The sequence below is a fragment of the Mangifera indica genome, chromosome 17 (genome assembly GCF_011075055.1).
Source record: "Mangifera indica cultivar Alphonso chromosome 17, CATAS_Mindica_2.1, whole genome shotgun sequence".
NCBI lineage: Eukaryota > Viridiplantae > Streptophyta > Magnoliopsida > Sapindales > Anacardiaceae > Mangifera > Mangifera indica.
The window spans coordinates 4,048,199-4,109,146 of NC_058153.1; the positions used below are offsets into that span (position 1 = coordinate 4,048,199).

The 60,948-nt window shown below is 30.3% G+C and overlaps 8 protein-coding genes across 13 annotated transcripts; 4 read left to right on the top strand and 4 right to left on the bottom strand.

Moving 5' to 3' along the window:
* Positions 1 to 3,459: 3,459 nt before the first annotated feature.
* LOC123199938 (vacuolar protein sorting-associated protein 2 homolog 1-like) lies at positions 3,460 to 6,704 on the top strand. The gene is made up of 5 exons (XM_044614987.1): positions 3,460 to 3,678; positions 3,777 to 3,907; positions 5,002 to 5,106; positions 5,960 to 6,220; positions 6,346 to 6,704. Exons 1-5 carry the CDS (start codon positions 3,642 to 3,644, stop codon positions 6,469 to 6,471), a joined length of 660 nt encoding a protein of 219 aa, XP_044470922.1. The 5' UTR covers positions 3,460 to 3,641; the 3' UTR covers positions 6,472 to 6,704.
* A 1,200-nt stretch (positions 6,705 to 7,904) lies between these two features.
* LOC123200220 (RING-H2 finger protein ATL52-like) lies at positions 7,905 to 9,034 on the bottom strand. Its single transcript, XM_044615373.1, has one exon. The coding sequence runs from the start codon at positions 8,721 to 8,723 to the stop codon at positions 8,178 to 8,180; it is 546 nt and encodes a 181-aa protein (XP_044471308.1). The 5' UTR covers positions 8,724 to 9,034; the 3' UTR covers positions 7,905 to 8,177.
* An 8,972-nt stretch (positions 9,035 to 18,006) lies between these two features.
* LOC123200095 (mechanosensitive ion channel protein 10-like) lies at positions 18,007 to 22,613 on the top strand. 3 transcript variants are annotated; one of them, XM_044615206.1, is made up of 6 exons: positions 18,007 to 19,881; positions 19,972 to 20,095; positions 20,516 to 20,809; positions 20,884 to 21,086; positions 22,005 to 22,088; positions 22,173 to 22,269. In XM_044615206.1, the coding sequence occupies exons 1-5, from the start codon at positions 18,503 to 18,505 to the stop codon at positions 22,057 to 22,059; spliced, it is 2,055 nt and encodes a 684-aa protein (XP_044471141.1). In that variant the 5' UTR covers positions 18,007 to 18,502; the 3' UTR covers positions 22,060 to 22,088; positions 22,173 to 22,269. The 3 variants fall into 3 exon arrangements, with proteins under 3 accessions (XP_044471141.1, XP_044471142.1, XP_044471139.1); XM_044615207.1 differs by having other exon boundaries at positions 22,014 to 22,088; XM_044615204.1 differs by lacking the exon at positions 22,005 to 22,088 and having other exon boundaries at positions 18,013 to 19,881; positions 22,173 to 22,613.
* A 1,255-nt stretch (positions 22,614 to 23,868) lies between these two features.
* LOC123200077 lies at positions 23,869 to 24,470 on the top strand. Its single transcript, XM_044615184.1, has one exon. The coding sequence runs from the start codon at positions 23,960 to 23,962 to the stop codon at positions 24,329 to 24,331; it is 372 nt and encodes a 123-aa protein (XP_044471119.1). The 5' UTR covers positions 23,869 to 23,959; the 3' UTR covers positions 24,332 to 24,470.
* Positions 24,471 to 25,042: 572 nt separating this feature from the next.
* LOC123200818 (replication protein A 70 kDa DNA-binding subunit A) lies at positions 25,043 to 28,227 on the bottom strand. The gene is made up of 2 exons (XM_044616211.1): positions 27,624 to 28,227; positions 25,043 to 26,962 (listed from the first exon to the last, which is right to left on the bottom strand). The coding sequence occupies exons 1-2, from the start codon at positions 27,881 to 27,883 to the stop codon at positions 25,219 to 25,221; spliced, it is 2,004 nt and encodes a 667-aa protein (XP_044472146.1). The 5' UTR covers positions 27,884 to 28,227; the 3' UTR covers positions 25,043 to 25,218.
* A 2,636-nt stretch (positions 28,228 to 30,863) lies between these two features.
* Positions 30,864 to 33,349, bottom strand: LOC123199907 (40S ribosomal protein S3-3-like). Its single transcript, XM_044614947.1, has 6 exons — positions 33,189 to 33,349; positions 32,948 to 33,095; positions 32,686 to 32,857; positions 31,616 to 31,670; positions 31,384 to 31,515; positions 30,864 to 31,275 (listed from the first exon to the last, which is right to left on the bottom strand). The coding sequence occupies exons 1-6, from the start codon at positions 33,216 to 33,218 to the stop codon at positions 31,096 to 31,098; spliced, it is 717 nt and encodes a 238-aa protein (XP_044470882.1). The 5' UTR covers positions 33,219 to 33,349; the 3' UTR covers positions 30,864 to 31,095.
* Positions 33,350 to 40,621: 7,272 nt separating this feature from the next.
* Positions 40,622 to 42,384, bottom strand: LOC123200056 (protein ELF4-LIKE 3). 4 transcript variants are annotated; one of them, XM_044615152.1, is made up of 4 exons: positions 42,156 to 42,384; positions 41,616 to 41,726; positions 41,400 to 41,443; positions 40,622 to 41,273 (listed from the first exon to the last, which is right to left on the bottom strand). In XM_044615152.1, exon 4 carries the CDS (start codon positions 41,207 to 41,209, stop codon positions 40,865 to 40,867), a length of 345 nt encoding a protein of 114 aa, XP_044471087.1. In that variant the 5' UTR covers positions 41,210 to 41,273; positions 41,400 to 41,443; positions 41,616 to 41,726; positions 42,156 to 42,384; the 3' UTR covers positions 40,622 to 40,864. The 4 variants fall into 4 exon arrangements, with proteins under 4 accessions (XP_044471087.1, XP_044471086.1, XP_044471088.1 ...); XM_044615151.1 differs by lacking the exon at positions 41,616 to 41,726; XM_044615153.1 differs by lacking the exon at positions 41,400 to 41,443.
* Positions 42,385 to 56,914: 14,530 nt separating this feature from the next.
* On the top strand, positions 56,915 to 58,199 carry LOC123200370 (transcription factor MYB1-like). Its single transcript, XM_044615539.1, has 3 exons — positions 56,915 to 57,195; positions 57,280 to 57,409; positions 57,495 to 58,199. Exons 1-3 carry the CDS (start codon positions 57,063 to 57,065, stop codon positions 58,093 to 58,095), a joined length of 864 nt encoding a protein of 287 aa, XP_044471474.1. The 5' UTR covers positions 56,915 to 57,062; the 3' UTR covers positions 58,096 to 58,199.
* Positions 58,200 to 60,948: the final 2,749 nt, after the last annotated feature.

Sequence of the window (60,948 nt, forward strand, 5' to 3'; positions counted from 1 at the left end):
ATCTTTGACCATCTTGCCTCAATCTCAATTCTACTTGTGGCCAACAACAAAATGGAAGGATAAAATTTAGGCCAAACGACTATTTTTCATCTAAGGATAGTTGTTTCTTAAAGTCATACTTGTAAAATTTTAAAAATCTAAAGTCTTACCCATTTATTAATTAGGGTTAAAATTGTCTGTTAAAAGTAGGATAAATTTGTTATTTTACTAATAATATTAAAATATAATAAAACTTATAATTCTCCCCTAAGTTTAAAAACTAATTCTGAAAAGTCATATTTTCTCCCCCAAACCAAAATGGAAGGATAAAATTTAGGCCAAAGGACTATTTTTCATCCAAGGTTAGTTGCGTTCTTAAAGTCATACTTATAAGATTTGAAAAATCTAAAGTCTTACCCATTTATTAATTAGGGTTAAAATTATCTGTTAAAAGTAGGATAAATTTGTTATTTATTTAATAATATTAAAATATAATAAAACTTATGAATTCCCCCCAAAATTTTAAAACTAATTCTGAAAAGTCATATTTTCTCCCCCAAACCAAAATGGAAGGATAAAATTTAGGCCAAAGGACTATTTTTCATCCAAGGTTAGTTGCGTTCTTAAAGTCATACTTATAAGATTTGAAAAATCTAAAGTCTTATCCATTTATTAATTAGGGTTAAAATTGTATGTTAGAAGTAGGATAAATTTGTTATTTTATTAATAATATTAAAATATAATAAAACTTATGAATTCTCCCCTAAGTTTTAAAAATTAATTATGAAAGTCATATTTTTTCTCCTCAAACCAAGGTTTCTTTCTTCTCCTCTCAGGCCATCTTCTTCGGCCTCTACGACTCCCCTCTCCACCTTAAAACATCAACCCACTCCTCCTCCTCTCTCTAGATTGTTTAGATCTCTTTGTCTCTGACAATGAGATCTAGAGAGGAGAGGTCATCATGCCTCATTATGTTTCAATTGATGTTTTTGGGTAAAGAGAAGAATCATTGGTATTGGAGATGATGGCAAGGGGTAAAAAAAAAAGCTTTAGATTTGAGAAAAGGAATGTGACTTTTCAAAGTTAAAAAACTTTAAACAGAGGTAAAGTTATTAATTTTTAAATTTAAAGTAAATAATATAATCAATTTTATTTTTTTAATATTATTAATAAAATAATATTTTTACTTTTAATAATAATTAACTTATAAATAAAATTTTAAAATTTTTAAATCTTACGTATACGAGTTAAAGGTCACAATTACACTAGGAGGAAAAATAGCCTTTAGGCCTAACATCTATATGAAGTGGCCACGTTGTCAATTGTCATGGGTCCCGCACGTGCTAAAGCTGTGCCAACTTGATCGAGAAACTAAAAATATAAAAAAAGAAAAAAAGTCTGAAAGAAGCTTACGAACAGCGCGTGAACTACTAAATTTTACTAGACAGCCCCGCACGTGACCAACTGGCGTGTCTGAGCACGCTACTTAACGGCATGTTCCACGTGCACACGTGTGCTACGCATTAAAGGTCCTTCATTCAATTGGAGAATCTAAAACTTTATGGTCAAAAAATTATCGCACAGATGCCTTCATTGTTCTCAGGCGTCTTGGTCTCGCGTGGGTAGAATCTCCAGCCTTAGAAGACAAAACAGTGCGTTATCACAGAAAGAGACACGCTTTTTTCTGACATAAGGTAACTGAAAATTTTGATTTCCCCACGCCACGCTCGCTGAGCTTTTGAACTATCAACAGGTTTTTAAAAGAAAGCAAAAAAACAAAAAAAGAGACACATTGATAAGAATAAATTCAAATTAAGTTTATTTAAATTCGAAAATAAACTTAGTTTCAATAAGTTTAAAATGAGTTTGAGTCAATTTTAAATATAAAAGTTATATATTTTTTAATTTGAACTTAAATTTGAAAAATATTTGATTTATTAAATTCATAAATCTAAAAAAATATAAAATAAATCGACTAAAATGATATTATTTTAATTAATACGTATCAAAATAATATTATTTTAATATTTTTTTAACTAAATATTGAACCGAACTCAAAATTTGGTTTGACTTGATACTTGAACCAAATTTAATCAAACCAAATTTAAGTTTAACTTTTTTTAAATGAGTCGAGTTTGAGTAACTCCAAAACCAATTTTGAGTTTAGATGAGCTGGAATCCAACTCTAAAATTGGGTCTTTTGATGGGACAGAAACTTGGACCAATAATCCGTTTAGAGAAAAGCGGGTGGTCTCTGGTGTGTCACAGGTTGGGCGTTAAGGTGTTGAATAGAAGGTAAATAAGTGTCATGTAAATCGAGTAAAACAAAATTCAAATAAAAATTTCATTCAACCCAAGAATGAAAAGGGTGGAAGGTTTTTATTTTTGTTTGGGATTTTAACTTATATAACCAATTTTTTAGGTGTTTATTTGGACAAATTTAACCTTATATTAATCTAAGCAACTAACTTAAACCAAACGTAGTTCTCATCCTTAAATTTCTAATACAACCAAAACTTAATCCTAATTTTGTTCAATTTTTCATAGTAAGCAATGTATTGCTCATTTCTCACTCATTTTGTTATTAAAATAAAATATCCACTTTAAATATACAAATTAATACACATTTGATATATATTATTATATGATTGAGCGATTATAAGTTAAAGATAAAATAATACTCAATCACGTAATGACACATAAGTTTATACCTATTTATATTTTCAAAATGGATATACGTAATATTACTTTTTTTATTAACAGTTTTTGTTTGAATGGGAAAGAAATGACATTAAAGTAGTTATCTGAAGTTAGATAATTTAATATTCAAAATTCGTCAATAATGGTAAGAGATTAATATATGATAACATTTATACAATAAACGGGTGCTCCAATAGAAATAGCCCTAAAAAATATTAGAAATAAGGGTGCATTTGTTCAAATAATATTTTATTACTAAAAATATGAAATTATTTTGAAAATAGATTATTTTGATAATAAATAGACATAATTATTACTATGATTGATAAAAATTGTTAAATATATAATTATTATGTTTGATTGTAGATAATTATTCTAAAATACTTTTCACATTACTTGTTATATTATAGAAAATATAATTATTTTTATTCTTAAAAATTAATAAATAAAGATAGAATTATTATAAAATCAAAATTACAAATATGAGGTGTAACTCTTATATTATTTGTCACATTATTTTTGATAAAAGAAGATTATAAAATATTTTATTATTTAACAAACTAAATAAAAAAATAATAATAAAAAATAAATTACTAAAATAATATTTAAATACTCAATCAAACATCTGGAAAAACTAAGCAATTTGTAGATGGGCTCAAAGAAAGTAAATATGGGCTAGGCGGTCAGAAACAAATTTGGGCCGCCAATAGAAGCCTGAAAGTGGGATTTTACTACACACTTTCTAAAAAACAAATGGAAGTTGGTGTTGGTGATAGTGATAGGCAAAGGCCTCTAAGGCGACCGACGTGTAGATAAAATTGGCATATTATTAAAATTCTTCATTCCTTAACCACTACACTACACCTATTACCAGGCTGCGCGAGCAATTTGTTCAGAGGATCAAAAGCTTTCAGAATTATTTTGTTCAACGGACTTGAGATCAAGATCAGATCGACATCATCATGAGTTTCCTCTTCGGCAAAAAGAAAACCCCCGCAGGTTCAATTCTTATCGCTTTTAATTTATTTGCGATGGAGAATTTATACGAAATTCCTTGTTTTCTGTCGTTTTAATTAAATGAAGATTGTCGTTTTTAGAACTTCTGCGAGAGAATAAGAGGATGCTCGATAAATCGATTAGAGAGATAGAGAGGGAGAGACAAGGTCTACAAACGCAAGAGAAGAAACTCATTACTGAGATTAAGAAAAGTGCAAAACAAGGGCAAATGGTTTGTTTTTATTACTTTTTCTTCTTTTCTAATTGTTTAGTTGTTTATATCTACTGGTAGCATGTTTTGAATTGCACAGTGCAATTGTGTTAGTTGTTTTATGACGATCGCCTGGGTAAAGTTAACTCTTCAAGCATTTGTTCTAATTGTATATCTTGCATTGTGTTTCATGTAATTATAGTGTTGAAATCATAGGTAGATAGGTGTTGGGTTAGATTAATTGAATTATGAACATGATAACAACCACAAACATAGCTTATTATGGTGTTGATTGTGTAATGAGGGATTTGAATGTAGGACCAATTGGTCAACCTGGATCAAATATCAGTTTAAGAAGTCGATGTAGTCAAAAAGTAGAAAAAGATTTTATGATATATTTTTTTAACTTTAAGAATGTTTACTTTATATCTTAGTTTTTGTGTGAGAATGTTAAAATTGAGAGTTGCTTGCTTTCTTACTGGTGTGAAAAATCAGGTGCTTTTTTTTTTCTTTTTGGAGTTCTAAGGGTATGTCTTTGTCAACTGATCATTTGTAGTCTCTCCATTGATTTAAAAATCTTTTCATTCCCTTGAAAAATTGTTTACATGAAACAAAACTATTTTGATCATTGTGTCACAGGAGATAAATTTGGCACTATTATTGCATGAGCTTTTTATGTATCTTTATTGCATCAGGTTAGTAAGGTGTGATTGTTTTCTTTGACACTTTCTTTATCTTATATTGCAACATATCCTCCGGTGAGGGATGCAAAAAGTTAATATTACTAGATGAATGGTAATGTGGGTTTATTGAAGGTTAATAATCTTACATAATTCTTTGTTGATAAATTGGAGGATTATATTGCCTGTTCTTTAAAAATTTATATTGATCTTACATGCTTTTATTGACAAGAAGTGGGCCAATGCTTTGCATTTTTTAGTATGGTTCTTGATTTGTGAATAATTGTAAGCTTTGAATGAGTCTTGGTTTTGTTGTGGTAATCAAAATTACAAAGTTACTTGACACGTTGTATGCATACACACTAGTACATGCAAATGCAACACGGCTACAATACCTGCCTCACATGGATTGCATTTGCTGTAATTTTTTCCCAGGGAGCTGTCAAGGTGATGGCAAAAGACCTTATTAGAACACGTCATCAGATTGAAAAATTTTACAAGCTTAAGTCACAACTTCAGGGTGTATCTCTTAGAATTCAGGTATGTTTGCTCCCGGCTAGTTAGGCATTCTTGCTAATATCATAAACTCATTCTTTTGCAGTTCTCCGTATGTTGACAGCTTTTGGCCTGGTGCAGTTATTTTTCTCCCAAATTTTGTTTCAGTGTAATACAGATGGAAATAGCGATAAATTAGTATTCTAGTTAAAAAAAAAAAGTGACATGTCTTTTTTGTTAATGCCAAAATATTTTTATAGTGATTGGACACTTCTGAGAAGCTGAAAGATTATTAAATTGCTTGATTTCAGTTTTGGTATTGTTGCTGTAACTACAAATTCTATTATTATTTGCCTCACCTATTTGAGATGCATAGTAATGTGCTTGTAAAGCTATTTAGGTGTTTTATGGCATTATTATTCCTTGGCTGATGGAGGACTCTGAAATACAATCAGGGGCGAACAATGCTAGTTTCCACATACTATCTTTCTACTTAATTGGGCATTTGAAATTTTTATGCAACACGTTAGTTTGTGTGAAACAAGTTTTGTTTTTCTTTGTTCTTTATGTGCAAATTGGCTACACCATTATTTATGTTATTTTCCCTGCTATACTATATTATTGCAATTTAAATTATGCTACTCGCCGTAGTTATTTATCTTATTTGCCTTGTTTTTTTTTCAATATGACAATTGTAATTACTTGTTATTGGTTCTTAGTACTTATATATTATAATAAGTTTTTCAGAAAACTGCTGATTGACTGAGAATTATATATAAGGATTCTTATAAAGTTGATTTTAATTGACTAGCTTGTGTATTTCAGTTCCTTAACCAATGAATCGTCTGATGTTGTCCTACTGTGTAATAAAATTTGAGTTTTTTGGTTTGGGTGATAGACATTGAAATCCACACAAGCAATGGGAGAGGCAATGAAAGGTGTGACAAAAGCTATGGGCCAAATGAATAGGCAGATGAACTTGCCATCACTGCAGAAAATTATGCAAGAATTTGAGAAACAAAATGAGAAGATGGAAATGGTGACTGAGGTCATGGGTGATGCAATTGATGATGCTTTGGAAGGAGATGAGGAAGAGGAAGAAACGGAAGAACTGGTTAATCAGGTTCTTGATGAGATCGGAATCGACGTCAATCAAGAGGTATTAACATAATTTACATACTGTCTTCCAGATGGTGCATTCATCATCATTAATTCATTATCTTTTATTAAAATTAATAAGTTGGGTCTTAAATATCTATGATTTTCATTGTGTAATTAATGCAGCTTGTGAATGCTCCATCTTCTGCCGTTGCTGCACCTGCTGCAAAGGGCAAGGTTGCACAAGCAGAAACAGCAGCAAGTGACGACAGTGGGATAGACAGTGAGTTACAGGCAAGGTTGACAATTTAAGAAGAATGTAATATGTGTCTATTGTACAATATGGATATCAGCTCAACTGTGAGAGTTTATTTGGTGCATGTAATATTTGTGAAAATTCTGCCAGGATTTTGTGACTCAGGGTTTGAGAGAAATGGAGATTTTAATAATATCATTTTTACTAGTTTATTGTAAAATTGTAGATGCATAAGAAAAACCTCTGCGAATGTGTTTATATGCTAACAATAAATGTTTCCATTAGCCAAGTAATGGAGCTCTTAACAGGTTAAGCTTGAGTCAAGTATGCCTTCTTGAGGTTGGCATGTGTCTCCATTGTATCACCATTTGTGTTAGTATCATCGAATCCAGACATCGTCTATCGGAGGGAGAGAGCTTTGGACAGAGAAAAAGCTCCAGGGGGAGGGACATTGCTAGGAGGGAGAGAGAGTAGCCATTGTTCACTGGAGAAATTTGAAACTCTAGAAGAGAAAAATATTGTTTTTTAAAACTTAAATTTGAAAAGAAACAGTTAGCTTTCTAAATCAAATAGAAAAAATTATTTTTAAGTTTTTAAATATTATTATTAAACAATGAGTTTATTCTTATTTCTAACCGATAAATTGGCTGTTATACGAGAGTTTAGAATTACATTAACCTCGAGTAGGTGTAAGGCTTTTGGCCATCTGTTGTACTGAAAATTGTTAAAAAGAATAAGGTACGCTATAGCCATAGAGTGGTTGTGTGGTTAGCGAACGTACTGAGTGGTTAGCCAGACACAAGAAGGGAGATAACCATTTAAGTGAAGTGTCTGTTTATTGTTTTTTACTTTGTTAAAAATATTACAGCCAGAAGCTAATTGCGATTGGATGTTAATTTAAATAATATTATATATACATATTTTTTAATATATAATTAAATCTATAAATAATATATTAAAAATAATTAAATATTATTTTATTTTTAATTTAAAATTCACTCTATCTTCAAACAAATATGGCAACCTGATGGTAGCCATTACCTCTTAAAACATTACCTCATGGAGAAAGAATATGTTGGATTTCAATTGCTGAAGACAGGACCAAAAAAATAAAACTCTAGAAAAAAAAAGTTAAATTTTTAAAACTTAAAAATAAAAAAATTATTAATTTTTTAAAATTAAAGTAAAAATATAAAATAAAATTTTATTTTTTAATATTATAAATTAAATAATAATTATATATTTAATACTAATAAATTTTATTAATTTTAATTATTAAAGGATAAATATTCAACCGGTCCGTCGGTGGGAATAAGTCCTTTGGCCTTAATGATATGAGAAGGGTCCCATCTTTTTCCCTCCTGAAATCAAATATTAACGAAGTGAATCTAATGAATTTCATCCTTTAATTTTGATTTTGAACACCATTTATGTAAACAGTTCAAAAAAAAAAAAAAAAAACAGGAGAATTACTCTGGTTTGGTCCAACTTCTGCACCAAAAAATTTGACTTTTATATACAAAAATGAGCAAGTGGGCAGTTCTGGCCCCAGTTTAAACATAAAACAAATCACATCATCCACATACGACATAGCCATTCCTCCATCAATTCTCTTCGTTATCATCTTCCTGTTTCACGAATCCCACGACTCAATGACATCATGGCATGGGAGATATCAATTATCAAGCCTTGTCTATTTCTAAATTCTAATCAACAAAAATTAATAAATTTAAAAAAAAAAATCAAAGCTGGTTGCCTGAATCTACAGCAAACCTTCCCTCGAATTGTCCTCTGTATGCCGGAGATTGAGGCGGAGCTCCACCGGAGCACGGCAAACCGGGCAGTCGAAGTGAGAGTAAAGCCACATATCTATACAAGGCGCATGAAATGAATGCTTGCATCTCGGCAGCTGCCTCACCTCCTCCCCTTCTTCAAAAATCGATAAACAAACCGGGCATTCATATTCGCTACTTTCCTCTTCATCTTCACCTCCCATGGTGATATTTACATCCTTCTTATACTTAAAACTCGACAGCAAGTTCCTGTTGAGGCTTTCAAAACTCTGGCTGGCTGTTGTAGCTTCTATATACCTGTTAGGTCTCTGCTCTGACCGGCTTTGACGACGGTTGCACCACTTGATAATGATAAGATTATATACTGCAAGCACCAAAGCCGCCGTGCCCACCACCACTAGGCCGTAGTACAACATGGGCAGGTTTGATTTCGGAGGGTTAGATGGCGGTGGAGATGCTGGCGGCGGCGGCGTCGGCGTCGTTGGCTGTAGGTAGTCGCCGTGAAGTGCTCTCATATTGTGAATATAGATGGCGAAAATGAAGTTAGAAAAAAGAATCGAGGGAGAGGAGAGAATTAATGTATTGGATTGGATGGATTAAAATAATATTAAGTAGTTAATCTAAAAGACGTGGTGGTTATGCTGTCGCAGACGGAAATAGAGTTCTGTATTGATAATCAATGGGGTCAGGCTGAGGCTCAGCCTCCAGAAAAAGGACAAAGATATGTACAATCACTAGACAGTGAACACTGGAAGCAGAAGCAGCAGCCAACAGGGATTGGATTCCAGATAAGACTGGTATATTTTCACTTCTAGTTATAGCCTTTGCATTCTCTTCCTTGTGCCTATGAATTTATACATATAAGGAGTATTCTAAGCATAATTTTTTAATATAAATAATAATATATTATTATATAATCAATTATTTTTAATAATTGATTATATAATAATATATTATTATTTATATATAAAAATAATATACATAATTTTATTGTTTATATTAAATAATATTAAAATTAGGAGGTAAATAAAAAGAAAACTCTTTTCATGTTGCTGGGATGTTTATGTATAAATAATATGTATAATTTTTATTTATAAATAATAATATATTATTATATGATTAGATAATTTTATAAAAGATACAAGATAATACTTAATCACATAGTGATATGTTATTATTTGTATATATGGTTTTATTGTAAAATAATAAAACAATATATGCTCGTTTTGAGTATATAAATGAATATATATTTATATGTGTCATCATTTAATTAAATAATTTTAAATTAAAAATAAAATAACACTTATTCATATGATGACACATAAAATATATATTTATTTGTATATTTAAAATAAATATACATAATATTACTTGTATTAAAAAGAGTGAAATACATTTCCGCACAAAAAGTTTAGCGTCAAAACACTTTTCCATCTATAGTTTATATAAATAACCTTTTTTATTTAAAAAAGTCAAATAAAATAACAATTTTTTCACCTAAAATTAATGTTAATGATACAATAATATTAAAAAGTGAAATTACTATTCTATACCTCTTTTTTTTTTTTTTTAAATTATCATATAACTCTAAATTATCAAAAAAAAATATAAATAACATTTTAAAAATATAAATTATATAAGAACCTTTTCATTACATCCTATAGATAAATGTGTTTTTATCATAAAACTGTATATTAGGAGTAAACCATAATTTTATAAAAAAATTAGAGGTAGTCATAACAATTTTTAGGGAGTTGTTGAAAATTTAAAAAAATTCATGAGTCTTTTGAAAGTTTTTGAAATATCATTTATTGTCTAATAGTTTAAAAAATAACAGTTACATTCTAAAAAAATTGAATGAGATACAACAAAGTTTTTTTAAAAATTAAATTGGCATATTTCAAACATTTGAGTCTAATAAAAAGTTTTTTTTCCTTATATTCCAAATTAATAAATAGTAAAATTACTATTTTATTATTAGAGTATTAGTTTTTTAAACAGAATTTGAGATTGAATAGAAAAGTGTTATTCATGACAAATAAGGGTGGAAAAGTTTTTAGGGAAAATCTTGGGTGGGAAGGGTTGTTTACTCTAGTAATAAACATGTTACATGTGTGATAAGCAGAGTCAAACGTGTTACGTGTTAATAGGAACCCAGATTCGTTTTTTAATCAAAAAGTCATTCGTGTGCCTGGAATTTTATCTGCTACACTTAAACACCGTTGCCATCTGGCAAAGCACTATTCCCACCCAAAGTATGCTCATTACCAAATTTTCCTTGTTAACTTCGGAAATTTTATGTACCCACCCATAAATTATTAAACTTAATGGTTTCAAAGGCAAAATTATTATTTTATCTGAAATATTAAAAATAAACTTAAATTTGATTTTTTTCCTCCTAAACTCTAAAAACTAACAATTCGCCTCAACCTAAGTTTTCAAAAGTTGCATTTTTCCCCTAGAGCTTCTAAACTTTCAAATCCAATTTTTTTGACAACGATCGATAATCTCCAAACACCTACTCTTCCTCTCCAGTGCTTCTTCCTTCCAGTCGTGTATCTTCCGATGCAATGTGACTTTCAAAAGTTGTATTTTTCCCCTAGAGCTTCTAAACTTTCAAATCCAATTTTTTTGATAACGATCAATAATTTCCAAACACCTACTCTTCCTCTCCAGTGCTTCTTCCTTCCAATCGTGTATCTTCCGATGCAATGTGACTTCGTCATTGACAAAGACAAATCATCTTCATTCAAAGACGAATAATTCATTTTCATTGACGACGACACCACATGGCGTCGAAAGATGCACGATCAGAAGGAGGAGGCATCGGAGAGGAAGAATAGGTTATTGGAGATCGTCGGTTATCGCCGAAAAATTGGATTTGAAAGTTTGGAAATCCTAGGGAAAAAATGCAGTTTTTAAAAACTTGGGTTGAAGGAAAATTATTAGTTTTTAGTGTTTAGAGGGAGAAAATGATATGACTAATATACTCAATTAATTTTAAAAGTACATAAGTGAATAAATGAGATTTTCAAAGTTAACAGAGGAAAATTTGGGAAATGAGCATACTTTGGGTGGGAAATAGTCCTTTGGCCTCAAAAAAAAAAAAACTTTTATTAGTAACACCGTTTGGGTGAAGTATTTAAAAATTATTTTAATAATTTATTTTTATTATTTTATTTAATTTGTTAAAAAAATTTATTTAATTTTTATTATCAAAGATGATGTAATAATTAATATAAAAGATTACATAATTATTATCTCCAAAGGTAATTTTGATTTTATTACGACTATATCATTATTTATTAATTTTTATAGTAAAAATATTATCATTTTTAATTAATATGATAAAAATTTGAAAATACTTATATTTAAATAAAATTAATATTATTTTATTATATCCAACTTAACATAATAATTTTTATTATAATATTTTAATAATTAAAATAATAATATTTTAATAAAAAATTATTCAAACTAAACTATATTATAACCGTTTAATATAACTAGTATCCAAAATATTTGAATAATATATGCGATCCAATCTTATTTCCATATCAATCATCTCATACATATTTCAAATAAATTATTCTTTAATGTTATGATTAGAGGTAATTAATTTTTCAATAAAAGTATATGTATCTATTTTAAATATATAAATATATATATTTAATATATATTATTATGTAATTAAATAATTTTAAATTAAAATAAAATAATATTTAATTATATAATAATACATATAAATATATATTTATTTATATATTTAAAATAAGTATTCAAAATATTTTAACTGAAAATGAGGAAACCACCTATTTTGTATCGATTCGTTTTGTTTAGATTCTCATATACCGAAATTCGTATACGCCAACGTGGTCCCTCCATAATAATAATCCAAGTTGGGCCACCAGCTGTCCGCCTTGATCCATTAAGCATGGCAAAACACTGCATCTTTTCAATATTTTTGCATAGCGAACGCTCATTCCCACCCAAGTTTTGGTGAAATTTCAAACTCACACCCATCAATTTTTAAAAATATAAATATTTACTATTATGTTAAAATTTATTATTAGAATGAAGAATAAAAATACTATATAACTAAAAATATTAAAAAAATTAAAAATTTATCGCATTTTCTCTTTTCCCTTACTTTAAAAATTTAATAATTTTTTCTCATCCAAAGTTAAAAAAATGACAATTTTTTCTTTAAGGTTTTTTATTGTCATTAGAGATAGCAAACTTTGTTATCTCCAACCGCGTTTCTCTCTCTCTCTCCCATTCTCTTCCTTGGTTGACAACACCTTGTATTACAATTAATGTAAAGTGATTGTGTTGTTTCGACAACACATTAAATACAGAAAGACTAAGTCAATTAGAAAAAATGCGTCAATGCAAAATGTTGACGCATCACCTAACCTCTTCTAATGTGTACTAATCCTAACATGTATTATCTAAATCTAATGGACATGCGACCATATGCCTTTAGATGATGACAATGTCCTCACCACTTGACAATAAAAAGCAAGGGCCAAAGGACTTATTTCCACCCAAAATATGTTATTTTCCTAAATTTTCACCCATTATCTTTAAAATTTTTAAACACTCACTCATGGACAGTTAAAGTTAACAATTTTAGGGATATAATTATCATTTCATCTGTAATATTAAAAATAAACTAAAATTTAATCTCTTTTTCTCTTCTAAACTTTAAAAAATAAAAGTTTTCTCTTAGGCCAAGTTTTAAAAAAATGACATTTTTCCCCTGGGATTTAGTTTCTAGATCTCTAATGCTATCGCTAGCCATGAATATCTCCTAATGTCTCCTCCAACTCTGACTGTCAAGCTTCTCTCATTTGAAAACTTGGATAATGTCAATTGACACTGAGAAAAACTTCTAACTTCATTAAAAAGACAAAGTTGATTGTCTTCTCCTATGAAGATGAGATCCAACAAAGATGAGAGATTTTGTCTTTATCGGAGAAGACAATGTTTTGTCTTTTCCAACGAAACATCGTCTTTCCACTGAGTTTAAGACTGAGGCTATTTGATTCAAGTATTCAAATATAATTTTTTTAAATAATCAATATAATATCTTTTTAAATAAATAAACGTGGTCGAGTCTTGTTTTCATATACATTTTTTAAATAAATTATTCTTTGATTTTTTGTAATAATTATAATAATTTGTTTTGATTTGAATGATTAGAGATTATCATTCTTTTAATTGAAAATGAGCACATTAATTTCACAGAGGCATAGCTTGTAGTAGAAGCATTTTTGACCAGATATTCTTCCATTATTGGATCCTCCATTACCTACCAAATATCTCATACCATTCAATTCATTCCTTGAAATCACTTCACTTAAACCAAAGATTGAGACTTCTTGAATAACTCTACATGCTTCCAATGAATAATATCAAAGGTGAGGCCGGCTTTCTATCGCATATACGCACATAATATTTATCACAATGCATGCCTTGTTTTTATCCGACATCCCTTTCTTTGAATGAGCAGACTTTGGTCAATAGTGCTTGCCTCTTTCATTCTCCTTTGACCATGAAATCTTATATTTATGAGATAGCAGTCTTGTGCCGTGCTGTGTTGTGTTTGCCACCTATTCACAAATTACGTTCCGTTATTTTCTGGACCCCCCCTTTGTTTTCATAACAATATTCTCATGGGTGAAACTGACAGAGATATTAGTTTTTGGGGCCATGCACACAACACAATATGTGGCTAAGTTATATAATTGTTCATTTTTCTTTCACTTTAAAATCACATAATATTAGTTTATATGAATATGTAAGACTTGTTTATACATATAGTATTGTTATTAATTTTTTTGCTTCTCAAACATCATAGAATTCGATGGAAACTTTAATTTCATAGTAAGGCAGGGGCAAAGATAGAACTCAATATGCTCATTTTTTTTTATTGAAAATGAGCATATAATTATAATAATTTGTTTTGATTTGAATGATTAGAGATCGTTCGTTTTTACCAGAAATAAAGATATCAGTTGAAAAGGGAAGAAAGAGAGACCAACAGAGAGGACAACCAACGATCAGAGATGACGAATCATCCTGAGAGAGAGGAGGAACAAACCTTAAAATGGTATTTGTCACTTTTCAAACTTTGAATTGAGAAAATTTGTGAGATTTTTAAACCTGAGGAGGAAATTGTGATTAAACTTTAATTTTTTAAAATTTGTAGTAAGTGACAATTTTTTCCTTAATCTAATTGATATTTTTAATAAAATTTATTAACAGATGTTTGAGTTTTTGAAAGTTAAATGGTAAGAGTTTAGGTTTTCACTAAACCTCGGGTAGGAATAAGTCTTTTGGCCCTTATGAATTTTATAAGATTTGAACTCCATGTTCGAAATGCATTATACATACAATTTAAAATGAAAATAAAATTAAAAAAAAATTAGTTGATTTTTTGTAAAATTTGAGGGTTAACCTGTGCCTAACCTTACTATATAACAAGTTCGCCCCTGCCCAAATCAAGGGGTAAGACTATTTCTCTTTCAAGTGAAAAGAAATTCAAGTCAATTGATCATAATCACACATTCACCATTAATTAAGATACTCACAGTATATAACAAGTTCACCCTTGCCCCAAATCAAGGGGTAAGGCAATTTATCTTTCAAGTGAAAACAAATTCAAATCATTTGATCATAGTCACGCATCCACCACTATTTAAGATTCTCAAGTCACTGAAAACAATAGGGCAAATTGTATCACATTTAATGTAAAATGGTTGTACTATTTTGATAACACATTAAATGCAAAAAGCCTAAGGTAATACAAAAATATGCATTGTGTTTGTGCTACACCCAACATCTTTTAACGTGTTATGATCCTTTAACAAAGCTTTCATGTACTATATGCCCCTAAATGATGACAATGCCCTCACCACTTGGCCATAGAAACCAAGAGAGTGACAAGAGCAAAGAATCTTTTTATTTTCCATCATTCCCTTTATTTAATTCCTTTGAAACTTAAAAAAAAAAAACAAAAAAGGCTCAAGTCCAATTCCAAAACCATATAGGACCCAATTTGTGATCCAGAGGTTCAACTAAAATTTGGCCAGGAAGCATGAAAAAATTATACAATAAGGATCTTTTTAGAAGTTGCTTGAATTATTCATCATCAAAACAAGCATATAAGGTTAAAAAAAAAAGGCAATTAGAATTGTGCAAGTAGTCATACTATTGTAGAACACATCGTAGTTGTTTATTTAAAGAGACCTGTATAGATCTTGACCATTGGATCTACTTATAAAACTGTATAAATAATTAGCTTAGATGATGTATGTTACTTTCATTTCAAACATTGAATTTAATCAAGTGTAATAAAATAGAATTTTCTCCACATCTATGTTTTTCTTTCGCTCTTCATGTTCTTGAGTTTTTTTTTGGAGTTGAGAGTTTTCATAGGCTTATTTAGTATTTGATCTCGTGTTTGTGCACTAAAGGCACATGATTGAAAATAGGGTTATGATAGTAGACAAGTGTTGGTTTGCATATCTCATCTCAAAGAAAAGAATGATGATGGGAAGATAACTCGAGTGATACAAATAGTGAACAAGAAGATATCCACAAGTGGTGAAAATAAATATCATGTTTGTTCAAGAGCTTATGGTGCTTTAAGATCTATGGAGACTGAGTTAGCCAAGTTTGAATTAGCATTGGTGGATGACGAGAAGACCAAGAAATTTGATCTATTTACATAGGAAGTCAAAAAGAATTAATCATTTCATCCTTTATGCTATTAACAAGACTCTCAATTACAGTCATCATGTGATAAATGATTTTATCTAGGCTTTGAAGTGAAGATGTTTGATGGATTGACCAAGCATCAATCTCATATTGCATAAGTAAATATGGATTAGAAGATATGAAGATGAATTAGGCTATCTACGCGCCATCTTTGACTGTAGCCTCATGTGTTCAAGCTCTTAGACCCAAGGAGTATAATAAGAAAAGGGTTGCAAAAGGACACATGGATCACTACTTTGATGCAATCAAGTTGTTTGATGAAATGGAAAAGGTGAATCAAGCCATGAAACTATATGGTCTTGGTACTAGTTGGTGGCATAGTAAGTATGCAGAGATAAAATACGGAACTTGCACAATTGAGATGAGAGGATTTGAAGGAGTTGAAACACTACTTCTATCATGAGAAAATACCTCTTGATGCAAGGAAACAGATGAAAAAGTTAAAACATACTTGTTCAATAGTGAACTATATATTGAAGATTTCATTAGGCTTATGTTGCAATTTGATGAAATAAGTGAGAAAGACAACTCTTTAATTTCATGGATGTTACTCCAAAAATGGTGTTAGAGCTCTAGGTGTTTTGATAATGATGAAAAGAAAGTTAGAATGTCTAACATTGTCATAGGAAAACCTTAAAACATTAACAAATGACCAAATTTTGAAAAATGTAGGTATAGACATAATTTTCGATCGTGTGTCCTCGATGCATGCCTATGCATAGTATAAAATCGATCCATGTATGAAGATGAATGGGATTCTGCATGTTCCCGTACATGGCTTTGTGATTTTGGCCTTCTTCACATACATGAACGCTCATGCATCCAAGTTATAAACTCGTGCATGCTCATTTTCAAACCACTCCAAAAGAAAAGGTCATTGTGTGCATTCTTCCCATTCGAATTCAAGTTGGATTGAATGCAGGAGGAAATCAAAGATTCATGCATGCCTATGCATGATCATATATGAAGACTCACAAGCAAAGCCTCTCGTTAGATTTGTAAATCAATAAATTGAGAGTTTAGGTTTAATTTTGAAATGTTAAATGTTTTTTCACTTATTTATTTGATTTTTCATTTAAATTAACCTAAATTTTGAATTTTTTCAGTGAGTAGAATCTAGATATTGATAAAAATATCTTCCACTTAAAGTAATATATTATTGTTATAATCTCTTAACTTTGGTAATAAAAGATGTTTTAAATCAAATACATTCTTAAACACTATTCGGTTTTTAGTAGATAAAGATTATTTTATTAATCTATCTTTTATTTATTTATATTACCTTAGCCATCTTTTTTTAATCAATGGTGATATGACAGATAATATATACCATATTCCCCTTATGTATTAAAAGATGACTAAATTAACTTTGATTTTATTATAATTATATTATTATTTATTAATTTTTTTAAACAAAATAACCTCATTTTCAATTAATATAATAAGTAATATAAAAAATATTTTAGAATAATTATACCCAAGGGTATTTAAGTAAAATAATGTATCAGTATTCTTTTATTATCTTAACCATACACAGTAATTATTTATACCTACCGAATTTTTATTCAGTAATCTTCTAAATAATTTATATTCAAGATAATTTTTAATTTTGATAATAAAATATTATCCAAACTAAATATCTACTAATAGTATTAGCTTTTCAAATATGTCCATTTTCTTTAATTACTCTATTTATTTTAAATTACGGGTATAATATTATTAAATCTAATCTTATGTTATTTAATTTTATATTAAAACTTGATAACCTACTCCTATTAAGACAATAGGAAGAAACCATTATTTATAATTTTTAATTATTTTACTAGAGTTAGACGTTTTTGTTGGAGTCTGTAACTTCTTGTTTAAAAGACAATAATATTATATATATTTTTATATATAAATAAATTATCATATTTTTAATTTTTAATTATTTAATAATATAATAATATATTATTATTTATATGCGAGTTATTATTATTTTTAAAAAAAGTCCTAGCCGGGAAGCACGAAAAATAGGATTGCGTGCTCTCTTCGGTCAACAGTTGAAGCGCCAAACTCAACGTTTGTTTTCTTTATCTGTTTGTCTTTGCTTCTTATTCCGTTATATTCATCTCTCTTTTACACACCAAACCATTTGTTCCGTTTGTTTCCCGAGAGAACACTCAGATTTTACTAAGAAACACTCTGAATCTCTGGCATTTGAATGACGTTCTAATCATCCGCCTTTTCTCTTTGTTTCTCTTCAACTTTCCTTCCAACCTAACCCTATCGTTTTGCTGTCTGTCGTCTACTTATCAACTTCTGCCGTCTCTTTCTATGATTCTTGTAATACGTTTACGTTCCACCTCTTAAGTTTAGAATCCATGGAAATTTTCTGCTATCTGGTTGCTCTCTGATTCCTGGAAAAATCAGCAATATAGTTTATGTTGTGAAACACGTGTGCTTTGTACATGCATAGTTCAGTGAAGGAGAAAATTAGGGTTTCAAGTGTAACGAAGAGTAAAGCGAAATGGAAACTGGAAAAGGCGTGTCTGAGAAAAAAGGGACCAATGCAAACGATGTCGTACTACACATTTTACATCCTGAAGAAGCTTCTTCTACTAAGGTGGAATCTTCCAATATTGAAGGAACAGAGTTACAGAATGTGAGATGCAGAGCGAAAGCATCCACATTTATAAGCTCACCTTCTCGAGATATTGTTAATTCGACTCCAGCTTCAAATAAGCCTCCTAAAATCCCAACTCAGTCTTTAACTCAGAGGAAGTCGCTTGCAAGATCCGAGTTTTCGAAGCCCAAATCAAGATTGGTTGAACCTTATAATCCCAATGATGCTAAAGTGGTGGAAGAAAAACCAGAGTTGGTGACTTCGAGCTCCCCCCACAGGAACTCACCAAAGGTTTCCACTCCAAGGGAGAACTTGAAATCAGCTCCTGTTACACCAAAAACACCTTTGATTGGAACTCCGGGAGAGGACGAGGAGGACGATGAAGATGTTTACAAGACTAGTCTGAAAGTGAGTGAAAAGAAGGGTAAGAAAATGAATTTTTTTGTCATAATTGAGTGGGTTTTACTCGTAGGTGTAACAGGGTTTTTAGTTGCTAGCTTAATAGTGAATAAATTGCAACACCGCATGATTCGGGGTTTAGAGCTGTGGAAATGGTGTGTGTTGATTGTGGTGATTTTTTGTGGTAGATTGTTCACTGGATGGTTTATGAATATAGTGGTTTTTTCGATCGAAAGGAACTTCTTGCTTAAGAAAAAGGTTATGTATTTTGTTTATGGGTTGAGGAGGAGTGTCAGAGTTTTTATTTGGCTATGTTTGGTTCTTTTAGCTTGGACCCTGTTGTTTAATCATGGAGTTAAGAGATCAAAAAAAGCTACTAAGATTCTAAATTATATTACTAGGGCTCTTGCTTCTTGTCTCATTACTTCGGCTCTATGGTTGGTGAAGACTTTGTTTGTTAAATTACTTGCTTCTTCTTTCCAAGCTACAAGATTCTTTGATCGCATTCAAGAATCAATCTTTCATCAATATATACTTAAGACTCTTTCTGGACCTCCATTAATGGAGATGGCTGAACATGTTGGGAGATCAAATACTCCTGGGCAGTTGAGTTTTATGAGTGGGAGAAAAGAAAATAAAGAGCGAAATGAGGAGATGATTGATGTGGAAAAGCTGAAAAAGATGAAGCAAGAGAAAGTTTCTGCTTGGACCATGAAAGGGTTAATTAATGTCATTAGTGGCTCAGGGCTGTCTACTATCTCAAATTCACTTGACAATTTCAATGACGAGGAGGGTGAGCAGAAAGATAAGGAGATTACTAGTGAATGGGAAGCAAAGGCTGCTGCTTATCAGATTTTCAGTAATGTTGCCAAGCCTCATAGCAAGTGAGGATATCTAATGTCAAAAAATTCGGCCATTATGCTTTATAATTTTCCTAAAATTTTCTTGCTGTTTTTCTCTGTTCACCATACTAGGTACATTGATGAGGAGGATCTATTGCGCTTCATGAAAAAGGAGGAGGTGGACAATATGATTCCACTGTTTGAAGGAGCAGCAGAAACAAGAAAGATCAAGAGGTCTACTTTTAAGAATTGGGTGGTAAGTGAGTTGCCAAATTGTGCACAAGTCTTCTTGGTATTTAGTTTCCCAATTATATTCATGAGTTCAGATAATCTCAGTACTTTAATCCTGATTTACTGTATTTCCTCTACATACATTTTGGTTTAACTTGGTAGTGCATCACTGAATCTGTGTTTGAGTCATCTAATACCAATGGAAGTTTGGAGTGATCAGTATATAAACACCACTAGATTATTTAAAGAAAGCTAAAAAACTGCTGCCAAATACTTTTTCCGTTCTGTTTGTTATGTCTAAAGTGTGATCTCACTTTATTGTTTCTCAAAAACTACCCTTCTACAGGACCTTGTTTTTCAGTCTGGTGAACTTGAGTAAAGAAGTTTAGAATCTATCCCTGATGATTTATCATGTATCCACTCTTATGAGCAGTTATTTTTGCAGGTTAAAGCTTACCTTGATCGAAAGTCTCTGGCACATACCTTAAATGACACCAAAACAGCCATAGAAGAGCTGAACAGGATTATTTCAGGAATTGTGATTGTTGTGGCCGTTATTGTGGGGTTGCTTATTATGGGACTTTTAACAACCCAGATACTTGTATTCATTTCATCCCAACTCTTACTTGTGGCATTCATGTTTGGTAACACTGCCAAGACTGTATTTGAAGCTATCATATTTGTCTTTGTGATGCACCCATTTGATGTAGGTGATAGATGTGTTATTGATGGAGTACAGGTAATTGCATGAACCTGAAATGTGTTATCTAATATTATTGGGTAACCTTGTTTGACACATTTGAACCATAATAGATGATCGTTGAGGAGGTGAACATTTTGACAACAATCTTTTTGAGATTTGACAATGAGAAAATATTCTATCCCAATTCAGTTCTAGCTACAAAACCCATCAGCAACTTTTACCGGAGCCCAGAGATGAGTGATTCTGTGGAGTTTTCTATTGATGTTTCCACGTCATTGGAGAAGATTAAAGCTCTAAAATCTAAAATAAAAATGTAAGTCTACTCTTACTCTCTGGTCTTGTATTATGAGATTTAAAGTACATATTAGGTACGAGTGAAAACATTATTTCAAAGATTGTGTGGCTAAAAAAGCCTAGGCATGTGTTATTGGCATGATCGTTTCATACAGATATGGGTTATCAGCAGTTGGCATCTAGGGAAGACTTTATTTTACTTTTCTTGTTATTAAGTACATGGTTACTTGCAAGTTTTCAACCAGTCGTGAGACAGGATTAACAGCTTTAGCATCTGTCATGATGGATAGTAGTAGCTGTTGATGTTCATACAGAAACTCACTCTGACTCAGCTTGTGTGAAACTTAGGCATACTAAATTGATGTCTTGAAGAATCTGTGCACCCCTCAAGAAGCAAAGCTGAATAGCCTGATACAGATAACTTCCCTAGATATTGGTCACCAGTGTCCTCTTTTTTTTCTTAGTTTTTGTCTGCCTTTGCAAGTTAACTTATACGGAGTTTGCTTTAATCAAGTAGCAGTCACACAACACTGGCATTTCCAAGTATGATGCTTTTTTTCTTGTAGGTCTTGCAGCATGACTTATTGTCAGGCTGTGGTTCTTAATTCAATCATGGTACCATGGAAACCAGACCTAAACCGACCCTTGAACAAATTTACTGTGACATAAGTTTATTTACTACTGTATTAGTACATACTAACTGATTTTCTGCATGATTCAGATTTTCAGTGGCAAAGATCGCTGTTTGTTATACAATCTATCTTCGCAATATTTTTTGCAAAACTGTCTATTGTAATTGAATTTTACCATGTTAGCCGATCTTCACTACACCACAGTTAATATTTAATCACTTAATTGTCGAAATTACCCTAAGTTCTTCAACTGAATTTCTGTTTGTCAATTGGTTAGCCTTTGATCTTGAACATTGAATGTAAAGAATGTGCAGGGTGTTTGATTTAACCTGGGTCTTCCCTTCAGATCTTTACAAGTAGTCTATCTCAATTCATAATTTCACATCAAGGTTAATGCTGTTGTTCTATTTGTTTCATCTTTTCTCCTTTTTCATATCATATTGAACAGTGAAGAGTTTGTTCTGGAACATCAGGTACTTGGAGAGCAAGCCGCAACACTGGCGTCCGGCTCACAATGTAGTGGTTAAGGACATTGAGGATGTGAACAAGATGAAAATGGCTCTCTTTGTTACACACACTATTAACTTTCAGAATTATGGAGATAAAAACAGTAGAAGATCCGAACTAGTCCTCGAACTAAAGAAAATATTCGAAGAAGTTAAAATCGGATATCATCTTCTACCCCAAGAAGTTCAGGTCAGTTATATCTCTGTTCCACCACTTGCAAGGTGATCATCTTTATTGACTACACTCTTCCCTGTACACATTCAGACTCAGAGAGACTACCTCTTATCTCTTTTAAGTGTAGCACCTAACTTTCTTCAATATTCTCCATTCTCACCTTGCTTTCATTAATAAGGACATAGAAAAGAAAACACCATAACAATATCAATAGAGAAATTCATTATCTGTCAGTTTATGTTTATTTTTGTTTGGATTAAGTTTCCATAGTTGGGTTATGGGTGCTGCTTTTCTTCATTCCCTTGGCCCCTTCATATTTTAAGCACGGCTATTTCTTTCAGTTTACATACAAGTGATTACAGAATCCTTGTCAATGGTGGACAATGAATTTAAGGTTCAATTCAGTCGGTTTTTAGTAGATGCTGACGAGATTTCTATTATTATTTATGTATTTATTAATAAAATGGATTGGGATGGTTTGAATTATTAAATTACTTCAAATTAACTTTTTAAGGGGGATCGGGTCAGCCTGTAGCACAGTACAGACCCTTATTGGCATGTACTGTGGGACATGATTTGTTACCATAGCTAGCCATGTCAGGCCCATTGATCATATGGGTCGTGTTGAGGCCTTGGGGTAATGTTTATGGTTAGTTTGACACACACGTTAAAAAATATTAAAAATTTTAAATTAATTATAAATTATAAATTATAAAAAAACTATAATTTAGTTGGTTGGTTTACCAAAGCATACAGACCCATCTGCAAAAGGTTTATAAAAGCATACAGACCCACCTGCAAAAGGTCCATAAAGGTCTAACTCAAGGGGTTTTGGACTGTGCTATAAGCCCTTAAATCCTACTGAGTTGAGCCGGTCTATTAGGCCCCGTGCAGTACAAGCATTGCCATCGCTACTTTAAATCATATTGACTTGAATTTTTATTTTTTTTATAATAATAAAGAACCCTATATGAGTTAGATCACCCTTTTAAGAAGGAACTTTAGCAGATCAAACCTCAAGTACAAAACTTCAAGTATAATGATCATTCTCACAATCATTATATTAGATATATTAAGAATTTAATTTTAAAATATCATCGAAAGAGGTTTAAACTTTTTATGCATAAAACCTCTCTATTATCACTCCAACACCTTGAATTATACTTTGTATTAATCATTTCATTCGTATAAGCAATTGAATTTGGCTAAATTCTCTTCCCCTTTTTGGGTTCCTGGTTCAGGTTTGCGGAAATGTAATCTTTTCAAGACAGGCCCAATATGAGTTAAACAAACCTAGGCCCATACTAATATAGCCCTGAAACCTGGTTAGTATTAGCTACAGACACACGTGGCATCCAAATTTCAAACTTGATGGCGATTGGACGAATGGGATAACCTTATCCAACCTTCCAGACAGAGAAAGCGCCACGTGGGACAAAGATAAAGTTGCAAGCCTTTCTAATATCTCAATTTCCCACCTCTCGTTACTCTCCCACTTCTATATTGATTTAACAGTTAAACGAGTAGCCAATTGAAGAGGAAAAAAAAAAAAAAGAGAAACATAGAGAAGAAAGGATAAATGGCTTCAACTTCAGCTGTTTCAATGGCTTTGCCCTTAACTCAGGCAAGCCAAAAGAGGGTGCCCACCTCTGAGACCTTTTTCAAGCCAATGCCAGTGAAGTCGTCAAGGGCAATTCCGGCATCAAAATCCAACGGCAGGTTTGAAGTCAAGGCTTCTTCTTCTTTCAAGGAGAAGGCTGTCACCGGATTGACAGCGGCTGCACTGACGGCTTCCATGGTGATCCCGGAAGTGGCCGAAGCTGCAGGGCCCGGAGTTTCCCCATCTCTCAAGAACTTCTTGCTCAGCATTGTAGCTGGAGGTGTTGTGCTTACTGCAATTGTTGGCGCTGTGATTGGCGTGGCCAATTTCGACCCCGTCAAGCGGAGCTAATATATTCACCACTTTTATGTGTCTGTTTAATGCTTTCAGCTATGAACCCTGTTGTTTGTTTAATCTGTGACTGTAATTTGGCAGAAACCTGTGAATTCTGAAATTTCTATTTCATTTTTCGCATTACAATTGATCATCAGACTGCTTTTTTCACTACATACCATGATACTCAAATCGTATCAAAATTAAATTTTTTGTATTATACAGTAGAATAAGCCATTTAAGAAGTAAAATTATAATATTTTTATAATATTATAAAATTTCTCTTATACATATGATAATATATATCATATCATATAATATATTTATTGTATCATATTATCGTATCTAAAATATATGGTATTTTGTATGATTCTGATGCCCCTCGTCTCTCAATACAAGAGTAGAAAAACAATAGAGTAAATATATTATGAAAAACAGAATCTTAACTTCATCTGAGGATACTTTTGAAGTGCAGCAAAAGCTCCAAATAAAAAAAAAACCAGGAATTTCAATTCTTGCACCATCGGTGATGGACTCTATTCTTTTAAGCACGCTAATATAATATTCAGAGCATTCCCAGCCTAACATGCACTTAATTTAAGTGATCAATAAAATTATGTATACATATTTTTTAATATATAATTAAATACACAGTCGATGTGTTATTATATGATTGGATGATTTTAAATTAACGATAAAATAACATTAAATGATATAACAACACCTCAATTGTATACTCAACAATGTGCCCGGGTATCATTGCTCTTAAGAGATTGCAGAAAACACATATTTCTACTGAGTACCAAGTGGCGCCCAATAATGCTGATCAATTTCACATGAATTCAAAGAACCAAGACAATCACCTTTTATTTTTAACTGGATAAAGCTCCTACACCTCAAATCATTTACCTTGGTCTAAAATCATTCACCTTTTGAGTCTTTGATATCAAATCAAGAAGGTACCTGCTTTCGGAAGAATAATTCAACTGGTCGGCTTTAATAACAGTGATCTTCACCCGCTGCTCATCTCCAAACATTTCCTCTTTGATCTTAAGCCTGAATAGGTATTGGTTGAAGACTCTGCTCCTTATTATCTCTCCAAATCTGGTATCATCCTGCAATTCATATTTCAACATGTACAATTCCTTAGCTGGGCAGCCCATGATTTCTTCACCAGATTCCTGAAAAGCTGTTACCCAAGTCAAACCAGTCTGGTCTTGAATCTGGGCCTGGAGTAGATATCTGTAATCACATTCCTCGAATTCTTGATTGCACCTGTCACATCGCCATCTGTTTCCGGAATGTGTCACTTTCTTATTGCACTGTCTATCTCCAATCATCAATGGGCAAGCTGTATAACAGAAAGTATCTGATTTAATAAAAGTTAAGAATGCCCTCACAGTGACCCAGTCAGGCTTCTCAGATCTTCCGAGACCTTCATCTTTGATCTGAGCAACAGTTTTGCGTATTTCATTTTTAGAACCTGCCGACAGCATTTCTCCAGAAATGGACACTGAAGCAGTATCCTTTCCCCCTCGATCAAACCACTGTCTCAGGTCTTGAGCCTCGGGGAATTCTGGATTTATAAAGAGCTGAGTTGAAGAAATTGTCCCAATGGATTTCCCACTGAAGTCATTAACCTTTCCAGCTTTAACAGCTAAAACAGGGAAAAAGCCAACATCAACCATCTCTTGCAGCTTTTGACCTTCCTTACTGCAGAAATCTCCCCAAAGAGTTAACTCGATACTCCTACCAGATCTGTCCTTCAGATTCAAAATTCTTCTCTGAGTTTCCATGCCATTCTTCCTCAAGATAGGTACTGAAGGGTTCACAGAAATCACAATACCAATAACATCAAGTATAGCATTGTTCTCAGTATTCTCAATTTCACTGATGGATCTGAAGAAGAACTGCTGTCTCGGTATTGAACCATCCTCCTCAGGGCAAAGATCCACAGTTGAAGTAGCCTCCAAAAATATCTCCCATTCATTCTTCAAATGGTTAAAATTCTTCTGTGCAGGTTTCAAACTGCCTTTCGAAATCAGATAAACTTTACCAACCTCAATAACATCGTAGAAGCGGTCAACAACAGCATTAAAGCAGGTCACTCTTATTTCCCCTCCATCAGAGTCAAGGAGGTCAAAAGAGAAGACCTTCCCATCTCCTCGGGCATTATTGTAGCGTCGGAGATCTCCCTTAGCAGTCACTCTTGCCTTGATAGCCCACCGGCCTTGATAAGGATTCAATGCAGCTATAGGAATGATTCGTGCCGGTGCCTCATTCTTCAATATTGGACCATGATTTCTGTAGTTTGGAGGTGGTTCATATGATGGCTGAACAGTGGGTCGAAAACTCTGTACATTATTTCCAGGATACGGAGCCCTAAATGTGCCAGAATTTGTTGCTCTGAATGTACTGGTATTTGGAGCACTAAATGTTCCAGGATTTGGAGCATTACATGTGCTAGGGTTTGGAGTGTTAAATGTGCCCGGCTTTAGAGCATTGAAATTATTAATCCGCACCGGGTGCTCTGAGTTGCCAGTTGGAATTGCTTTTTGAGTTGTTGAATCAGATTCGGTAAACATTTTTGGATTCCCAATGATTTCATAGTCCAATATAATAGTTTCCATGTTCAGCACAACAATAATCCTGCACAACAAGGACAAAATAGTGAAATACAAATTCAAGATACAACCCATGATAAATCAAAGAAAGGGGTGACTTTTCCAAAGATTTCATGATTCAATAGGCCTCTGAATAATCAATCATTTCCAGAAACACACATACAAAGTTCTTTATTCTTGCTGCTCTTTATCTTCGTACAACCTAAACAAACTTACTCAACCTCCACAAATCCTGACACAATAAAGTGCTGAACACAGAAAAAATAACATGTCTAATTTGTGTGTTCTTTATCTTTGCACGAATTTTAATAAAAAACAACCTTCCGCACTAAATAAATATAGCACACTTCATAGCATGAACGAATAACTAGTGTCCTTCCTAAATTAGAAACGCGAAAAGGAGCAAGTTAAAACTACCATGCAAGACACAGAGAAAGTGACGGTAAGTGCCAGATAATAGCAAGAAGCAAACATTACATATAAACTACTTAGTCTATGTACTAAACCTAGACTATGATTCCAGTCATAAACACTAGCTTCACGATTTATGCTGCTTCACGACTTATGCTTGTGAAATGAAACCACTATTTTATCAAAAAAAACTGCTTCCAAAAATATATTATTACGAAGCTAATATATAAAGCATCGACTAATGAAGCATAAAACACGCAAAGCGATTAACATACTTGCGATTTTGAACAGTGCTGCAGATATAATCAATCAATTGAACAACCGATCCTATCTTGACCTGGCCAGTCTTGACTCGGTCGTTAAGCTGAGTGGCAAGCATCGCGTGCTGAGCAGAGACAGAGTCTGAGATCAAAAACCGATACCTCTCTTGATTGCTTCCAATCAGCTTTATATCCGTTACCTGAACCAGCGGTTTCGAGTTCACATCTCCGCCATTTATGGAGGCAATGGCGTTAGGCGTCAGATTGATAGGCATCGTCAGATTTCAAAAAAAATAATTAAACAAGTAACTGCGTGGAGAACAGAAGGTAAGGAGGAAACCCTAGATACGGAAAATGAGAGAGATAGAGGAGGAAAATTTTGAAGATAAGGGGGAAACCCTAGATCTGATTTGAAATTTTTGTTTGGATAATTGAGACGAGATAAAGACGCAGAGCAGCGGTGGCGAATGGAAACGAAATTCGTAGGAAAGTAATGGCGCGCTGTTAAGGCCCGCAGATAACCGACTTCGAATTTGACCGCTTAGCAGGCTTGGAGGTTTTTTAAACTGCGCGCTCACTCTTCTAAAAATGCACTCACGGGGAGCCCCCGTCCAGTATCGCTGGCTTGTTCCACAATTTATATATATAAATGATTAATAATATTATTTTATTTTTAATTTTAATATATTTAATTATATGATAACTTATAATTAATTATATATAAAAATATATACATAATATTATTTATAAAAGATTTTAATGTTATGATAATAGTTCGATACATTAATATATTTATATTTATGGGTAGTGTATATTTGTTGTTATTTGTGAAATTAATTAATATACCTATCTTATGGAATTTTATACAATTTTAGCAAACAATCCAAGGTAAAAAAATTGGCCAACTTCGAAGGTTTTCTAGATGTCGGAGAGCAAAAATTCACTTACTAATCCATTATGTGTTCTTTCACCAAATAAACAGAAGGGATCTTATGACAAAATTCTAGTTTTAGATAAATTGAGTTGATATTAGTTTAAACATGTTATAGTTTGTGACAGTAATAGGATTGAGGTTTTGTCATCTCACTGACATCCATTTTAATGTTTCAATTTTTATGGGTGAATCAAATTTAGGAGATTACTTTCTTAGTTTTGTTTCCATTAGTTATGATAAATTGATCGTAATAGATTGATGAATTGAAATGAGTCTATAGGAGAACAACGACAAAAATGTCATCAAACTTACCTTATTATATTTTCTATATAGTGGACTAGGGGATACAGGCAATAGGAAAGTTATTTCAAACTACCTTCTTATGTTGGCAAACAACTATTATCGGCTTTACTAGGCAAACTATACAAAAAAATATATATATAGATGAGAACGTTGCTCACACTCATCCACCATATGTGGAAATCTTTCCGACACTACATATGGGCATTCCTCTAATGTTCCAAGTAATTATTTCTCATTGTTGTATTTGATTTTTGATAATTATTTAATATGAATTGACTAACAACATCTTATAAGTTTAAATATACGAGACATTAGATAACTTAAAGTAAACAATGCTTTTGAATGTCATTAATGATCCCAAGTAGTGGCTATGAGAGGACATAAATATATATCAACTTGACGTTCTTAGTTATATATGTATATTTGTGTTTTCATAATTTATTCTTCATTGTTGCAACATTTGGATGGTTTCAAGGCCCACTATGTCATCATCAATAGTCTACCATTAATGAAATCGATCTAGATTAGAGAATAGTCGATACCATCTAGATTAAAAGTACCAATATTGTTGGTAATAATTCTTCTTAGGCTTTCAGAGCTACCTATGGCACACGAAGAATGTTTTATATTTATGATGCAAATGTTTAATTCACTCGTATTTACATATATTTATGACATAGCAGTTGAACCAGTGCAATGTGTGACATGTATACTTATGTTTATAAATGGTGTCCTAATTTACATACATGAATTTGTTGATGATGGTATTTAGGCAAATGTCTTAAGCCAAAGGGCTTATTCCACACCACAACAACCCACCACCACCCCAGGCCCCAAAGTATGTTGATTTCTTAAAATTTCTCCCGTTAACTTTAAAATTTTCATTTACCTACTCATGATCGTTTAAATTTGTTGATTTTAAAGATAAAATTATCATTTTATATTTAATATAAAAAATAAACTTAAATATAATTTTATTCCACCCCCCTATCCCCAATTTAAAAAACTAACTTTTCTCTTTTAAACCAAGTTTGAAAAAAATCACATTTCCCCCTTAAGGTTTAGTTTCAATATCTGGTCACTCTCTCCAACGTCATCACCAGTCGTCTCTTCCTCCCAACGGTTTCCCTTCCTCCGATGGTCTGCTTAACTCCACCCAAACCCCTCTGACGCCCAAGAGACGTCGTTTAAGAAGATGAATTGTTTTCTCAGACGACATATCTCGAGCATCGGAGGAGTTAGGGTGACGTTAAGAGAAACTGTTAGAGGAAGGGGAACCATCGAGAGGGAGAGATGACCAATGATGGCTCCAGAGAGAGTGACGAGATATTGAAACTAAGCTCTAAGGGGAGAAATGTAATTTTTTAAAACTTGACTTAGGAGAGAAAATATTAGTTTTTAAACTTTTAAGAAAGAAAATAAAATAAATTTTTCAAAGGTTAGAGTTTCATTAACTTTAATCATTCATAGATAGGTAAATAAAATTTTTAAAATTAAAGAAAGAAATTTTAAAAAATTAACATACTTTAGGTGGAAAATAGCTCTTTGGCCAATGTCCTATAACCAAGTTATTGCAAAAAAATAAAAACTTTGTTTATATTATCAATATTAATTAATGCATATTTTTAAATAAAATAATAATATAATAAAAATATATTTAAAAATTTTTAAGTTTTCAAAAATATTTTTTAAAATAATAATATATTTATTATTTTATTAATATTATTTTATTTTTAAAAATTATATCACATGATACAGTATAAATTCATCCATCTACTGATAAAACAATAATTAAATCCATTGAATTTTATCCATAAACCCACAACACAAAATAAAATAATTGAAATTTTCCTTTCAATTTGAAATTTTGATTAAGAGACTGTGAAAATAAATGTTAAAAATAGAAGAAAATTGATTAAGATTTCAATTAATATAAATTGATATCTTTTGTCAAATTTAAATCTCATAATTATATAGATATAAATAACAAAAACTGTTATTATTTTAGCATAAACCTTTTAAAAATAATTACTTCATTTAGCATCCTAAAATATTCAAAATCAACACATTTGTTCAAAATAAACAAATCTTAACCATTACCAATGACTACAGTATTATCAAAATTTGAGAAATTTTAAAAAAGAAGAAATAAAACCCAGCTCTAATGTCTCCTCTATCCTCCATTACAAACAAACAGAAACGTTTAAGCACTCCCAAAACTAGCGATTTCACATGAAAAACAACTCAGGCTCATTCCACTGGGAGTTGGAGTGGGGCTGCGATATCAGTGGCAACCATTGATGGCCTCACATATTGCTCTTCATCCTTGGGAGTATGGATAGTGACAAGATCTGGTAGAGGGGTAGTGGGGCCTTGCTTTCCCTTAGGATCCCAATCAAGCATAATTTTAACCTTAATACCAAGAACACCCTGCATAATAGTCGAAAGCTTGATCAGAAACAAAACATTGATCATATAAAGATGTCTGCAATGGCCAAAGAAACAGAAGTCAGAAGCATCAAACCTAAATGAACAAACCTGTCTCAAAAGAACATGTCTCACTGCAGAATCAATATACTCATTGACTGGCTGACCAGAAGAGATCATGTATCCATCCTTGAACTTCATTGATTTGGCACGCTGAGCCCTCAACTTCCCACTGACAATTACCTATTGACATATACCAACAGCATTTTAAATAAAGGTTGTGGTGGAAAGCAGCACCTAAAACAAAGGAGATGCAGTAACAGAGATTAGAAGATAGACAGACCTCACAACCCTTGGCTCCACTCTCCATGACGAATCTCAATACACCATAGCAAGCCCTATGAACACCAATCAAATGTAGCTTAATCTTCAAAGAAATTTTTAATAGTACACAAAAATTGTTTTTCAACAACGGTGAATAACAGTTGAACAAGCAAAAGAATAGATAAATGAGAAAACATAAATATAAGAACTCGAAATTGCTGATTGGCATTTGAATGAAGTATAAATAACTGTCAAAGAGAGTCAAGCAATTCTAGATAAGCATATGTAGCTCAGTTAAGAATATGATATGCAATTCCAATAAAAACAATGATTATAAAGCCCCAAATACATTAATTTACTTGATTAGGTGATCACGGGAACATATATCCAAAACTTGCAAAATCCTCAACGTAATTCATATCATAGGATAAGTACCACCATTCCAACTCAATTAAAAGTAGAATGATACTTTGATTTAAAATCATATGTTTGCCATATCATTCTCAATTAAGGTTGGCTTAGTATACAAGTACATTTACATGAAAAAAGGCCATTAATGCCTAACACCCTTTGGATGGATAGACTTTATGCATCATATTCATTGGAATGGATTTTTCAATCATGTAGCTACCAAAGGTCAACAATTGCAAGTTCATATCATTACAGTGGCAAAGAAACAGCCTTGGGGAATGTTGTTACCTTCCAATACAAACTGGTATAGAAGTAAATTATTTGCTTCATAGATGACTTATTGCAAGTAAAGGTGTCAGAGATAATAAATCAATAAAAGTTATCACGAACAGAGAAAAAATAAAAATTACAATTCCTTCAAACATGTACTCTCCTACCGATGGTATTTGAATAACAGTATGAAATCTCAAAAGAGTGAACGGTGTGGAGAACATTAATGAATATAGTCATCTTCCGACACAGTATAGGCATGGAGACCACTCTGCTTTATAGATGACAACAAAAAAATTACACACGAGCAAAAAAGATCCTATAACCAGGCCTTCTGATTTTACATCAACTAATAAATTAGAATTAAATGATATAAATTGAATGATATAAATAAGAATGTATCTATACCTGCGAACAGCAAGGCCACCGAGGAGCTTGTAGCGGAGAGACTCGGCCTGAGCAATAGCACAGAGTCCTCTGTTATTAACTTTCTCAGCGTAAAGCTCCACACTGTTCTCCGGGAACTTAAAACGCTTCTGCACCACCGAGGTCAGCTCTCTAATTCTCTTTCCTTTCTCACCTACATTTAAGCAGAAGAAAACAGGATTATTACCTAATCCAACCAATAATTTACGCATTGTAAAAAATAGTTAACTTTTGTGTAACGCACCGAGAACGTTCTGGGTGCGAGTGGCTCGGATGATGATCTCGGTGCGCATGGGAGTTACCCTGACCTCCACACCAGAGTAGCCGTCCTCTGCCAGCTCTCGAGTCAATACCTCATTCAACTCAGCGAAAAAAACTCCATCGGCAACAAACTATAAGTCAAAACACATCAATCAATCTTCTCATCCAACAAGTAATTTATTTTTTCTACAAACAAAAATATGAAATGTATTTGAGGAACTGACCTTTCGCTTCTTGCTGATTTGAGTAGCCATGTTTTTTGTTTAATTGAGTTGCAGAGACAAGATCACAAAGAGCGAGAAAGGTGGACGGCGCCTGTGCAAGTCTGCAAACCCTAATTTTGAAACCGGTTTGCGAGTTATAAGGATTGGAAGAGATGTATCGGACGGCAGGATTTGTTTTTAGGGTTTGGTAATGGACGGATTAGATTGTGTCTAATTTGCTCGGTTACGGGAATAAGTTTGTTTTTGATAGTAACAAGTGTCCAAGAGAAAATCACATGTTCTCACCCAATATTTCGCCCAAAATCAGGGTTCCCCTTTAATGACATAAATCGCTTTTCGTACCCAAAATCAAACTTTATTTGAAAAAACAGGAAGCGATCTAAAAATAAAATAATAATTTTACTGTATAAAATTATGAAAAAATTAAAAATTAAATTTTTATATCTCATCCTAATATTTATATCATTTTCTCCATAATTTATAAAACTAACAATTTTTTTTTATGATTAAACTTTGAAAAGTTATATTTCTCCTCGTAGGGTTTCAATTGTTCAGATAACTCAATAGAATCTAACCATCGCAAAGAAGAAGCATCGACAATCTAGAGGAAGCGTCTTCAATCTATAAGGTGTTTCATTGTCGAGAAGTATTATTTAGATTTGAACGATAAACAACGCTTTGTCATCCAGACATCATCCTTTAATTGTCTGGCCATCATTTGTTCATTAGATTAGTTGGTTGGAAACAATTTTTGAACCTTGGGGGGAAATGATAACTTATTAAAACTTAATTCTAAAGAAAAATTATTAGTATTCAAACTAAAAGGGGAAATTATATAGATTTTTTGGGTTTGAAGATTTAGTGATAAAATAACATTTTTACTCTTGTCTTTAATAAAAAATTATAATAAAAGTTAATTTATAGATAGGTATTTATATTTTTTAACTGTTGAAGATGTACTTTTCAAATTGAACTAAAACCTGAGTGAAAAATAATCTTTTAAGCTTTCGAAAAAGTAGACATAAGAGATTTACGATAAAAGCTTCAAACTATTATAAATAGATTAATCACTGTTTTCTGATCTCACTAAAATTTATTGCATTTTAAATATTATTTAATTGGTTATATAATTGTTAAGATTCACTGAATGTTTTTAATTCCCCAGCAATCTTTACAATTCATATTCACTTCTTTCTGAGCTGAACTTTAATAAAATCATAGTCCACCTCTCCAAGTTTGAAAGGTGTATTTTTCCACCCCTTGTATACTTCTTTGCCTGATTTTTTTTTTTTTGTTGAGATACATCAATTCAAGCTTGTCAAGTTCTTCAACTGTGTTGAACAAAATACCATTTGAACTCACATATTAAGGTGAATTCCTTTTGGAAAAGCGACCAAGGATCAAATAAGATTAAATTCGAATCAAACTTCTTTAAGCTCTAACTCTAATTTGTTCAAACAAGTTCAAAATGAGTCAAAACTTATGTAAATTATAGTTTGAACTCAAGTATAAGAGTTCAATATTTTTAAGCTCGTTTCAATATTAATACAATTATAAGAGCTCAAGTTTGGCTCAAAATCGAGCTTTGAGTTCGAATCAATACTAAAACGACTCGTTTGATATATTTTAACTCAAAATGACGTTATTTTAGTCTATTTCTATCAAATTTTTTAAGTTTGTAAATTTTACGAACTGAACATTCCTAGAGATAGAGATCAAGCTCAAAAATATCACATTCTTATTCTCAAACTTGAGCTAAAATTTGGTTGAGCTAAACCCGTTCGAGTCTCGAATTCAATCCTACCCCCAAATTTCCTGTTCCAAGTAAAGTATTGGACGTATTTGTTGAAAGGTCATAGCACAGAATGTATGAGGCCCAACAGAGCCTAATGCGCAAACTCGCTTATCTGCTTTTAATCCACAATAACATTGACATGAAGGCCCATTTTAAGGTGAGTTCTGGTCTATTTTAACCCAATAGCCCAATTACGGAAAACCCAGCAATAGAGACACACAATCTAGACGAAGGGATGGACCTGCAAAACAATAAAAAGTATTAAAACAGTATAAATATTAACGCGTTACCGTATTATTTTCTAATCATATAATAATATATTAAAATTTATATTTGTATTCATATTTTTTTGTTAATATACAAAATATTATAGATTTAATATATTCCCCGACAAATGACCTAAACAAACCTCATTTTAAAATAGTCCCCATATAATTTTTTAAAATATTTTGTTTTACACCCCATGACAAAGGATCACATAATGTTTTGTTTGTCTTATTTATCACCTCTTGATTCATTTTAAATTTTTATTTAATGTCTTGTAACTAAATAAATAAATAAATCAATTTTAAATCCGCATGATTTATGTATAGGATAAAAATTATTGAATTAAATACTTTACGATTATAAAAATATCTAAAATATCATGTAATTTAAATACGTAAAACTGTTGAGATTATCTCTCGACGTAATTGGTCTTCTATACTAAAAACCTCTTTTAAAAATAATTTTCAATATAACAAACTATATTATAATTATATAACACACAGTTTCGAAGAAATGATATATCCAATATATAATAAATTAATTAACCATTTCATCAAAAGTCTAACAATCCTTAAGACTCATATTAATATTATCCACTTAGATCATAACATTTAAATGTATTAAACTTATTTTTATTGATTACTTAAACTTTATCTATAAACTGTCATTAAACTATTTAATTATCTGATTTTATTAAATCAAACTCACAATTAATATTAATTCACGTCAAAAAATTTCTAACACGTTGTTGTTGGGGATCAAATAAAAATGCTCAAAATCAAGTAGTGTAAAAGAGAGAAAGAGACCAGGGATTCATAGAGGTGTGAGTCATGCAACAACACAAGTCTCTATAGAAGGAGAGAAACTTTAAGAACAAGGGATATCAATTTAATTATATTTGTTTAGTAAAAGTTAAGAAAAGTTGTTCAAATGAGCTGTTTAACCATAAATCAATAGCAATAAAAAAGGAGAGGATGATGAAGCTCTTAGAGTCAGTGGTCCTCAATCACTAAGTACACATAATTTGACTTCAAACTTGTGTTCAATGAATAATGATAGAATTCAAAGATTTTGATTTCTTGAACGAGTAATATTATGTGTATTTATTTTAAATATATAAATATATATATATACACATATTATTATATAATTAGATATTATTTTATCATTAATTTTAATTATTAAATATACGATAATATATATAAATATATATTTATTTATATATTCATCCAATCATATAAATAATTATATATATATATATATATATATATATATATATAAAATTATTATTTTATCCGAAATCAATTTGATGATGTGAAAAGAATATGCCATATATGTGACGATTAATAGACTTATCATTTTCTTAAGCTTCCTCTTGTAATTGGCTGCTTACTTTAAATATCTAATCCTTATGTTCATGTCCAATCAAAGGCTGAGGAGAATATCGAATTAGAGGATAGGGGGGATTTAGCGCATCTTGGAAAAAAATAACTAAAAAAAATTGTAATTAGGGCATAATGGGTGTGTCTTGTAGTAGTTTGATTTCGAAGTGTATATGATTCGATTCAGTGTCTATGAAAAACTTTTTCGAATAAAACTAAAAGCCATGATTTGAAAAAATTTCAAATCAAATAGAAAAAATAGAATTTGATTTAATTTAAATCAATCAAAAATTATTTATTTTCAAATATTTTATATTTAATAAATAATAATTAAATTATAGTTATATAATATATGAAATAAACATGTAAAATAAATATAAAATAAATATATAAAGAAAATGATAAAATATATATATAAAACATTTAATTACAAATTAAAAGTTTTTGTCAAATACAGTTTTATATATATATATATAGTTTACGGTTTAGTTTCGTTTAAAAACTGTCTAAACTATAACTAAAACTGTAAACTACTTTTTTAAATTCATTAATAAAATCTAAATCGTATCATAAATTAAATAAAATTAAACCATAATTAACATTTGAACTCAATTATACAAATCTCATAGGCTGATTTGATTAATTAGAAATTGTTTGATAATGATAGACATAAATAAGACCCAACTGGGTGGTTCTTTTCCAAACTTAATGCTGCGACAAAAGTAGATTCCCACTTCACATGTCATGTTGTAATTGCATGTATGTTTAATTTGTCTTGACTATCATTACCTTAAACTAAACACCTAATTAATTTAATTAATCATAATCATCTCTTTTCCCACGCGCCCACCAATACTTCACGCTTACATGCCTTTGACTGCCCTGAGGCCGGCAACTTTTTTTTTTTTTTTTTAAATTTCTTTATAATTTTATTTGAATTGGATTATCTTACATGATTGAATTACTCGTATTAAGTAAATAAAATTTTGGGTCTAATTTAATGGCTTATCTCGAAATTATTGGGTCAAATAAATTATAAATTTAATCTTAAAATAACATTGATTTAAAACTCTTACTCTCATATTTAAAACTTTACTTACCTGAGTTTGATTTTGAAAAGAGACAAACTTTTTAGTTCAAGCTTTTAATTAAGTTAATTATTTCAAGCTTTTAATTAGCTAATTATTGATTATATTGTTTTTGTATGTATTGATTAAAACAATATATTTTTTGTATCAAAATTTTTAGCTCTTATTGCGTTTGACAAACACTGAAAGCTCAAGCTGAAAATGTTGAAGTTTCATGTTCGAGCTCGAACGAGCTTGGTTTGAATCTAACTATAATAATAGTTTAATCATATATTATATCATGTATCAAAAATCTAATTTTTTGTATCGTATATCATATCATATTATATAATACATTTTAGTATAATAAAATATTATAATTGACATGTTATTATTTTTAAAAAATTACAAATACCTCTAAAATTTTAAAATATTTATAAACATTTTTATTATATCATAATTTTCTTTAAAAATATAAATCAATTTATATTAATAATATATATTATATTATAAAAATATATTATATGTATAATATATTTAATATATGATACCATATTTATTTATATTTATATTAATATTAATAATTATACCGTGACAATATTTGTCTCTGGACCCATTTCAGTATATTTATATTTATTTGTTATATAAATGTAATTAGATTCTATCTTATCTTCAAAAAGGTGAGGCCACTAAATTTCGTAATAGAGGGCAATGTGGGTGTGATAATAATTGTACTTGTAAAGAGGACAAAAGAGCAAAGCACTGACTTTATTGTGGAAACAAGCTAAAAAATAACACTTCCCATTAAATTATCTCGCCTTGTCCAGTCCAGACCAGTCCACGTGTGTTTTTAGGTACTGATTTTTGCAAAAAGGATAATTTGTTCCGGGCCTTTTTTCTTTCATCATAATGATTCCTCCGCCAAACTCTTCTGGTTGATGATAATTAGTATCCGAATCTTTTTTAAAACTGTCCTTTTTGCTTCAATTTCTGAGATGGACGTTTCACCCGTTTTACATTATAAGCTTTTGGTGTGAACACTTGCACCAACCCGGCAACCACAGGATAATCAATTTTTACGTTGCGTAAATAGGAAATCAATAGTTGAGATAGGAAATTGAATTTTTAACTTGCCTTAAAAAAAAGATATTATCTGATAAAAGATTAATCGGTTTTAGTTCTAGTTTCTTTATATAATTTTAGATTTTTATATATTAAATTACTTTTATAAGTTTTGAATTATTATAAATATATTTAATACTTAATAAATATTCTATTATGTTTTTAATGACGATGGAGAAGAGAAAGTATAGAAAATTTTTATGCGAGGATGGAGAGGGGAAAGTGAGAAATTTTCTCCACAAGGAAGGGACATGGATTCATGTTATCCTCGCATTGGAAATGGGAATGAGACACGAAAAGGTTTTTCCTACAGGAATGAGAAGAGAGATTAAGGTATTCGATCTTACCTATCTTGTTGTTATCTCTAATAAAAAAACTTATATTTACAGTATTATTATTATTTTAATAGTGCAAAAATATAAAAAAAGAAGAAAGTAATTAAAATATTTTATATTGAACTTAATAGAGTAAATGGATTCTCTCTTTCTCTTTGTTCAAAATTTAGAACTAATTGGAGTTAGGATTACGTAAGTTTAGGATAGTGCAGTAGTTAATAATTTGACGAATATAGACAATTGCAACTCAATTATGATTGCCAAAATTGAGGATAATAATTTAATGTCATATAATTATTGTGATCGTGATAAATTTGATCATTTGTTTCATGTTTTGTGACTTCTCAAATAAAAAATATCATGCTAAAAGCTTGTCCTATAAGTTACAAATTGAAATAACATTTCTTCATCGATATTTTTTTGTTACTGTTAGGAGTCTTATCCATAAGATAGATCGAGAAGGAATTTCGACTAAAGAATAGATTATAGAGATACCCAACTGCCTAATAATAACATTAACCTCACCGGTAAATAAAATTCTAAAGCAGTAAGAGCAATCAATCATGTGGACCTTTCTCGGAAGATCAAGCAATTAGTGTCGAAATATTAACGGTCCCACTAACAAAGAACCTGCTCAGGCTATCAGAGAATCATCAACTAGAAGAAGGAAATAAAGGACATATATATTTATTGCATAAAGAGAAAGCAAGGAAGTAAAAAAGAATTATGAAAAGAGAAGAGATGAGGAGAAGATAAACATGGAAAAGTTGAATTTCATTTCGTTAAAAATTATAAAAAGGAAAGCAGGCTTGGCTTTGGGGCCCTTGTCATGTTGTTGGGGTCACTGTTCATATACACATCTCCCTGTCGTCTATCGACATTGCTGAGCTTAAACTAGATAAACAATAATTTACTTTTATTTTTTCCCTTATGAAAACAACGAAGAGATTGTCATTGGCCAAGGCGGATTAAAAAAATGGTCAAAAGCTCATCATCCCTTATCTGAGATTCTGTTCTTGTGGTGTGTGATTGGGGAAGTGCGAACCAAAAAGATTATCCAAAAGCTGCTTTCTTCCTCAGAGCATCATTCTCAGTCTCAATGACATGTATTTATTGTTATTCACTTCTCCACACAATGAAGAAAAGTCAGACGAACAGTAAATTATGGCCAAAAAGGAGCCTTGCTTTCATGGGAGACCACCCAAAACAGTATCTATAAGTTCTATTCACTCAGTTTCAGTTGAACCCATTTGCTTTGGTTTTGAGTTCGAAGGAAAAAAAAAAAAAAAAGAATAAAAAGGGTCATCTGAAGAGTTGCCATCATCAAAAGTAGACATGAAGCTTGATAAAAAGAAACTCATACAAAATTGTAAAGAAGATAAAAAGCTCTAAAAATCTGAAATTTAGAAGGACCGAATTGTATGAAAAAATGAAAAAAGAGAACCCCTTTCATCAAGAACAACACTAACACAAGACATGCTTGATTTTCAATTAGATCCACAGTTACAGAGTTACAATGAGATAGAAATTTTGAGAAATTATTTCCCTAAGAAATTGTGAGTGAGTAGAGAACTACAGAGAATTGACTGATGCAAGATAAGTTACAGAATCTAACCATGCTTCTTCTTCTTCTACCTCTCAACACAAGCTGTAAAATTCAAGATATTAGGGCAGCATGCAAAAGAATTAACAAGAAGAATTTTACTCTTCAAGTAGGTCTAATTCTTTTGTGGCCAGCTTTTCCATCTGATTTCAAACCCCCACTAGAATCTCCTTCAGAGGACACATCCATGGATTTGGTGAAGTTATTAGAAAGATCAGCATAAAGGTCAACAACCCTTCTTATATTGTTGTTCAGCTCCCTGATTAAACCCACATTTCTGCTGAGATTATCAGGGATCTTGGACTCATGATTCTGATTTATTTCATTGATGAGCACTCTATTCTGATCCAATATATCTTGGACCTGCACAAAACTCTTTTGAAATGTCTGCATAATCTTCCCATCGATCTGGGTTCCATTGCCAAGGCCTGAAAATGTATCACCTTCCATTATTATTATCTTTTTTTCTCTCTCTTTTTTCAGGGTCTGGATTTTATCAAATCAGAAACCAGTCCTGCACCAAGAAACAAAAAGATAAAGAAGAAGAACATGAGAAAAACAACAAAAGATAAGACAGTACTGGTGTTTGTTGAAGTATGTAACATGTTTTCCATTTATATTTATTTTAATAAAGAATTACCCATTAATCATTTCTTCTCCACATTTGTGCATATGAGACAAGTTCTGTAGAAGAAATCATGACCACCATGAGGCCGAGCTAACAAACATGAATTATTATTATCATTATTGATATATTATTATTATTTTTTCAATAAATTATTTATGATGCGATGTAAAAAGCCGATCCAATTTCCATAAAAGGGAACTTTTTTTAATGTACTGAAAAAATACCCACCTAAAGCACAGAGTTTCACAGAAGAATCTCAAAGACCAAAAATTTTGGTCAATGATGCAGAGAAGATGAGGCCATGAGAGTACTAATCTCTGAACACACACCATTATTAATCTTCACAAACAACAAAACCAAACCAAAGCAATTACAAAAATAATTATCAAAACAAAATGTGGATTTCAAATTAAACCAAGAAATAAAAAACTCAGAAGAGAAAAAAAATTGAAACAACAAAAACCCAGGTAAATCAATCTTAAACCCATCTGGGATATCTGTTAGATTTGAAGCAGACTAATATCTTTATACAAAGCAAAATAACATTTCAGGAGAAAATTACAGAAGTGAAAACCAGTATTGAAAGAAAGCCAGAGAGCCAATAAGATCAGCAGTTGATTAAAAAATAAGAAAACAAAAATTAAAAAAAAAATCCATCAGCTCAACAACACATTGGACTCCAAATAAAAACAAAGCAAAGAAAAGGAAACAAACTTTAATTTATACAAGCGTAATATTTGTTTATAATAATAGCACCATAATTCGTACCTTGAAAATCAGAAACATTATATTCTGAGAAAAGGGACAGAGATTGAAGGAGGAAGACGAGGAATTTCCGAGGAAGAGTACCAAAGATCGGCGATTGAAGCGAATATACGAATTGAAATATCAGAATTATTAGAATTTAGAGGGAGAGAAATAGAGAGAGAGAGAGAATATGTAGATTTGACAGTCTCGCTCCGACCCCTCTGTAGCTCTGTTCTCTATTAATAAAATCTAAATATATTTCCATCTGTTTAGTTTTCTTTTATTTTCTTCATGCTGGTATCTCTTTCTGTGCTTTCACTCAGATCCCATCTAGAGTATGAGCCATTTAGCCTTTCGACACGTGGCAAGCTAACATGTGATCAACCATCTATCGTATTGTATCTTCCCTTATATAAATGGAATTATTGTATTTTTAATTTAAAATTATTAAATTATATAATAATATATTATTTAAATATTTAAATTATATATATTTATTTTTAATACTCTTAAATAATATTATTTATTTATGATATTATCAGGTTAGATTTATGACATCATATGGTCTTGTTTTAAAATTTAAAATATACATAATAAAGTTTATAAGGACAAAATGGAATCATGTACATTGTTTGATATCTTGACCGGCATGGCAATAAAAGACCTAAGTTGTAAATTTTCTTTACTTTATATCTCTTGTGGAACACAAAATTAAGTTCGAATAATTTCCAAAGGGCACTTTGAATGGTAACGATGGGGTTATATGTATAAAAAAGTATAAGTTTATATTTCTTCTTGTAATTTATGAAATCGATTATTGGATTTATTCTGTATGATTGATTCGGTTAAAAAAATGGTTCAATTCAATAAAAACATTTATTATTAAAAAAATTTATAATTTAATATTATTTAATCGTATAATGATAAATTATTATTAATAATTAAATTGATATTCTCGTACACATATATGTTGATTACAATAAATATAAAAAAAAAATAATGTTCTTTTTTATTTTTTAAAAAGAAAAACCTTTTATTAATGTTACCCTTGCTTACCCGAAATTATAAAAAAAAGTGTTTAATTGCCATTTATATCAATTGTTTTTATTACTCGATGATACATATAAATATATATTAGTCAAAGGAAATTTAACTCGATGAATAAAATACAAGAGGAATACTTTCTATGCTTATCATTATCACCAAGCTTTATTATTATTATATCTCACCTAAGAATTAGTCAAATTTTAAATGTATATTAATGAAAATTCAAGAATTTAAATGAAGACTTATAACTCAATTGTAAGTTAAATTTTTTTATTAGAGATAAAGGTAAAATTGTTATTTTATTATTAATATTAAAAAAATTATAAAATTTATTATATTTCTCCTCTTAGGTTTTAAAAATTAATAATTTTATTACTGTTTAAAGTTTTCTAACTTTGAAGAGTAATATTTTTTCCCCAAAACCTAAGATTTATTTTCAATGACTTTCTAGCAGTTGATGGCTCCCTTTTAAACCCAAAGTCATCATTATCCCCCTCAAAAGTCTCATGTCATATGGAATTGTTTGGATCAGATAAACCCAAACAGTTTGTTTGGACGACAAATGTGTCATATAGATGAAGCATTATGAACCAATACTTCGTCTAAATTCATCCAATCAAGACAATTTCAGATGATAGAAAGCTCTTGGGAGAGACAGCTATAGCTTTGGGTTTAAAGGGGAATCATGAGTGGCTAAAGAGTCGTTGAAAATAAACCATAGTTTTGTTGGGTGAAGGGGAATGTTTCTTTTCAAATTTAGAAAACTTTAAACAGTGATAAAATTGTTAATCTTTAAAATTTTAGAGAAAAATATGATAAATTTTATATTTTTTAATATTAATGATAAAATGATACTTTTATCTTTTTTTTTAATAAAAAAATTTAAGAGTAATTGAGTCATAAATAAGTATTAAAATTGTTGAACTATCATAACTATACTTTTAAAGTTAAATTAAAACTTGGATAAAAAATAATGTTTTAGCCTATTATATTTTAATCAACAAAAATCAAGGGTTGATCAAATCAAGCGACAATATATATGGCTAGCTTTTAAAGTCAATATAAATTTAATTAGAAATAGAAATCAGAAAAAAAGATACAAAGGAATATTAATAAATTATTATTATTATTATAAAATTGCGGTGGAGAATTACCAGAAAAACGGTGACGTATGATCAAGGGTAAAATGGTAAAACAAAAAGGGAATATTGGCTTGGCCTGCATCAAGTTCGCTGTCCGCCCGCAGGTCTTCGTTTTGGCCGAGAATAGGAAGTTCGATATAATTTAAAATCTTCAGCAACAAAATCATACGAATAACTGTTATAAACCAATGATAATTTGACGCGTGTAAAGTCGGCTCGGGAGATCTGTTGCGTGAGGTTCGGATCGGAGTGAATCCAGATTGAATTTAACATGGCTCCATGCTGATGCGGTGGGGCCCATAACAACATCACGCCATTAAATTGTGCATGTATTAAAAAACCACTGCCCTGCACTGCGCTGTACGCGCCCTCCAACACCTGATGTTTTTCTCTTTTTTCCCCTATCCTATGCTACGCTGTGGCATATTATTCCGTTTTAATTTGTTTACCCTAAAACAATTTTATTTTATTTGGAAAATTGAATTTATAATTTGTTTGATATTGGGAATATTATTCTATTCAAATAAAAAATATTTAAATTTTTTTAATTAAATTAAATCTAATTAAAAATTACTTAATTTATTTAGTTTAGATAATATTTTATTATTAAAAATAAAAAATTATCATAATAATAAATAAATTATAAGATTAATGGGTATATATTATTATTGTTTTTTATAAAAATTTATAGGTATAAATAAATATTTTATTTGATTGTATATAATAAATGAATATTAACATATTATTTTTTTAAAAATTTTAAAAATTGTTAGATACAATTATCCTTTATATTACTTTATTATATTAATAAAAAATACGGTTATTTTTATAATAAAAATTAATAAATAAGTACAAAATTATAACAAAATCAAAATGAGTAAATTTTTAATATGAAAGATAAAAGTTAAATGATAATCAAATTATTATTTATATTATTTATCAAATCATTATTATTAATAAAATATTATAAAAATATTTTATTATTTAATAAATTAAATAAGATAATATTGACAATAAAAAATAAATTAACCAAATAATATTTGAATATATTTTCCGATATTAGAATTTATAGTAAAAAAAAATACATTTTTAATTTGGTGTTGACGCATAACATTGGTTGACTCGAGCAGTTGAGCTGAATGCACAATGTGGAATGGGAAGTTACCTGGTAGTTTACACCAAATAAAGAAAAGGAAAACGTAAAAGATAAGAGGGGCCATCACCATCGCCCATTGGCCATTGCCCATTGTCCATTTTAGGTGGCGGTCAAGATCTTGAAAATGAATAGTCGATTAAGGTTATTATAATTTCAACATTAACACTTATTATCAATGACTACCCTTCAAATCATGGGCCATCCATTCCCATTTCTATTCATAAATAAATAATTATATATTATTATATAATTAAATAATTAAAAATTAAAAATAAAATAATATTTAATCATATAGTAATATATTATTATTTATATATAAATTTATACACATAATTTTTTAAATAAAAATAATATATTATATATTTAATATAAATATGTGAATTATATTTATTATACGGTCAATAAACTTTAATCAAAGTCAAGCTTTGATAATTATTTTAATTAATATCAACAATATTTTGTGACTAGTGCCTCTAAGAAGTCATTTTAAATCTAGAGAATTAATGGATCTTTAAAAATTACATTGTAAAGTTGGATAGACGACCTTGACAAATATATCTGTTTCTTATGATTTCAAACTTGCTTACTTGGAATTCAACATTAAACCAATGAAAGTGTATTTGGTTTTACTTACACTTTGAAAATTGTTATCTTGTCATTATTTGTAATTATTTGATTAATTAAGAAAAATGTAAAAACTTATACCCCCTATCTATTTGTTATCTTGTATGCGATAGAAGGGATTTTTATTGTAATTTCTTCTTTGCACATCAATAGTAATACTGTAGACTTAGAGATATACCACATTTATTTAAGCATAACCACGTAAAAATCATTTGTCTCATCGTATACAAATTTCAACTAATCATATACTTGCACTCGAATCTCACTGATTTGGTATACTTCTCATTAGTGTAATTTTTAACGTCTATATTTTGGCACTAAAAGAAGGGTGCCTACAAGCTCTTTTATTTCTTTCAGTCATCTTTTTACTAGTTTTTTCAATCTTAATGACATCACTAGGTAAAGAGTCACTCGATCAACTATTAATATTTATTGTGCCAATGATGAAAGCCATATTCATGGCTCACCACCTCTAACACTCCTGGAAAATCAGTCAATCCCTATGACGAGAGGACAACATATTGCATCCAAGAGATGATGAAACAAATATACAACTAGTTTAACTAATGCAATCAAAGTGCTCATATAATAACTTGACAATGTTACCCCAATAGCATCAATACGAACACCGATTCCCCCACTAAAAGTTCAAGATAAGTCATATGCCTCTCGAACTAAATCTTCACCCCTTTAGAGGAAGACGATTGGCAACCTTTGTGTCATTGGGTTATCTCTTATTCAATGTGCAAAATATAACTCATGCAACAAACATGGCAAACCTTATCATAATGTTGACATCCAATATGTAAACTTGAACCCATTAGATGATGATGTTGACCTACAGTGGCATGAAAATCATAACTTATGACCTAATGAGGTTAATCATGGTGCAAAACATTTGACGCATATGGAAAATCCTCATGTTATGAAATATAACTCACATTGAGGTAACGTGAAACTTGACGGAGCCACTCCACATTGTGTGGATCCTAGTCCACCACCAAAAGACACATCTTAGGAGTAGGGTAACCTTTAGCCTCATGATGGGAATGTCAACCCTTGATGTCCAAAACAAAACTCACATCTCAGGGATATTCAATCATCCTAGGATGAATCAAGCTCAACTTTTTTTAGAATAATTCATCCTAATGAGCAAGCCCAAGGGTCAAACTTGATGAATCATTTGACTAATTATCGTATTTGTTGTGGGCATCCCTAAATCATTCCACTCTTATCCATCAAATGAGTTCTAGAATATTTAGCTACACAAGAAAAAGGGTAAACTACCAAACTTGTTGAAAAGTTAAGAAAAAACAAGTTGAACACCAACAAGCTTGAACTCTACAGATAGGTGGCGATCTCAACAATTAACTCGTTACACAACTCATTGCTTTTTCAAAAGAAAATTTTTTGATATAATTTGCCATTGACTTAATGTCAGCTCTAAGGTACATTGAAATTAAGACAAATCCAAACAAAATCAAGACAATTCTAGACATGTAAAGTCCAACAAAGCCTAAGCATGTACAAAGCTTAGTGGGATGAATTGTTAACCTAAGTTGTTTCGTACCAAGGCAATGAACAAATGCCTCCCATTGCTTGGTGTCCTTCAAGGAAAGAATAAGTTCGAATGAACTAAGAAATGTAAACAAGCATTTTAAAAGTTGAAGAATTACTTAGGTCAACCTCCATTATTATCACTTTAGGTAAAGGGAGATACTTTTCTCCAATATTTGTAAATTTCCTCTTATGCGATTAGTGCAACATTAATTCGAGAAGAAAGAAAGGTCCAATGGAACATCGATTACATTAGTAAAAGATTAATTTATGTGGAAACCCAAGATCTTGAAATGGAGTGACTAGCCTTGACACTGATAATTTCCTCTAGAAAGTTGCAACCTTATTTTCAAGTCCACTCCATTTGATGTATTGAAAAAGTGGGAAGAGATCCTCACCGTTCAAAGTTACATCCAAACACGTGTTAATCATCAAGTCAAAATAGAGAAACGTGATCCTTAAGATATCATAATTCCTAAGGTGACTAAACTCATGTATATGACATATTAAATGCTAGCTACCCACCTCTGTTTAATGAGCCATAATCCTAACTATTCGCATAGAATTTAATGCAATAAGATAAAAGTTTTAGCGTCTTTATCTAACCTCCTAAAACTTAGAGGTATGTGTTATCAAGTATAAAGATCCTAATTGAAGTCAACCCTTGAAAGTCGTTTTAACTAATATAGTCGTCATGACCAACACCATTAGGTAAATAGTTACCTACAACAAGTGATCTTCAATCAAAATGACTAATGGATCATAAAAACTGCACCTAGGAATTCAAATGCACAACCTCCACAAACATATTTGTATCCTATGATTATGAGCACACTTCCTTGGAATTTATCAATCAAAGTGTTTTAAATGATCTTTACACCTCGAAAACTATTACCTTATCATTACTTATAATTATTGTACTAATTAAGATGTATTTTCTCCCCTATAAATATGAGACAATTATATAATTAAAGTGACTTCTATTGTAATTTTTTTTTCTACACATTAATAGTAGAGTAATGTTATGTGCACATATTTTGATTGTTAATAGCAACACCATGGATGTAGACACATATCACATTTATTTCAGCCGAACCATATAAAAATTATTTTTCTTATCTTATTAAAATTCCAATAGGTCATATACTTGCACCTAAATTTCACTAATTTGATGTACAACTCATTGCTATAATTTTCAACATTATCAATATTATATTAAAATTAATATTCGTTATACATACACTTAGTTTATATATACTAGCAACACCATTCATAATACATGTTAATCTTATATGAACAATGTTGTATACACTTAAACTGAATATCAAAACGATATATTATCATTCAATTGAATATCATTTAAAATTATTTTTTTTTGAAAAACCCTAAACCCTCGAGCTTTCAGGGTAGCTTCTTCATTTTAATATATAATAGAAAGAATATACTATTGATCGTGAAGGATACGCAGAGCCCAAGTCTCTAATAGGAACAAATACAATGATTATCATAATTTCCACCATTTGAATTCTTCCTAATGGGAGACATTTAGCCGGCAATTCTTTCACTCATCACCAACCACTAATAACGTTGGTTTTTGCCTTATCCTTCTTAGTCGCAACAAAATAGGAAGTTGATATTGGGTAATACTTTTTTTTTTGCGTGCATTTCACGTAAGGGTCTCATATTTTGGGTAAAATTAACACATTATATCACTGTTTAAGTTAAAATAAAGTTTATTATATTGATATTTGAATGACAAAATGACTAAATTCCACCCAAATTTGAAACAAAAATTTTCCCATAAGCATAAAAAGTCTATTTTATATCCTTCCATGCAACGTTGATGCGTGGAAGGGAATAGAATTTAAAAATTATACAATATATTCATTTCTTTCCTATTTTAGAGCTGTGAAGTTCACCACAATTTTGTTGGAAATTATACATGCCAAATTTTGTAAATCCAAGGTATACCAAATTTTCATATTCTATCATAAGATGATTTGTATCGATAAGAGGATCCGATAGTTAGTCTTTTCTACAATATCATTTGCTTATGTACTATCAATTTATTTTTGTGTTTTGGGAGACTTTGTTTTCTATGCTTTAAGATATGATTTGGGAGAAAAATGACATTCTATTCATTTGTGATAGGAGTTGGGGCATATTTAAATATCCCATTTGACATCTTAACTCCTAGTTAATTGCCCATTAATAGTTAATTACAAATGGGTCAAATCAATCTATCATGAGTAGATCCGAACCCAATAGATTTTCTTCTCTTTCTCTTCGTCTTAATTGTTATCCTCACCCAAACACTTTCCTCTTCCTCCTCTTTCTCAACCACATCAACATCCAAATCTAAGTTCACAGAGTAATTAAATATACCCAATTTACAAGGAATTGAAATGATCTCAACCTATTGAATGTTTTTCTTAATGAACAGGCTGCTTAACAAGGAAAAAGGGCTGAAAACAGGTAATGCTTGATGACAAGATTGTAGGCAATTTAGATGACCAATCATCCACACAAACACTGGGCAAAATTCCTTGAGAGACTCTTTTCACGTATTCTAATTATGTGTAGTATATTCCAAGTATCCCAAACAGCTGCTGTATGAAAGGTGCTTCAACACCTCCTATTTTATCATCAAACTCAATTATGTCATATGATCACCATGCTTGTAGGGATTGCTCCTAGAGATCCCCAAAAGCATGTATTTTTGTGGACCTCTTAAATCTTCAAATAAGTTTGGTACATTTTCCATGTCCATTGACCTCTTTTATCCAAGCTCGTAGAGATGCTTCCGGGGATAAAATTGAAGTGAGTAAGAATGTATTAGTGATGGTGGTGAAAATAATGGAAGAGAGTAAAAGAAAAAATACAAAAAATAAAATATTATAATTATAATTAATATTTAAACTAAAATAGTGAGATTTTACCAATCTATCCAAACTTTTGTGAGAATTAACATTTGACCTATTTGAGTTAGCTTTGTTAATTGAATTAGAGCAGACAGTCCCTTCAAATTACAAGTAAATAGGTGATATTAGCCTTGGAGCCCTCTAAGATGTGATGTTTCAAAATCAAGTTCGCAGAGATTACTCAAATAATTCCGGCCAAATCACTATTTGTGACCCAAGGTTTTATAAAATATAATTTCCGTGCTTTAATTTGACAAAGTCTTTTTTCCACCCATTTATCAAAATCAACCATTAATCTTAATAATCAAAAAAATATTTATGTTGTTTTGTTTAAATATTATAACAGTGGTGTTACTAATTATCATTTTGTTTTCGAAATTTAAAATATTACAATTACACTCCTGTTAAATTGAAATGTGAATAATACAATAAGGGTGTAAATATTATTTAAAATTTATTAGGGGTAAATAGTCATTTTCCTTATCATGTTTATGAAATTATTATTCTACCATATATCTTTTTTAATATGATATTTATATTTTTAATTTGTTAGGTTTATTTAGTTTTTTTTTTAAATATAATTATCATTTTTTAAACTATTTAAAAACATATTAAAATTTTAAAAATATTGAAAAATCCCAAGTTTTATTAGAGTTTCCAAAAACCCCTAAAAAATTCATTTACACCCCTAACATTATCTAACATTCTTCACCCCAAGGATACAATTATACATATCAACACCCCAATTTATACTTATACTAATAAAATTTTTTATTAATATTAACTGAATTATTTAATAAAAATTTATAGAAAAAAGTTATATAGTTTGAAGATTTTTTTTAAATTTTTAAACAATTTTATAAAAAAAAAAAAGTAACACATTTTTTAATAAATTTAGCAAATAAATAAAAAAAATAACTTTTCAAATTTAAACGATGATATACCTTTTCATCAAACTTTAGATGGAAAATTGTCATTTTGGCCATCAATTTATCAATTAAGCATCAATAAGATGTCTCAATCCCTTAAACACTATCAAATAAACATTTTTTATTTGATAATAATGTATTAGATGTGATTAGTATTGGATTTATTAAAAGTGTTAAAAAGGTTAGATCAATTCAAGGCTCAGCCTAAAGCCCCTTGATTTGATTTCATTTGTTATTGTAACGGATCATTAAAAAAATAAAATAATAATTAAATTATAAATTTTTATAAAAAATGAAAAATAAGACTTATAAAAGATAAGATAGGTTTTTTGAATTACTCTCATATAACACGATCAAAATTAGTGTACGGACTTTACAAACAGACCGCACTGAAACCGGCCCGGTCCACCTCCGTCTCTAGTCCGGGTGGAAGTGAGTATACTGAGTACACTAGGGGTAGCCGTGGGGTTAGCTAGAATTTAAAAAGTAGTGTGATAAATGAAGTTGAACGTTGAAAAAACATGAAGTTAGAAGGCTACAATGCTAGGTGGCGGGGCTACAAATAGTGGCAGCTATTGGCACAGTAGAGTAGCCTGCCATCTATCTTCGTGAGCAAGATCAGGATACTATTTTCCAAGTCAAGTCAAGTCAAGTCAAGTCAAGTCAAATTTTTGGTACACTTGGCCCTCTCTCTGCCTCGCAGGTCAGTCGCCATTTCCTAATGTTTTGTCCACATGTTTTGGTGATAATGGAGGAGAATTTATGAGTTTAAATCCTCTTATATAATATTTAAAATTTAAAATTTAATATATTAATAATTGTAAAATTGGGTATTACATCAAAGTTTGATGTATTTGATATAATTAGTTTAGTTTTTATCGAAAATATATATTAAATTTATAAGTATGAAAATCGAAACTCATATTATATAAAATTAATTTATTTTTATTAAAGTTTAATTCACATATTTATATATCACTCACTTTACTAAATTTTATTAGAGATGACATTCTCTTTCTTTTTATATGAGTTTCTAATATTTCTACTCAAATGTAATTACTATAAGCTATTAGACTCATTGTTTGGTTCAACGGATTTTTGGTTAGGTGTGTTGTCATTTGTATGTAAGAATATTTTAGAGTGTTAAATCTGTCATTTAGATTGTGCTCTGATACCAAATCGAAAAATATATATTGGCTTGTAAATGTAGATATTGAAACTCATATTACACAAAACAAATTGATTTGTATTAAAGTCTAATCCACACACATATATACTATTTACTTTACTTAATTTTATTAGATATGAGACTCTTTTTCTTTTTATTTGAGTCTCCAACTATCTCAAATGGGTAATTCAAATCAAATTAGGTTATCTTAAAAAATAAGATTTCAAATAGAAGAGTAAGAATTAGGAATCCCCTAATGATTGTATTTGATTGTAACTTATCCTTATGAGTCATTTATATATAAGAGACCACATAGAGAGAACTACATAGAGGATTTAACGAGATATAAAGAATCGGATTCAAAAAACACTTACTCTCCCTCCTATATACTTTCTTTTCATGTATATATTGTAAATGTGAGGTAACAACAATTCCATGAATATAAATATTTTGATCATCGGCTTGAATCATGTTAAAAATTTCATATGTTATTTATCTTTTTTCTTCTTTATTCATATTACACAAAAAGCAGATACCAAGGACTTAATCAGATTCTAATACTTGTTTCAATGCCCTAACTTGTGCAAGGCTTAAAAGTGAGTAAAAGTTGTCATCCTTAATGAACATTTCATAGACAATGAATTAGAGTTCATCCTCCATGCACAATGTTCATTAGTTTTTATTTTAAATTTTAAAATAAATTAAATTTGTGAAATGACAAAAATACCCTTAAGAATATCTATGGGCATTATATAGTAAGAGTGGTCGTTGTTTTTGAACTGAGTCAACAATGGTCAAACCAGTTTATGTACTTGAACAATTTCGACAAAGCATATTTTCTTGACTATGTCTATATAATCCCTGAAGTTATGGCTGATTACCATTTAAAACCCCTTAAATTAAATTATTTAAACTAATTTCACTTGTTTTTTATGAAGAATTAACGCAGACTTGCAAAGCCCGGTCTGACCCAATAAGTATACCTCCATGGGCTGTCCAGACGCCAGCCCAATATGAAAACAAATGCCGTCATTTGGGCCTTGGCCAACTCTTGCTAGATGATCAAATTAAAAATTCCACAAGGGACAACCAAAGTATGAAATTCATCTAAATAGGGCCCCATTGTTCCATTGTCATTGTGAACCACATTATGCTGTTTTCTTCTATCCATCTTGGACTCAAGAAGTTTTTTCTTTCTTTCCTCTGACTAAGTAACCTAGCTTGGCTTGTCAGGTTGATAAAATCCGAAATATAATGATCAAACTTACAACCAGTATACTAGATCTATTACGGGTTTGCCTTGCATGATAGATATTTGATCATAAACTAATTAGTTCAAGTTTTTTTTTTTACCAAAGTGCCTCCCTTCACTTATGTTATTCAAATATTAATTTTTCACGAGAAAGTCTTTTGCTTTCACCACTTAAACTAGCCCCTAGGGTCTTGGACTCAAAAAGTCAATAAGCTTCAAATGTCAAAGTTAAAATTTCATACAAGAAGTTGAGAAAAAATAATTATGGAAAAGGGCAAAGTATGGATATTAAGGTTACAAAGGAGCATATACGGCACAAATTAAATCCATGTTACAAAGATAAATTACTTATAAGATTATTAAATATAAATTATTACTATATTAATAAAAATTTATATATAAAAATAATTATTATATTTGGTTAGATATAATAAAAAGATACCAAGTTATTATTTTATTTAATTGTCCTTAGATATAATTATTCTAAAATATTTTTCAAGTTATATATTATATTAATTGAAAATAAAAATATTTTTATCTTAATAAATTAAAAAGTAAAGTTAAAATTATAAAAAAAAAATTATGATTATCTTAATAATATTTTAATACATAAAATAGAGTTAATAATTATATTATTTATTTTGTTATTATTGATAATAGAAAATTACTGAAATTTTTTATTATCTGACAAACAAAAAAGTGTAATGTCAATAATAAGAAATTACTTATCAAAAGTAATTTTTGAATATTTGAACCAAATGCCTAATAAATTTCTTGATTTTTTTTTTTTATTCTGGAGTTATTAATCATAAAAGTTTCAAAAGGGAATTATTTATTTAAGGTTGCCTTTTTTGAAAAGTAAATTGAAAGAGTGTCAAGTTCCCAAGGCACAATAAAAAGAACCACTTAACTGCAAAACTCAGTTAAATTTCAGGCATTTTTCATGTAATTACTAAGATGCCCTTAGGGGTGTTTAATTTGGCATTATGTAAATTAAAAGGTTACCTTAAAGGTATATTATTTTAAAGATTATTTGATAAAATTTAATAAAATTTGATAGGTATAAATAATTATTGTATTTGATTAGAGGTAATAAAATAATATTAACATATTATTTTACTTAAATACCCTTGAATATAATTATTTTAAAACATTTTTATATTATTTGTTATGTTATTGAAAATAAAATTATTTTTATTTTAAAAAATTAATAAATAAAGATATAATTATAATAAAATTAATATTACTTTAGTAACCTTTATTTAACAAGCAGAATAAATATTCACCCTATTTTTTTTTTTCACTCAAGCCAAACCGTCTCTTTGGGGTCAAACTAACCATATTGATTAGATCAAATTTAGAATTTAGTAGTTAACTTTATAATTATTGAATCAAATAAGTTAAAAGTTTAATCCTGAAATATCAAGGGCGAATACCTAAACTCATACTTTCTCATATACAAAACTTTTTTTTTTGGTCACTCAAACTATCATTCGGATTTCTCCAAACCCATGATTATAGTTTGATAGATGACAAATCCTATAGGTTGACACAAGAAGGGTTAGAGCAATATAACTATATGTATCTAATTTTAAGTATTTAATTAGATATCTAAATAATATATCATTATATGATTGTATGATTTTAAATTAAAAATAAAATAACGTTCAATCACATAATGACATATTATTTAAGTATCCAATTAACTAGTTAAAATCTGATACAGGTAACATCATGCTATATATATTATACAAGAGAAAATAATAAAACTATACATACAAATAAATTTATAAACTTATTGATTCAAATTGAAGTGACAACTTATGATTGAATGAAATAATTATTTATTTTTTTTCTTAATTTAAAATCAACTAATTAAATTGTATAATTTATTATAATAGTAAAACTAGTACCGACAAAAACTGACATACATAGTTTGGATAATAAAAAAAAATTTAATATATAAAAAATATAAATTTAATTTTTTATTAATATTTAAATTAAAATTTTAATTTACCTAATTTACTTTAATTATTACGTAGTGGGCCAATAATCTCAAAATTTATTTTATTTAATAGGTTTAATTTAATCTAAACAATGACCAGATCCACGCGGAGTTTGTGGAAGGAGAACAAATAAGTAGATGATTACGTAAATGATAGAGACGGGGACGGTAGAATCGAAAAGCTGCCCCATGATTTGGCTGGCTTCTTTTGTCAGTCGACATTTAAATTTCCAGATGCTCATTCACACTTTTGCCTTCAACCAACTTTCAAGGGCGTGTGCCGGAAAGTTAGCTAGTTTGGGAAATAAAAAATAACAAAAATTCAAACAACTTGGGTGGGGGGGACAGGTAATGTGGTAGTTAAGATGTTTTTTTAATTTTTAATTTAAATTAATTAATTATATAATAATATATTATTTATTTTTAATTAATTTATTTAGAGGATAGAGTGTAATTAAGTTTGGGGTTAGGTTGAATTTGAACTAAAATAAGTTTGAGTTTATCTAAGTTTAAGTTTTAATCAATCTGAGTGAAACTAAACTCAAACTCATTTCCAAGTTTTTGAGCTTGAATTCACTTTGATATTATAAATAAATAAAAAATAATTAAAATAATATCATATTAATTCATTCATATCTAAATTTTTTATATTATTAATTTAAGTTTAATTAAAATTATATATATCTCTAAATTTGAATTTAAATTCAAATTCATTTAAATAAAACTTATTTTAAATTTGTTAAAATCGAGTTTAAAGTAACTGGATTGGAATGCGCGCCACTTTGTGGCAACACAGGGTGGGAGATATCAGTAGCACGTGAAGAAAACTAAACGTCGGTCCTACTTCTTCTGTTTCTCTTTGCATGAGCAAATCTGGTCCACAATGCCAGAGGCAACAAAAGTTCCTTTTATTTGTTTATTCGAAAATCAATTTTATAATGAGATAACTATTCAAAATTTAGCCACGATTTTGCCGTGATTACACCATAGCCACAACAATGGAGCCTAGAAGTCTGTACGTAATCCTGCTATATATACTCTTTCTGGAGCAAAGGAGACATATCAAAGAAGAATTGATACAGCTGAACATACAGAAGAGCAACTTCAGAAAGAGAGATATTTAGCAAATGGGAAGGAATCCTTGTTGTGTAAAGGAAGGTTTGAATAGAGGTGCTTGGACTGCTCGTGAAGACAAAATCCTCAAAGACTATGTTGCAGAACACGGCGAAGGCCGATGGAGAAACCTCCCTAGAAAAGCCGGTGAGTTTTGAGCTCTTGCTTTTTTTATCATTTTTATGAAGTTGAGAGATGTCCTCATCTGGGTTTGATTTTGTTTTCTCTCAGGTCTACAGAGATGCGGGAAGAGTTGCAGGCTCCGTTGGTTAAATTATCTGAGACCAGATATTAAGAGAGGGAATATCTCACGGGATGAAGAAGAGCTAATCATCAGACTTCACAAACTCTTGGGGAACAGGTTTCAGTTCTTACCAGACATGTTTATTTTTCTTCGTGATTCTCATGTTGACAATGACATGCTAATCTTAGCTCTACTTTTGCAGATGGAGTCTGATAGCTGGGCGGCTTCCAGGGCGAACAGACAATGAAATAAAGAACTACTGGAATACAAACCTAGCCAAAAAGCTTCATCAACAACCCCACCCACCATTGAAGATGGAACCAGATGAACATGTAATAATACGAACCAAGGCAGTTAGATGCTGCAGGGTTTCATTAAATCCAGAGAACTGGAAAAAGAGTGAAAATTTTGGCACCAACGTTGACTCAAAGGCAGGAGCATCAATGCTGCAGGATGCAGAAGATAAATCAATATCAATGGAATTTAATAATCGGACGTCGTCTTCCTTTGGTGATGAAGGAAATAATAATAATCAATCGGATTTACTGTTGGACTTCAACGTGGGAGAGTTTAGTTTATCAGATCTTCTAAATTCCGACATATGTGGAACCTCTTCAGCTACTCACAGCAACAATGACGGTAACATATTAACTCCTAATTCTTCCGAAATACCTCCATTCTTCTCTGACGAAATGCTCCAAGACTTCTGGAGTGTTGACGCGAATGTGGCTTCAAATCTCCATTATTCATTCACTTCGCTTTTCGAGACGACTGGAGGGGACTGGCTACCGGATGCCTATTGAGTGATCGAGACTGTTAATTAGTTAGCCTTGTCGTATGTACAAATTTATCTGTACTAATTAAAATAAAAATGTTTGAATAAATAAATTTAAAATAGTAAAAAAAATAAATTATTTAATTATTTAATAAATAAATTTATATATCTAATATATATGCATGAATATATTTGCACGATAATTAACTTTCTCCTTGGTTTTGCTATAATTAAGTATTAATGACTATAAATCATTGTCGGTTTATCTTTCAATGACCCCACAATACTCTTTTGTCTGGTTTAGTATATTTTTTTAATTAAATTTCACTTACTTTTGAGTTGGAGGCATGCAAGTTTTTCCCAACCTAATTTTGGAAATACAACTATGCATATATAGTTTCAGTATATAAATAATATATTATTATATAATTAGATAAATTTAAATATAAAATAAAATAATATTAAATTATATAATATATATATATATATATATTATATACTAAAAATATATAAATATAGTATTACCCTAATTTTAGAAGGACATGTATATAAAGTTAAAAAGGGAAAAAGTCCAAAGCTAGGTTTAGAGAGTGGAATTCCATATGGTAGTACATATAAGGCAATGGGTGGATGGCCGTGGTCCTCTATTTCTGTTATGGAACCTAATATAATGAATTCTTTTGGGTTTACTAATTATATCGGAGATAACTATTTTCAATAAAATTATGTTTATCGATTTTAAGTATATAAATAGATATATATTTGATATGTATTATAATATGATTAAATAATTTTAAATTAAAAATAATAATACTTAATCATATGATAATACATATAAGTGTGTATCTATTTATGTATTCAAATTATATATACATAGTATTGTTCTATTATTGTATAGTGTTTGTAATATGCCAATACTAAGAGAGTGTACCAGTTGCTTGTCAAAGATTTTTGTCTGAGGTTTAGACGTGAATTGGCAATAGGACAAGTGCATATAATAGGTAGTATGAGTGATAAAAAAAGAATTCTAAACATGAGAATTAGAGTTTAAATTTTCACTAATGATATTTTAAGATTAAACTCATGTTTTATTTGGTCTAGTGATGAACGATAGGACTAGTTTAACTGTAAAAGGTGCGTACAAGTTTTGTTCATGAAGTCTATGCAATGTCACTTTTTAATTTTGTTCCATGATTGAGGAATCATAGATCGAGCTACATGAATCTTGCACGGGCATATATGACATACCATATATATTAGGTTTGGGTCCACCAACGATTGGTGACTCGACCCATAACAAAATAAATTGTCTATGATAGTTGATGAGACAGTTGGATACATATATAATATTCCAAAATTGCCACAAGTGTTTTTACTTTTAGAACACAAAAAATTACAAAAGCCTCCCAAAAACGTTGTAACCAAAATACGACAAAAACAAGAAGGTTTTTCAAATAATCTAAATAAACCGGTACAATATTGCAAAGTACATTGCGAAAATAACACTTCGGATCAATTCAAATGGAAAACAATTCGAGTATATATACTATAATCCCGATTTGTTTACAAAATTGGTAGAATTTAACAACGTATAATTAGATTAATGGGTTATTGTTTATCTTGAATCCTTTAGGGGCTGCTGATGATATCATTTCTTTGCCTTGAATGAAAACCGCCACACTAAATTATTATGAACAAAGAAAAGATCTCATAAATCAATCAAATAATTTGTTAGTACATTTTCCCACCCTTTAATACATAAATCATGTTAGTATGCAAAAATGAACTTTGATATATAGGCATAAAGATTATTTATTTAGTTTTTATTATTAATTATTTTAAAATATAAAAAGTATTAAAATATCTTTTATTAATTAATTATTTTGTAATTTTATCCTGAATAATATAAGAACAGTAAAATCATGATATAGTGGCATGGACTTGCATCACAAATACAATCACTCCAACCAGACCAAACAACAAAGAGAGAGTGTTCCTATAAGGGTAGTTGCTTGTCAAATCAAAGACACGCCCATTTGTTGTCTCTCAGCTACTCCTCTGGTATTCTTTTAAATCCATTTAGTTATATTATATTTAGTTCGTTTTGTCCCAAAGAAGTTTGATATATCTATCAACAAATTCAAAAACTCGATTAGAAGATAAAGTTGTGAGAGTTAAATCAATGATAGATATGACATCGAACACAATTCGAAAAGTGACAGAGAGATATAAATACCATATTTGGATAGATTTAACTCAAGTGTGACTAGTTCTATAATTACTATATTAAATAATTCAAGAATTTGATCTTGATATATCATCAATGGATTTTAAATTCATACTCTCTTGTTTATATACTCTTACTTTTATTATTCCAACTATCCCTTAAATATTACGTTTATATTTGTATTTTAATCGTTTTAAAGCGTTTAGGGGAGACATATGACCAAATTGTGGCACTAAAGTTTTTAATACTTATACACTAACTATTAAAAGACAGGGATATGATATGTCAGGAGGAGATTTAACATGGAACAAGAATTGGAACAAAGGTATTCAATACAGTGAACTTAAGAGATGATGGCAACATGGTAACGGGTTGTTGGGACGAAGAGATTGATTGATGATAACGTTTATTTTTGTTAATTTTAGGAAATAAAAATTAAGATATTATTTTTTAAAAATACATTTTTCATTAATGAAGTTAGATTTTAAGTAAAACAATATGAGTTATGTATTTAAAGGTAAAAAAATTCTAAGGCCAATCATTGATGGTATTCACCCTCCCCAGTTGGCATTAAATTCTGGGGGCCAAAAAAAAAACAGTTCTCCGGAGTGAATGAGCAGATCTCGACAGCTCTCAACAAAGCCATGTGAACCC

Excerpts from the sequence above, each read along its gene's own strand:
- LOC123199938 (XM_044614987.1), top strand. The coding sequence starts at position 3,642 with ATGAGTTTCCTCTTCGGCAAAAAGAAAACCCCCGCAG. Across the intron at positions 3,908-5,001 it reads GTGCAAAACAAGGGCAAATG|GGAGCTGTCAAGGTGATGGC; the intron begins GTTTGTTTTTAT and ends ATTTTTTCCCAG. Across the intron at positions 5,107-5,959 it reads GTGTATCTCTTAGAATTCAG|ACATTGAAATCCACACAAGC; the intron begins GTATGTTTGCTC and ends TTTGGGTGATAG.
- LOC123200220 (XM_044615373.1), bottom strand. The coding sequence starts at position 8,723 with ATGAGAGCACTTCACGGCGACTACCTACAGCCAACGACGCCGACGCCG.
- LOC123200095 (XM_044615204.1), top strand. The coding sequence starts at position 18,503 with ATGGAAACTGGAAAAGGCGTGTCTGAGAAAAAAGGGACCAATGCAAAC. Across the intron at positions 19,882-19,971 it reads GTTGCCAAGCCTCATAGCAA|GTACATTGATGAGGAGGATC; the intron begins GTGAGGATATCT and ends TCACCATACTAG. Across the intron at positions 20,810-20,883 it reads GTGTTATTGATGGAGTACAG|ATGATCGTTGAGGAGGTGAA; the intron begins GTAATTGCATGA and ends GAACCATAATAG.
- LOC123200077 (XM_044615184.1), top strand. The coding sequence starts at position 23,960 with ATGGCTTCAACTTCAGCTGTTTCAATGGCTTTGCCCTTAACTCAGGCA.
- LOC123200818 (XM_044616211.1), bottom strand. The coding sequence starts at position 27,883 with ATGCCTATCAATCTGACGCCTAACGCCATTGCCTCCATAAATGGCGGA. Across the intron at positions 26,963-27,623 it reads AGCACTGTTCAAAATCGCAA|GATTATTGTTGTGCTGAACA; the intron begins GTATGTTAATCG and ends CTTGTTGTGCAG.
- LOC123199907 (XM_044614947.1), bottom strand. The coding sequence starts at position 33,218 with ATGGCTACTCAAATCAGCAAGAAGCGAAAG. Across the intron at positions 33,096-33,188 it reads AAATCAGCAAGAAGCGAAAG|TTTGTTGCCGATGGAGTTTT; the intron begins GTCAGTTCCTCA and ends TTTGACTTATAG. Across the intron at positions 31,516-31,615 it reads GTGGAGCCAAGGGTTGTGAG|GTAATTGTCAGTGGGAAGTT; the intron begins GTCTGTCTATCT and ends ATATGTCAATAG.
- LOC123200056 (XM_044615151.1), bottom strand. The coding sequence starts at position 41,209 with ATGGAAGGTGATACATTTTCAGGCCTTGGCAATGGAACCCAGATCGAT.
- LOC123200370 (XM_044615539.1), top strand. The coding sequence starts at position 57,063 with ATGGGAAGGAATCCTTGTTGTGTAAAGGAAGGTTTGAATAGAGGTGCT. Across the intron at positions 57,196-57,279 it reads AAACCTCCCTAGAAAAGCCG|GTCTACAGAGATGCGGGAAG; the intron begins GTGAGTTTTGAG and ends GTTTTCTCTCAG. Across the intron at positions 57,410-57,494 it reads CACAAACTCTTGGGGAACAG|ATGGAGTCTGATAGCTGGGC; the intron begins GTTTCAGTTCTT and ends CTACTTTTGCAG.